Source organism: Drosophila subobscura, chromosome O (assembly GCF_008121235.1).
Source record: "Drosophila subobscura isolate 14011-0131.10 chromosome O, UCBerk_Dsub_1.0, whole genome shotgun sequence".
Taxonomy (NCBI): Eukaryota; Metazoa; Arthropoda; class Insecta; order Diptera; family Drosophilidae; genus Drosophila; species Drosophila subobscura.
Window position 1 is genome coordinate 13,234,198 of NC_048533.1, and position 51,255 is coordinate 13,285,452.

Sequence of the window (51,255 nt, forward strand, 5' to 3'; positions counted from 1 at the left end):
TGATTGTCAGGTGCAATAGATGCATCAAAGCTTCTCTTGAAGCATTTAAAACTTATTGGACACAATTTAGAGTGCCGTTTGAAGGCCCATCTATGGTTGCCATAATTAATTCGATATTTGATGCCAGAATTCCAGAATTTGCACCATCAAGATTCATAGTTTATTCATGTGAATCTTTAAGCCGAACAGTGAAAACAATTTGTGCAGCCATTTGCTGTTGGCCTCTTTGCACTTTATTTTATTTTTTATATTTTACAGAAAAACATATTTCCCCAGAATTTATTTATGCGTGCAAACAAAAGTGTTGAAAATGGCCCAGAGCCAGAGCGTGGCAGAAGCTGTATGTGGATCCATGGATGCAATGGATGGATGGATGGTTGGATGGATCCAATAGGATGAATGAATGGCATGGAGTATCCTGATGGCGGGCATGTAAGGTCTGGAATCGCAGCCTGTTTCACGGCAATCACTCAGTGCATTGTTTGCACTGCTCCGCTTTTATTTTCGCTGCAACAACAGAAACTGTACACCAAAAAAAAAAAAAGAAGGAAAACCAAACAAAATGCGCGGCCCAAAAAGAAAAAGGGTGGAGGTAAATATTAAGTAAACAAAAGGGAGAACTGAGGAGTAGCGAGTGGGAGTGCTAAACATTCCACCATTTCACTTTTCATTGCGTGCCATCGTTAAATGAAAAGTAGTGCGAAATATTTGAGCGGAATCTATGTCAGCAGTTCCTCCATTTTGCTGCTCCTCAATGCTGACGCTGCTCGTAAAAAGTGTGGAAGCCTCGTTATTTTTATGAGAGCAGCAGTTCGAGTGGAAGACGAAGGAAAGTGCACAACTGGCTGTCGAAGTGAAGTGGCCCCCGTTCAGCTTCATTTAAGTTGGAAAAAGAAGCCCTTGGCTGCACTCTGCCCGCATTTTCCATTTCGCTGTTGCACCGAAACTGATCTAATTAGGCAGTGGGTGGCGGCACTCAGAACTGCTTGAAAAAACTTCAAAGAAAACTTTTCAATAATGATTATTGGACGCTGCCGGACACACAACAAAGTGGAGAGCAATCACAACGATTTTCGCAAGTTTTTCACAACGAAATAATTCATTGTGGGAAATGCTTCCATAATTCATTTGACGGCGCACAAAACTTCTTCAGAAAATGGCAAATTATTAACTATTTGACAATTGGATTGGCCCTCAGAGATGGCCACAAATGAAGTCTGACAAATGCATGAAACAAGCATCCTGCCATCCCCAAGGACCACAACTCTGCTTGATTAATGGGGCATTCTTTAGGAAAGGAAAGCCGAGCAACCATCATGATTGATATCAGTGTCTTGGCAGAGTGAGGGTCCACTCCGCTGACCAGCAGCGGGAGGCATTCCTACACCCCCCCAGAGTCACAGACTAAGCAATTTGTGTGGGTCAAAAGTCACCAGGACTAAGCCCTGGCTAATGAAAATGTGAAGCAGCTATAAACGTTTTAAAAATTCCACCAGCTTAATAGCCAATTAGCGCTACAAAAGGCACAGAGCAGGAGAGGCCTAGATTTCAATAAAGTGTCTTTTCCGCCAGACAGAGGAGTCCGAGACGCAGTCTCTGTCCCTCCACTAATGGAAAAGAATGGACCTCCTGCTGTTGTGTCTCCTGCTGCTACTTCTGTAGCGCATAAATTACAATTAAGTGTAATTAATCATTGCTGAGTGGCCCGGCGGCATTTCGACATCGACGTCCACATCGCCATCGCCATAGCCATCGGTTGCCCGGCCAATCCAAGATGCCACACACAGCCGTGGGCGGACCAGCCGCCATTTGTTTGGCTGTTGTCTTATCCCTGGACAGGATGAACAGGCTGATGGTACACTCGAGTGGTTAGCCGCACAGCCACTTAGGCGGAACAAGGAACTGGAGAAGCAACAGCTGCAACATCAACAAAGATTTCCCCAAGCAGGTGCGTTAGTTTTAACACCCGATTGACCAGAACTAAAATCAAGGAGCACTGAGAAATTTCTGAGAAATAGTTCTCAAAGGAATGATGCTCTAAACGATGACAAAATCGTCAAACTTGCTGCCACTTTGTTCATCCATATTAATGACGAACTTTTTGGCTTTGCCATCCGCTCATTAATCAGGAAACTGTAACCTAATATAATACCAGCCATATCGAGCTCAAGGATTATGCGAAACAAAACAAATTAGGCTAAAATATGTGCTCCTGCCACAGCTTAACCTTCCCAAGAAAATATAGTAATTACCATAAGTGACCATGATAGGGGCAGGAAGTTTCACCCTCCCTCTCCATCTACCTCTCTGCACAAGAACCCAACTTTGGTAAGTATTTAATAAGCAATGTAAATACTTAACATAAGATGGGGCTGGGCATGAGGTTAAGCTAAAAAAAAAGTGCAGAGAAAAGGGAAATTTTGCCACAAACTATTTTTGTCCTGGGGTCAGTCAATGGCACTTGGCCGCTGGTGGGTTAATGGCGGGTGGAGTGGAGTGGGCCAAAAAGGGGGAAAATGTGAAAATGGCTCATGTCTGCTGGTCGCTGGTCAGGTCGCGCGTTCTGCACTAGTTGGCCAAGGCAAAAAGCAAATCAATGAATGGAATGAAAGAGGATGAAATACACTGGAGAAGCCTCACACAGAGAGCGAGAGAAAGAAAATGAAAGGGAGAAAGAGAGGAGGCTACAGGAAGCACAAAGAGAGAGAGGAAGACAGAGAGAGGTAGAGAGAGAGAGAGAGAGCAAAGCGAGTGTGCTCCATCAGCGGCTCGTTCAGTTGGAAAAGTTATTGCGCCAGAAGTAATTCTATAAAGAAAGCTGTCAGCCACTGCTCTGCTCTTTCCATCTCTCTCTCCCTCTTTCTACATATACCTCTCTCTTTCTGTTGATTCTCTCTCTCTGTCTTTACCGTTCGCTCTGTGGAATTTGCCTATTCAATGGGGGAGTACGAGTATTCCAGATTTCACTTTGCTAAACAGAACATTCACGCTATTTTAGGTCTTCAAAAAATCTCTTGAATGGGGGTTATGTATGGGTATATGGTCTATATATATCCCTGAACATATCGGGAATCGATTTTCGGGGGTATGTGTGAAGCAGTTAACAGCTATTTGTGGACTCGGCCAGCGAGTTGAAGAGCTGTTAACGGTAGCTAAAATATTCGATTACCAGCATCGAAAAGGGGTTGAGTTGCTCCCCAAGGAGTTTGGTTTTTTGGGCTGAATGAAACGCTCTTTTAAAAATAAACTTAATTTGATTAGTAGGGTTCACTCGGTCACACACACACAAACACACACACACATACAGAAAGATGGAGAACAAGAGACGAGGAGAGAGCGAGAGAGAGAGACAAAGGACAATTCTCAGCCAAAACAGAGCAGAGAGAAATTCCGAAAATTGATTTTACTTCAACAGTTTTATTTGCCAACATAATTTAATAATAAACTTTGGCACTTTTAGCCATGGCCCAGACCCCAGGACAATGTCAGGCGTATTCAGGGGCTGCCAGGGATTGAGGATTGAGTGGGGATTGAGGAGGGATTGGAGTGGAATCGAGTGATGTGGAGTGGAGTGGAGGAGCCCTGCCAGCAGGGCTCATGGCATGATGGGTTGGCAGGGACGTTCACTGAAGCTTGAAATTTATGTTCACGCCTGCATTGTTGCCCCGCAGCTCTGGCAGGACACTTTCCATCAGCATCCCCCAACCGTCGGCAGGAGGCAGAGCCAGCTGTCAGTAGCACACTGAGCAAAGGGCAACCACTGGACAGGGGTTTTAGTTTCGGCTGCGGATACCCGTACGAGCTCGACTTTAATTGGAAAATCATGGAGCAGCACCAGCAACAGGACAAAAACAATATTTTAACAAATAAATTATGTTTGAAGTTTGAGTTTGGTTTGGTTTGGGGTCACTCTTTATTATCGTTCCAATCTGGTTTCCACCCACTAAAATATTTACCAATTAATTAAATGGAAATTGTGTGCCGCATGCCAAAGCGAAAGCAAACCAAAAAATCCGCATAAATCAATTGCCACATTTCGCAGCAACGATTTGTAAATTGCTTTATTCTGATCATTATAATAAAATCAAATATTATTCATGTTTGATTGGGTTTATTCTGTTCAATGTGAATACAATTTAATTCGATTTTTGCACACATAATTCGCTGTTTGCTATTTTTGCTGAATTAATATTTTATTGCGTGGCACAAACGGAAAGCTGAAAGGTGTTTGTGTTTTTGCAGCTGCTGTGCTTCCCAATTATATTCATCAAAGCGAAAATAATAGAATCTGACACATTTCAGCTCTGGCATAACAATTTATAGCAGTATTCACAGCCCTCTGCTAAGCAGCCATTTCCTTGCCTAATCCCTTGCTACACTCCAGTGGAAAATTCTTGGAATACTTGGCATCAATTAACACTCGAGGCTCGTCACTACCGCATTCTGTTGCCACCTTAAGAGGCGACGTTCTTAAAGCCTCATCAGATATGCGGGTTGTCAGGCTTGCCTTTGGGGAACCGCCACCGACGCCACCGACGCCGACGACGATGGAGTAATTCAATTTGGGTTTAAAATTGCAAACTGCAGGATCTGAAGCCCAAGGCGGGGGCGAGGCCTTGACAAAGATGTGCCTGTGCATCGGCAACAGCCTGCCTCAGGGTCACATTGTGGGCAGTGGGTAGGGGGTGGGCGTCTGCATGGCTGCACGGCTCAGGGGTTTCTTTCCTCTTAATTAAAATGCTTTACATGTGAGAGCCGGGCATATAAAATCGATTGAGTGCTGTTTAAGCTGAGAGCAGGCCGCTTGCCGCTTGTCAGCCGGGATCGAAGTCAGAAAGTACAAGAAAAACGCGAAAGAGGCGGGTATTAATTAATGATTGTTATATCGAGTGCAGAACGGAATGCAAATGGATGGACTCCGTCGGTGGATCGCTTCAGGGACCGCCATCAGCCGTCGTTTGTGGAGAAAGTTTCACAGAGAAATTGAATTTGTTTCCCAATTAAATTGCCACAATTGAAAGTGCCGGCATTAAGCCCAAGTCGAGTGCATTATGGATCTGCAGCTGGGGCAACTCTTTTGGCGCAACAAAGAGCTGAGTGCGAGTGTGGCACATAATTTTAATTGCAGACTGCCGCGGCAGGTGAGCTGGCAGGAAGGGTGGCAGGGAAATCTATCTAAACTTTTGCTGGCATTTGTTATTGTTACAGCGGCTGCAGAAAAAGTTTTCGCAGCGCAAAACTTTTCCCAACGTCAAAAAGGGGAAACTTTCTGCGGGGTGGCTGCAACCAACGCAGAGCAGATGAATATCAAATGCAAGTTGCTGGCCAAAGTCTTAGTGGGCAGCTTTAAGCACTTTAAGTTGCCAAAATGTCAAAGATTGCGTTAAATGTCAAGTTCATTGCATCCACATTCACATCGGAAACCATATTCACATCATCCTGCCACATTCGCATCCGTTCTGGGCTTGGAATGCTGCCAAAATAGCCCACAGCCAAGGTGTAGGTCAAGTCCTCTGCTCTTTGACCTCCAAACATAAAGCAAACACTCTGGTCTCTGCGAGATGGAGAGGTGCCAAATACTTTGCATCTAGCAAAATGTTTGCTGGTAATTTGCCTATGGAGTCTGATGGCAGCCACAGCCAAAGCCTAAGCAAAATCCACGCGCGTAAGCGAAAAAACAAATTGTGATTAAAATTGTGTTTTTATGAAACATTGAGGCGTGACTGGGGCTGAGAGCGGCATTAAATTACGGCCCCGACTTTGGCCTCGACACTGAACCCCGAACGTATAAATTAGCACGCCAAGCGTTGGTGGCAATAAAACGATTTTCGGGGGGCATACATTGCGTATACGCAATGCTGGCCAAGCACAAAGACAGCTAAGACCAAAGAAAGTAGGCTACAAAATGACACGCGCCAAAAGAGGGAGAGATACTGACAGCACAGACTGTGGAGGGAATTTGTAGAGAGTCGTAAAGAAAAAGTAAACACAGGAAGGCGCCAAAGTTATAAAAATGCCAAAATATATATCTAACGAAGAGCCAGAAGATTGGAAGAACAGCAGGAAGGTAGGTGGACACACAACTGTTGATAGTTCTTGGTCCGCGGGAGCCAGGGAGCACTGACTAAAACCGAGCCGGCGGAATTCAACTCAAACAAAGGCTGGAACCCTGCCATACATCCAACCATCCATCAATCAATCAATCAATCAATCACTCTAAGCCAGTCAATGTCAGTGCCAAATGTCCAAAATGGAAAGCGACCGATTTGCGCACTGGCTGGCATTCAACATGCAATTTATGCGAATTGTTGACATTCATCGCCTGACTTTTTTCGACTTAAATATTTGCCCAAAAATTCGGCACCAAGTGCAAAGCCAAATAAATTGCGTGCAAACAGATTTTAAAGAGGGCTCAAAGGATTCCCATTTGAATATAAATGTCATACATACAGCTGTGAAAAAAATAATAGCACCACCACCACAAGCAATTTTAAAATAGTTGCCCAACTCACATTTTTAACTTTAAGGAAACTTTAAGCACATCTTTAGAAAGGGAAGACTCTTACAAATCTGGGAACAACAAAAAAAATCACCTTTTTTGTAAGGCTTTTAAGTTATTTAAGGAACTTTAGAGAGACTCGTAAAATTAGGCGAAAAAAATAATAGCACCACTTTTGAAAAATGGATTTAAAATTTAAAAAATGACCAACAAGTAATGAATTTCTTAGTTAACACTTTTGAACTATTAATTCTAAATCAATATTTATCATTCAAGATTTAGTTCAGTGTCCTATTTTGGCAACATCAGCTGCGCAGCGTCTTGGCATGGAATCCACTAAGTCCAGGCATAGCTTTTGGGGAGCTTTGGACTAGGACTCTTAAATTTGTTCTCAAAGTGATCCGACAGTGGTTGGTTTGGAATCAGCAACTGCCTTCTGGACGTCGGACCACAGATTTTCGATCGGTTTTATGTCAGGCGACTGTGCAGGCCACTTTAACACGTTCAGTGTTGGCCCCGAACCATTCCTTTGCTTTCATGCTGGGGTTATTTTCCGTTTGAAGGACCCATACGAGTGGAATTTCGTATTCTGCAAAGGGTAGCATTACTGTCTCCATGAAATTCAAGGACACGTGCTGATCCATGATGGTTTATAGTCAATGTATTGGCCCTACTCCATAGTAAGAGAAGCAGGCCCATACCATTAAATTCAACCTTTTATTTTTAATGGTTTTCTTTGGTGTACTGGTGTTCCTTGAACGTCTTAAGTATGATCGAGATCCCTTTTCAGTAAATAAAACACTTTTTACTCATCTGACATTAAAATTTATGCTCCATTATAGGGATGTCCAATTGGCATGCTCCCTTGCAAACATCATGTGCTTAGTAATTTGTCTGGCGTTTAAAAAAGTTTTTTTTTTTTTTTTGGGCAGCAGGCTTTTAGGCTATGTTGTCTAAGATATTTCCAAACTTTCTAGCCCGTCGCTTTTATTTTAAGCTCTCTTTTTAGGCTCGATAGCAGGCTTGAAGGGAACCTTCTTGCTCTCGCGAATCAGCCTTTTGACCCTAAAAGGGGTCATAGATCGTTTTCATCCACGTGTTTTACACTTTTCTTCATAGTTTAAGGCGTTTTTAATCATTTTATTGAAACTGCCTACCAATTGACCAAATTCTCTGTAAGTTTTTACGTCAAACATAAATTTTTTGCAAGGGTCGCGCTTTTTCGCATTTCAGAGCTTTCCACGTATTATTGTAATGATTATTATTAGCTTTTATGATAGAAACAATGAAATATTAGTTAAAACTAATAAATACGTGGTTTATACAAAGTCAATTCCGCGAAATTACGGATATTCACTTAAAATAGTGCTAACGGTGCTATTATTTTTTTCGCCATATTCGTGGTATTTTTTCTTAAAGTTCAAAAAAAATATATAAAGACAGAATTTTGAAGAAAGGCAACACTTTGTTTGTTAATGGGGAATACTTAACTATATGAAAAAAAAATTAAAAAAAAAAAATCGCAACAGTAATTGCTTTTTTTTTGTCCAAGAACAAAATGTGTTGTAGTGGTGCTATTATTTTTTTCGCAACTGTACATAATGCATACACGGGGGATTAGCCAACTGGCTGAAGAATTTAAGAGTTTTGAAAATGCGATGGATTGGATATGCGGACGGGATTCTTCTTCGTTTAGGCAAGCTTAAAAGTCTTGAACATCCTTACAATTTATTCATTCAATAATGCAATTTTTCTCCGTAAAGCCATTCAAAATGATAATCAAAAGTGAAACCATTTCCATTTAATGTGAGAAATAATAGGCATCTAGGCTGAAATGTTGAAAAACGTCTCGAAGAACGAGTATTCAAGCAAAATTGCCTTGCCATTAAATTACGATAAGCCAAGTCTCGAAGAAGGCCCTCCAATTGGCCCTCGAGGGAAAATAAAAGAAAGGAAACAACGTAAATATACCTTAAAGTATTGAATTTCAATTTGATGCAACGACCTCTTTAACTGACTTCTACGAATGAAATATGCGACATGGAAAGAAATGTATGTATTTTACAATCTACAATCTACAAATACTCCTTTCTAAATATGCTTTAAAATAAAGAAACCTTTAAAACATAAATGTTTATATTTGCTAATATGCCCGCAAATATTTGACTTCGAAGCTCCCTTCCATTTAATATGTAAACCTAAGACAAAAGTCAAACAATTCCCTATCATTAAAACTTTTCGTACAATATTCGATTGCCGTCAAATATTTGTTTAATGCTCATTTGTGTTATTTTTAAATTCGAACAAGTTCTGCTTCAAGTTAACTTTTTTTCTGCATTTCCAATTTGTTTGCACAAAAAATTGTAATTGTTTGTTGTTGATGTTGGCATTGATGGCTGTTGTTTGTTTGTTTAAATGAGTTTTTCTACTCTTTTTTCGGTTTGTTGGTTTTTTGTGTGTGAAGCAAATAATTGAATTTCGAAAGCAATTACGAGAAATCTGTTGATTTAAGCAACAAATAAGCAGACCAGGCAGCAAGTCGAGCAATTGGTTTAGACAGCGGGGGGGATCTCGCTTTCGATATAGACATCCTACTCTCTATATCTGTGGAGTAGTCTGTGTGTATTTTTTTGTGCAGCGATTATGGTAATGAAAGGGCAATTTCAGCTTGGCTTCGTTGGCTTTCTTCCTCTTGAAGAAACAAGACAGTTTGGTATGCCTGTCACGTAGACATCTAACATGAATCTGGCTAATACAATTAGAAATAGAAAACACAGGGAAAGAGAGCGAGGACAGCATAGGGAGAGACACAGATGGAACACGACTGCCCTTCAATTGGGTTTCAGTCCTACAAATGTTTCAATTAAAATTCGCTCGAAAATTAAACGCTCGAAAAAAGCGCGTGTAACCTTTGAAAGTTCGTTCTCGCCGCAGTCAACGCCAGTAAAGGGGTTGTCACGATGATTGCAGGACAAAAGGAACTCGGAAAAGCCGGAAATCACCAATAGTCGCAGTGGCAATCATCGCAATCGCATGGCCTCGAGCAAATCGAAGATGGAACAAAAGAAGCGCAGAACAAAAAAAAAACTTAAGCAAAAGAAAAAAGAAAGCCAGATTACGAACAAGCAAAAGCAGAAATAAAAGCAAAAACGAGAGTCTGAGAGGCATTAAGGGTATCTTAATTATGCCCCCAAAACCGAAACCGAATCACTAACCCATCAGTGGCTGAAAGTTCTCAGAAAGATAATGCTCCAAGAAAAATGAGTGAGTTAAAGTTCTCAGAGGTATAATCACTTAAGGAGCAGTACAAGCAAAAGTAACAGTATCCTTTTTCAATGCTCTGCTATTGGAGGACAGTGTAATTCCTGATTTATTTCAATCAATATTGAATCTGTATCATTTCAGGCCACAATGGGTTAAGGCTTAGCGTTGCGTATTTATCATGTAATTCCCCGAATTTTTTTCCCCATTGAGGGTTTAGCGTGCCACAAATGCCAAAGTCAAAGTCAATGGCTGTGCTGTGCCCCGCCAAAAAAAAATACGCAAATGGAAAGTGGGGCAGCGGCGGCCGACGTGGCATATCGATGGTGCCACTCGTGTGGGGCGCGATACATTTCAAGCCTTTACCCGGGGAGGTGCTGCGGCATGCGGCATGCCCCTGGAAGACTGTGCGACACGTGCGCGTGGCAGGGCGCCAAAGTCGAATTGATTGCGTGCCAGTTGCGGCAGTGGCGCCATTTAGAGGCGGCTCGCGAGGCGGATCAAGGGCGTGCCAGTCGATAACAAATGCCATTTGGCGTATTGTAATTAAAATGACGAAAGCAGGCAAGTTTTAATAAACTGCCAAAATAAATACGAAAATGCGAAAAGAAACGAGCGAATCGAATAAACAAAGGATGAAAAGTTGTAAGAGGATTGCCAGAGAGACTGAGCTAAGAGCTGTGTAAGAGGCAACATAAGTACTTTGTATTAATAACAGCACCACGGCAGGAGCAAGGCAGATATAATGGAAAAAGCTCGGTGGCATCCTCAAATAAGTGGAATTGAGACTCGAGTGGCACGAAAGGGAACACAGAAACAAAACCCCCCAAGCAGATCCCAAAGCCCGAAGCAGAACTCAGACAGCATAATTTTTCATTATGCCGCGAAGAGCAAACTGTTTACATTTGTTTGTACTTCAGCAAAGGCAGAAAACAAGACAGGGGACGGCGACTGCCACAGCCGGGGGGCAAGGCAACAAGGCAAGAAGCTCATTCACAGCTGTATCTGTTGCCTGTTTGCAGGTGCGGCTCATTAAATCATTCGGTAATCAGAGCTGAAGCCCCCAAATGCTTCACGGTTAACCTTTCGACTGAGACTGCCACGAGTAAAGTACACTACCCGGCGAGGGTCTTGTGATTGATCAGAACAAACAGCCGCTTGGCGGTTCACTCTATACCTGTAAGGGTAGCTGGAGAGCAGCTTCGGTATCCTTCCATTCTGGGCACCTTTTGTTCCTCCTCCGCGAGTGTCAATCACAGTTGGCTTAATTAACATTGTTGAGCAGAGCGGAGCCTTACAGATTTTCACCCGCATAAATTCAAATCAGTCTGGAAACTTTTCAGTGGGGGTGTCCCATAAAAAAGTTGAGGCCAACTAAACATTGCATACTCAGTCGTGGATGTATATTTTTACTACAAAGCAACGCAGGAATAACGATGGGGTTGGAGTGGTAATGCCATTTGGTTTAGCCATAACAATAATCATTTTGGATGATTTACGACTGCAGTTGGCAGCTACGCCCGTTCAATGGCCATAAATTCTCATCAATAAATCAAATGTAAAGCTTGAGAGCGCCGCGATGTGTGCAGCGTTTTTTCTCCTGCTCCTACAGGACACTGTTGTGACAGCCAATGTAAATGTGTATTTGTGTGTGAATGTGTGTGTTGGTGCGAGTGTGGTAAGTGACATGTGTCACTCTATAATAATCGCATTTGCATGGATCCCAAACGATTGCAAAAACTGCCATGAATAACCAAACAGGAACTTGGACAGAAAACTCTTTGGAGTGAGGGGTGCGGGGTAAGATCTTAGACCTAATCACGTCTTGGGCGTCGTTTGTGGTTGTGTAGGACTCTACTAGGGATGGGGCCTTAATGCTAGATACGATTAAGTATACGCATAGTTGATTGCTTTGTCTCTGCGACGCGCTGATAATACTTACAGGTTTCCATTTTGCTTTCGATTTTTTTTGAAGGATGTTGTGGGGTCTGTCACTAATGTTGGTAGGAAGGAGGGACTCGGGATTGCTTTGGTTTCGTGTGAGAGATCCAGTTGGTGGCGAGTAGGAACGCAGTGTTTGTGGCTTTAGAGCAACTCCGTTTCCATTTGGGCGGCCTCGACGGTCTCCACAATGGTGGCCGTTGGCGCCGTGACCGAATCTCATGGAACATAGCGCGAGGTGAGTGCTCCGTCATCGTCATCATCCACCCGGAGGCCACCACAGCCGCAGCCGTAGCAGCACGGCAGCCAGTTGGCTCCGGTGTAGCCGCCTTTTGGTCAAATCGCAGAGACCTGTTCGAGCTCGGCACTGGAGCGGCCCGAGTTCATAACGACCACATTCTTGGCCGCATAGTCGGTGATGAAGCGGTCGCTGTTCCGCGGATGAATGTTGCCCACGTCCTGGGCACAGCACCAGGGATTGCGCATGGTCAGGATGCGCTTGAAGGCGTCCCGGAATTCCTTGTTGAAGATCGAGTAGATGATTGGATTGAACGCAGAGTTCGAGTAGCCCAGCCAGGTGAGGATCTTGAAGGTCTGTCCGCCGATGCAGGTCTTGCAGAACGCCGCCGTAATATTCACGCAGAAGAAGGGCACCCAGCAGATGAGGAACACGCCCATAATCACGCCCACAGTCACCGCCGCCTTGTGGTCCGAGACGTGGTACGGCGAGCTGTGGTGCAGATTGCGCACCTTGAACTTCTTGGGCGTCATCTTGGGGCGACGAATGCTCTTGTAGCGCTGCTTCTCGGCCACCTCCCCGGGTCGGGTCACTGCCTTGATGGACTTGACATGCTTCTGAGCATAGCAATACAAACTAAAAGAGACAGAGAGAAAGAAAGAGAGGGAAATGGCAATTATTTGTCACTTAATGAATGTCCTTGTGCTTGTGGGCGTAACCGAACAAAATGATTGCTCAACTTCTGGCTGTTTTGTCACTGGTTAGTAGTTACTGTTTCATGTAATTGATATGATAATTATTCACTTGGGCCACTTGCCATGTCAATTGCGGCACAATGGCCAAGGGAAACATATTGCGTATACGCAGCGTACGACTATCATATCCAATCTTCCACTTCAGCTGCTCTCAATGCGGCCCCATTCCCACCCCTACTCCAGCTATAGTGCTGCTGGATAGCAAATAAACAAGCATATGTGTCCATCAGAATGTCCGTCTTTGTCTGTCCGTGTACGTGTCCGTGGGCGAGTGTTTACTTGGATATTCCCACATAAAAAGGATAACACGACCAGGCACAAATTATGACGATAAAAGTACATATATTTATTTTGTTATTTAACCGAAATTTGATAGAAAATTCCAATGCCAAACAGCGAGGGATCCATTTGATGAAACGGACAACATTCCCGCTCCCACACCCACACTCCGCCCATTGGTTGCAAATCTCGTTAAGCTAAAATGGCAACGTGCCGCTGGCCGTAACGTTGATGAGCAGCCATGCCATATCGCTGTCCTGTTGCTGTGTGTCCTTGTCCTAGTCCTTTGCTACACGCCCAAGTCTTTTGGCTGTACTGTTGGGAGGCGGGCACTGGTCGGGGGGGTCAGCCTGGGGATTACTTAGACGGACACTAATGCGTGCGCTTATTTGCTCAGACCCCACAACCCCTTGCCAACCCCACAGCCAACAGCCAACTGCCAACAGAAGCTCTCGTGCCTGGCGGCCATCAGGGGAGAGCGCTTTCTCCTTGTGGCATTTTTCTGATATATTCAGCATTGCGATAGCAGCAAACTTCCTCCGTTTTTACTACATTTTATTATATACTTTTTACTACTTCTGGCACGGCTCGACTTCGCTTTCTCTTTGTGTGTTTTTGGCATAACTGGAAAATATTTGAGTTGCCGTTTTGTTTCCATTTGAAAGCCAAAAAACTTTCCTCAACTCCGAGATATGGAAGTACGCGTATCTGTATGTGTATCAGTCTGTGTATCTACATAATTGCAGCTGAAGGCGACGGGTAAGGAAATGAGTTTCTTTATGCATTTCATGTTTTATGCAGTGGCCTAAAGTTTGCCCTCAAATCTGAGCCCCATCTCCCTTCTGTAACCCCAAATCGCATTTGACTTACCGACAGTAGATGCCAATCATGACCACACAGGGCAAGTAGAAACTGATACAGCTGGAGACGACGGCATAGGTGGGCGTGAGATCCAGGGCGCATGTCGGATACTTCTTGCCATTATCCTCGAATATCATCGGCTGGTCGGGCCGGTGGATGCCCAGGGAGATTGGCACAAACGAGACGAATGCGGCCAACAGCCAAATGGCGGCAATGGTAACGACAGCCACGCGTCGTGTCACCCAGCGGCCATATCTGTGGAACAGAAACAGAGAACAAAAAAAAAATGAAAGCGACTGCGGTGAGAAAAGGGTTGCATCAATTTGGGAGAACGGAAGTGGAAATACACGCGCCATGCTTGCTGCTGTTCATCCACATGGTGGATGGTGTTGGTGATGGCTCTTGTCCTTTTGTCCTTGTGGTCTCCAGCAAAGGGTAAATAAAACACACAGGGAGAGCAGCAGGACCAGCTCCAGGACCAGAAATATCACATGCAGGAGTAACATCAGAGGCGGTACCGAAAACAAGAACACGTTGCCATGTTGTGATTGTGGCTTTGCATGTGTCGCCGGCATTCCCTCAGCGACCGGCAGTGGCCATTAGCCAGCACACAACATCATTTTCGAAGGGGGCAGGGCGCGACATGTGTGTGGGGCCCCAGATCAGGGATCAGGATCAGGTGTATAGCCGCCCCGCGCTGCATGTCATTAATTACCCAACATGGCCGTGCGACAAATCGGCCTAACCCTAAACCAAACCGCAGCCGCATATCCCACACAGACCCTGCCACCATGCCACATGGCGCACATGCAAATCAGACTCGTTTTGGCTCTACCTTTTTTCAAGCACTTCGATTTCGACTCTGCAGCAGGAAATGAGCAGGCTGAGAATTAGGGTACCAAAAACCCACAACCCACAGTCCATATAGCCCATAGCCCACAGCCCAGACCCAAAACCCACCTCAATCGAAATACCCAAGGCTGAGTGGGGACCGCAAGAGCGGTGCCATATGCCGCATCATTCTGGCTTGTGCAGGAAATCAAACAGAATAATTCAATTTCAATACAAAGACGCACTCAGACGATGACGGTGACGAGGATGTGGGATGGGGGGAATGTGGCTTGGGGGGAATGAGGACACAGATGCAGACGACAAAGCGGAAACGGAAGTTTATGTAATTGTATTCACATACAAATTCAATTTCGTTTTCGGCACGAAAATTGATTTCCATGTGACGAAAGCCCCTAGCTCTTGGGGCTCTCCAATCTCCCTCCACCTGTCAGACTTTCGCCGCTCTCTCTATCAAAGTTTCCCCAAATTCTATTTCTTGCCAGCACTAATTCGCCTGCCAGGAGGTTGAGGTAACGCTTTGATATATGCACATGCTCGCAAAGCTGCAGCCATTAGGCGACACACGATTGCCCTGCCCTGCCATGCCGTGGAGCAGGCAGCCAATCAGCGTCGAAGCATCGATGAGCTAATTGAAATCGTGTGTGAGAGTTCGCAAATTGTGTGGGTGTGTTTGTAAGTGTGTGAGTGGCAGCAGCAAAGGACATTTGCATTTAACGCTCGAGTTCTGGCTTTGGCTTTGACTCTGGCTTCACCGTGGCTCCGTGGCTCATGCGGCGGCATCGGCTTTATGTGTTTGTCCCACATGCACTCAAGAAATTACCGCAAGGCACGCACAATGATAGTCTCCTGCTGCTTTTCTGTAGGTTCTCTGTGTTGGACTGGGGCACATTTGCATAGTTTGGATACTGATACTTTTCCAACATCAGCTTGTCGGGGATGCTTTTAGCTTTCTGCTTTTGTTTTCAACATGGTAAATATGTTGACTATTTACTGTCAGTGCTGGCACTCGCAGCAGGTGCAATGGAGCAAAGGTCTGAAGGAACTTTAAGGAAATTAAATAAAGCAACTTTCAATCAATTTTCGTATTCGTGCCATTCCTATGTGCGGTCCTACCCTGTAATTTCCCAGGCACAACTTTTTACCGACCAAAGCCAAGACAGCCCTACAAAAAAGAAACAATTACAAAATGCTCCCAAGTGCGTCATTGTAGGTGGGACATGTTTTTGCGGTGTCTGTTTAAGTGTTGCGCCTTCGGTGTTTGTCCCCACGCAACCACCCACAGCGCCATTCCAGGTCTTTTTCCACCCACAATACCACTCACCAGCTCCATTGGCACCCACACCTAAGCGTGGCAGCATGCTCCCCACCACACAGAAGCTCCCCTTTCCTGCGGCAAAGTTTCATTGTTCTTTCACTTTTTATTGCAGTTTAAAATGAATTTCACATATGCGTCTGACAGTTACGATGATGACAGGCGCCAAAGTCAACGACAACCAAGTTCGGGGAACGACAACTCCAACGACAACGACGCAACGATGGCATCAACTTGTCACATAAAATACAAAATTTTCACATTTCGTTATTCTACTTTCATGGGCTCGAGAGGCCCTGCCTGCCCAGCAGCTTCATCTTCACTTAAGCAGGGCCTGCGACTAATTAAATTTGCACGCGCTTCTCATCCAAATTGTTTTTTGCGAAATCCTGGCGAGCACAATTAAATTAAACGCCTGCAATTATTCTAAAACGCTAAGAAAATATACAGAATCAGCAGTTCCTACTGGTTGGGGATGAGTCGGGGATGGCGCTGGGATGGATGTGCCCTAATGAGACTGAACTTTGCTGGAAGGCACAGCCGAGCCGAGCAATGTGGGGCACAAAGAAATGCGTTGCTGCCTCCACTTTGACATGCAAATAAATCAGATTTGCATAAAGAGCAGAACGGTGATGAAGGGGAGTGCGGAGGATAGCAATATTAATGCTAGACACATCCCAGAGATCCCAGCCACCATCAACCATTTCTCAGACACAAAAGGTGGCGACTCTGCAGCTGCGCTGCGTTGAGTTTTTCTGCAATTTAGCAGCTGCCAGCTGACGGCACCCAGTCGCCGGTTTGGCTTGGGTTTGGCTGTGCTCTGCTCCTTCAGATTGAGTGGTGCTGGCGACGTCTTGACATTTGAAGTGTAAAGCATCTCAGGGCTCATCCCAGCATAGTGGGAGAGGCACGCTTGGAGGGAGACTGCAAACGAATTCAGGTGGCCAAACTCAATTTCAAATCGCTGTCGGCGCTTGCCCATCGGCCACTGTTCTCTGAATGGCTCTTCAAATGTCATTAACCCAGCGGCTCAAATTAATATTGGACCATAGAAAGCTGGCTCAATCAGTGTCTCAATGGCATTTAGTTGAAAGCCATAAATAAATTAAATTAAAACTGAAAGCTACTTTAAAGTGAATAATTGTCAGAGTCAGCTGGATTAATTGTGATTTTATTATTCCCAAGTATAATCCACAAATAAATTCAAGGAAGATCAACCAACCAGTCCATGCAGTTCATCCATGACTAACCAATCGATTCCTTGCTCTTTATGCTGACTGCAGCTCACTCTTTGGTGGAAAATCTACCCCATCTCTTGCTTAATTTCACTTTCAATTCCATCCATCCATCCATCCACCATCCAACCACCTCTCTTTTCTCCTCTATCTCCGAGTATGTCTGATTCTACTCGAGGACAAACGGAATTCAAAATCAGGAAAACTGTTGCATGAAAATTGTCATTTGCTTTCCCCTAGTCAGTCGCTCCGCTTCGAAGCATCCTCTAACCTCTGCCCACTGGGCTCCGCCAGAGCTCATTTAAATCCTTTGCCGGGGCATTCAAAATTTTCAATCTGAATTTTGTAGCCCCGCTCCGGCAGCAGCTTGCCACATCAATGAAGCGTTATGTGCTCCCCAACTCGTTACGGGTAACCCGGCCATACAAAAGACCAACAGAGCAGAGAGATATACACAGTGCACACTCCTCCAAGGAGTGGTGTCAGTACTAGAAGCAGAGGCAGAGATGGATGCTGCCACACACCAATACAACTGTCGTGCAACATTTTTCATAAACGAATAAGCTACCCCAGGTGGCAACAAGCAGGGGTCGTACGTACGTAGTGTGGCGGCGGCAGACTGCTGCAGGGGTTTTAGAGGGGATGGAAAGAAAATATTTTTCTACTTTTGGCTTTTGGCTGAAAATAGCATCAAAGGATTTATTATGGCTCCTTTATGATGCGGGGGGTTTGTGGGCTAGTGCTGCGGCATGGCGGGGTTGGGAACTGTCTCGATTTGCTATAGTTGCCCCCAAGCGAGCTGTTGCGCCACCAAACAGCTTGCCCCATACTGCGGCAAAGTGTTCGTTGTACAATCATTTTTTTGGTAGGTTTCTACGTACTACTGGCTCTGTCAGACTGTCAGCGACTTGACCAACATCATTTTTAACAAAGCACACAGATAGGAAGCACACACACACACATAGGCAGATGTGCTTACACCCACACATGGAGAGATTCCGCTCTGTTGCTGCCGACACATAATAAATTTTTGCGTTTGACTTTGCCAGAAAACTGTAATATTTCTGTGCCGATTCCTGTGGCTCACACATTTTTGTTGGCTTAAACTTTTGGCCAGGGCAGGCCCAGTCCCTAGTTGGGGGCATTGTTGAAAATTTAATTAACACACAATTGTTGTGGTCCAGCCCCGAATATGGCAGTATGTAGAGTTTTGAGAACAGCAGGGAGACGCCTGATAAACTTGTTTCAAGTTTTTTTTTGGGGTGGCGTGGGCGACTGCTTTTGTTGGAATTGCTCTGGAAATCAATTTCAAATGCTGACTACAAAGCATACTAACATGGCTGACTGGCAGCATTTTAGGCCACGACAGAGGGACAAGCAGGACAAGCAGGACAGGCAGGACTGCCAAGCTCATTGTCATTGTCATAGTCGGAGGCGCACTCACTGAGAGAGAAAGACACACACAGACAGACTGGCAGCCACCTGAGGCAGCAGAATTTGATTGTCTCTTAGACTTCCTTTGCCTCCCACGGCTTCCCAATCTCCGCTTGGCAGGAGAGGACAGCACAGGATTGGACTGAGCCGCACAGCTGGAGAGACAGACGCGCCGGATATATGTACACAAGCTAGATTGAACCGTGATAATGGAACATTTGGGCAACGTTTTATCTACCTGATAGATGAAGTCATTTCGATCGAGTGTGACAAATGTCAAATGTAGCCAAAAGTAAATAAAGTTAAACGAAATTTTAAAGGCAAAACTGAACAAGTTAAAGACGGACAAATGGTTCACTTCCTTCAATAACTTACCTTAAGCTGATGTTGTATTTTTTTCTTCAACATTAATCAGCGATTTTTCCGACGATAAGCTAACAATTTCTCAGTTCTCTTTTCAACAAGTGACCAGCTGCTAATGAAAGCTCTTTTGTTCGCTTTCTTTGCTTTGGTTCTGCCACATGACTTGCAGGAAACGATTCCCAGCCCCAACTATTACTCAAAAAAAGAAGCCACAAACACAAGGAAAAATTCAACAGCCCCCAAAGCAGCAGCTCAGGCAACTTCATCTTCAATAAAGTCTTACCCTAGCAGCGAAAAACATTTCTGGTAATGCCTAATAAATCTGTTACTAATGAAACAATTATGTGGAGCGATTAATGGGCCACACTGCCATAAACAACTCGAGTGGCAGTGGCGCAAAAATAGGGCGAGAGCAGAGAGAACGAGCCACTGGCACGAGTACAAAAACGTGACAGGCATGACAACGCGGCATATGAGTAATGTGCATACAAAGCACCTGCAATGGCGCCCGGCTTTGGGGCTGACGTTAATGAATCGATATAGACGAGCGCGCGGGCTGTCAGTGGGACATCAATAAAGGAGGAAGGGCTCATTTCACCTGTCCTGTCCGTTGCAGGGAGCGGAGAGTACAATTAGTTTCTATGGTGCGGATATATGGATGGAATAATTTATGCATGTGACAGGACGCTGACATCACTCACCTGAGCGGATCCTTGATGTGAATGTAGCGGTCCATTGATATGGCGCACAGATTCAGAATTGACGCCGTCGAGCACATGACATCAAAGGCCACCCAAGTATCACAAAATTGCGCTCCAAAGATCCAATATCCTGCAGGAGATATATCGAAAAATAAAAACAGATAAAGTGGTGGAAGGTTAAATGGCTGTTTGATTGACCTGACGGTCTGATTGCTCGCTTAAAATGCTTAATAAGTACTTGGCAGTGCGCCTGGCCATTGGTTTTTGGTTCGGAGTAGGGCTCTCTGTCTGTGTGTCTCTCTGTGTCTGTGTGTGTGGTACGGAAATTGCCATGTTGCGGCCGTCGAACGACGGTAGGGATAAAAAAGTTGTTTCATTTGCTTGCTGCCGTGCAACAAGCCAAACAACAACAACCATTAACGGAGAACGAAAACGAAAACCGAAGCTTTTGGTACCCTCTAGACGAGCTAAAGTCAACGAATTGTGCAATAAATTTAATAGTTTTTAGAGAAATAAACGAGGTTTATTTATATGTTCGAAAGTGCATTCCTCTCAGAGTCAACAAACATCAGAACAAATCCTAGTACCCTCTTTTCCTAAAGGATAACCCCAACAGTAGCTGCAACCGGGGATAGCCACCGAAAAGGCAACGACTGAAAATGGTGTCACAGCCATCAGAGTCTTGTTTCGTTTTATTCATGACGCAAATTGAGTTTAAATGATTTCATAAATTCATTTCCGTTTCCTCTGCTTCCCTTTTACTTTCCTGCCACAGAAACACACGCACACACACATCCACGCGCTGTCCTTTGCGCCATTTAAATTTCATTTTGTCCGGAGTAAAAACAAATATTTTTTGTGTATTTTTTTGGGTGCCGGGCAATTTTATAAGTGCGCTGCAATTATGGACAGACTCGATTGATGTTCGGTGCGTGACCAGAAGCGGAAGCAGAAGGCATGGCCACACGGAAATAAATCACACACAGATACAGCGCACAGACACGACTGGGGTCCATGTGTGAGTGTGGAATTCAATAACAGATTTTGATACACAAAAAGGTTATTTATTTGTGGTATGGCTTTTGCATGATGATTCGATAAGAAAGCGCACATCATGCTGGCAAACGGCAGGGCTTTCATGCCGTTCAATCAGCCATGCAACAGGATATGGGCTCTTAAGTGCCACAGGATGTGCTGAAGCAACTGGTCTGATTTGACCATCGGATCCCATCCCATCCAACCCTCTTCACGTTTCCTGCTGCTGTGCAACATCAAAAGTTATCCTGTCAAGTCAGCCATAATGACATTCAGTTTTCTATGCCTCAAATATTGATTTAAATATGGGAATAAAATATAAAAATTGTGCTGGTTAATGGCAACTCGTAGCACCGTTTCGACTGGTATTTCGAACCACACATATTTCAGCTGTCAGTGTCCATTGGCCTATTTCATAGCTCTATTTGGTTACCCAAAGGCTTGCTTTGAGCATTGCATTAGATTTGCAAATGGCTTCGCATTTTCGATTTTCACTCCACAAGTTTGAGGCACGGCCCCAGTTCACCCAAACTCCAATCCCCCAAAGCAGCTTTGGCACAAAAATATGCACAGCATTTGCCGCAATGCTCAAGGCCTCGACCAAAAAGCAATTCCAGGAGTGAGAGACAGAAAGAGAGCGAGGCTGGGGATCTGTACAAGTCAGCACATAATTCCCACAGCTTTCAATACCCAAATACGAATACACATGCCAATTGCTTATGGCCAAAAAATGTCTTATATGTTTCTCTCTGTGGCAACATCTGTCTGTTTTCTCTTAACGTGTCTGCATGTCAGGCTGAGAGTGGGTCTGGGTCTGGGTCTTCCGGGTCTGGTGTGGCGTCTCTTGTTGTTTGAATTTGTCCAATTGCGTATGATGTTTATTTGCTGATTTGCCTGTCTTGAAGCGTGCTAAATGTTGCCTTGGCGAAAATAATTTCCATCTGTATGGGTGTGTATGTATCTCTCTGTGTGTGTGTGCGTGTGTGTGTGGGTGTTGAAGGCCCCTTGAGGCATGTGTTTGTCTTGAGAGCAGCTGAGCATTTTTATTTATTTTTTCACACTTTTGCTTACGCGGCAGGCTTCTACCACTCCACCGATTCACTGCCTCAACGCTCGTCTCCCCTCTCATTCGAGTAGCAAAGTCGTTTATTATTTTCACACACTTCCAGGAAAACCCCAGGAAAACTCTTGGGTGCTGGGTGCTGGGTGTGGGCCTGACATACATGTGTCACCTGAACGCATCGCAACGCATTCCACACGCCGGCTTTTGCTCACATTTTCCAACTCATATGACAAGCTCACATTCGCTTTCCTCTCCTTTGTTTGTGGGGAAGGACACTCCTGAACGCGTATTTTTTTTTTGCCACTGTTTGTGCGAGTCCCTACACATTGATGTCAGCTGCATGTTTCCTGAACCGGAACACGTTGTTAGCTCTCGCTGCTCCCCGGCTGCTTCGAACCCCTATTCAGCTCTTGGGAAAAGTTTTGCCGTCTCTCAAAGCCGCCGTTCGCCTAATTTGCCTCTTATTTACTTAGCCAATGTTCGCGCTGCCACTGCCACAGCCACTCGTCAGGTCCTCCCAGGATTCAGGACACTGACAGGGCCATCGCAGTTGTGGAATTAATAAAATGCACTCATAAACGGCACTGGGTGGGAGCTTCTCCTCTCCAATGGCATCCGGACCGGCAAAAACTTGCAGTTGCAAAACTTTATCAACGTCAACGCTGAGAGGATCCCAAGGAGGAAGGGTTTCATAATGGAATGGCTTCCATAGCGGCAGCAACAAGAGGGGGAAGGAGGAGGAATGCTGCTCTTGGAATGGCTAATGGAAAATAATCAGAATGTGTGGTTGCACTTGGGATCTGCATGTTAGTCTTCGCATCAGACATGCAGCTGGAATAAAGTGAAATTCCTGTATGGCTCACAATAACCATTTATTCAACTATGCTTGCCAGAGGGTTCAGCGAAGAGTTTGTAAGAAATTTGAACAGAAATTGGAGCTGTAATATAGGGGGATGTGCAAAGAAATATTTTGGCATGAAATCCAACATAAATTAAGCCAAAATTAAGCTCATTCTTCGATCACAACTATTTCTAAATTTATTCCCTAGCTTCTCCCATCTTTCAATACCAAAGGCAACCCTCGCTTCTGTACATCATGCCGCCACCTACCACGAAAGTCTTTTGCAATCACAATGGACCACTCGGAGTACTGGGTGGCAACGGCATACGCTGCGTACTCGTGCGGCGACTCCACTCCTCGTGCAGCTGGCACTTTAAAAGGCATTGACAAAGCCACATAAAATCCGGCTTTAAGCGCTGCCAGGCATGTCAAATGGGAACCCCACTACTACACACACACACACACACACACCAGTGGAGGAGTGCAGGGCACTCCTACGTCGACTCGTTTCGACACTCTTCGGTTCCTCTCGAGGGGCGGACCACGACGCTTTTTGCGCTGAAACAGCCTGCAGCATTTTACATAAATTTCCGCGATAGCAACAAAAATTTCAATTGCAACTTTCCATTACCCACACACACAGAGAAAGAGAGAGAGAAAGATACGATACGGATAAAGACTCAATAGAGGGCGATGCTATTGGTGTTTGTGGAAGCAAAAAAAGAACGTTGTCATTTGTATACTCACCCAGCAAATCGTTGACGCCGGCGAATGTCATCACCAGGGAGGCCACAAACAGATCCGCAATCGCTAATGAGGCCAGGAACAGGTTGCCGATGCGTCGCAGGCTGCGCTCCGTGTAGATGGCCAGGCAGACGAGAATATTCCCGGCCACGGATAGGAATATCAGCACCGATAGGAAGATGCCTGCGGCGATTCCGAGAAACATATTTGTACACCCATAATCGCACCATGTATCCCGATGATGGCCATTAACGCCGCACAATGATCAGACAAAGCATACTTATGGGATGTGGGGGACGTGGTGGACGTGACACCTTATGTGTGTGCTGATGTGCCTTTGATGGTGTGTTGTTTGCCGCATGCAACATGCAATTTTACGGATAATTGCTGGGATTGTGGAGAGACTGTGACGACTGTTTGTGTGGGTGTGTGTGCTTGGATAAGTGTGGCATGGCTGTATGTATGTGTTTACGTGTTGCATTCAACGACATTTACTTTACCAACAACAACAATTGACACAAGGGACAGCGGCTCCGGTTCCTCACCAACTATTGTATCCATTTCGGAGGCATTTGTCCAGCTGCTCTCATTGTAGAACGATGTCAGCTGCAATGAAGAGAAAACAAGTTATTAAAATTGTTTTCAAATAAGTTATCAAGTTAGTTCGAGGACTCCTACAGCTCCTTTGATGTTCAAATTAATTAAATTTGTGAAATGTTTTTGGCAAATTTAATTAGACTTTTCTCTGCTTTCATTAGGCTTTTGCCTGCGTGTGGCATGCGTGTCTTGTCTGTGGTATTTGGAGTCAACGTTGCCGCCGCCGCACAAAAAAAAACTATCAATCATGTGTGGCAGCTGTGGCAGGACCCGGAGAGGCCAACGTCTCTGGCATTATTCATAATTAAAATTGACAAAATTTCAAGAAAATTGTTGAGCGAGGCTCTAATGAAATTAATTTGTTTGGCTAAGCGTTGCCATTGCCGTTGCCCCCACCCCACGACAGTCTTCTATCTTCCGTTTGTGTGTCTGTCTGTGGCAACTTTGAGTGAGAATTTGTCTTGCGGTTTCTCCAGTCGTTAGTGTCAGTCGTTCAGTCTCAGTCTCTGTGTGTGTGTGTGGCAGGCATGTTGGCATTCTCGTGGTTGGTTTGCCTTTGCTGTAGACCCACCATCACCCACTATCCCCAGGCTGTGTGGCACGCACTCACACAAACACAATTGAGCTGTGTAAATGAATTTATTAATTAATACAGCCAGGCACATGCTCGTCCTCGTACTCGTATGAGTGCTGGGAAATGCAATTACTCCGAGAGTGAAAGTTGTCGTCGGGATCTGGCTGGGCCCCGAACCCGAAAAAGGATTCAAAGTGCCTGGCCTGCAGCTGGAGCGGGCCTTTTTCCGCGCACTCCAGTCCCCCACTCCTGCCACAGCAAAATAATAATAACAATAACAATAATTATAATAATGAAAGCAATAATAAAACGCTCAAACGCAGACCTGAAAACCGCTGACAAATGCAATTAATTAATTCAAACATTAAACTGCCGACGCAGTATAAACATTTTCCCTGCATCCCTTCGGAGTTCGTCCCACTCCTCAGCCGAACTTCAGTTCATATCCGTTCCGGGCTTCCCATCGATGGAACTTTATTTAATTAAATTTTTTGTAGCGGTTTATGCGTGTGGATGTGTTTATCCCATAAGCGGCTTATTAACTTTAAAGTTGCTAATTGTTTGAAATGGAAACTGAAGTTTAATGAGCCCCCAAATGCTGCGGCTGTGGCTGTACGCAGGCCACAAAAGGAGGAGCGCTACACACATGGCGTATGCGCAATTTAGCGAAATAGTTTAATGAACATGCGTCGGATTTTGTCACACGATTGTGTATTTCAGCAGGGTAACATTTATAATATTGTTATCGCATGTTTAGCAAGAGAAATGGGTTTGAATGGAACTATTATTCGGAATATCCTTGCTGTGAATGCAAGTCATTTAAGTGTTGATCTCTGACTTCTGCTTGTGCATCCCCATGGTGTTTAATAAACAATTTAAATAATTTGTAATGGAAGTAAAACATCTTCATTTTGCGTCGATTGCCTGCTGCTCCAGAGACTTCAAGTAAATTGCATAAATATTTAACCTTTTCCCTGAAACCACATTAAAATTGTGCTGTGGCCCTCCCCCAGAAGTGCGTTTATTCATTCACAACTTGGCCAGAGCGAGTGCCAGAACGAGTAATATTGATTGGCCAAGGGATGGGAGCTAACTTTGCATAGATGGCTGGCCCCCCGAGGCACTGGCTATGCTGATTGGGTTAAGGATTACGTGTAATGGACCATGAATTAACAATAAACAAAATTAATTGCCGCTGCACATTACGACCGCCCGTCGGCAATGGACAATAAAAGACACTTAAGATTATAAAAATTACATGGAATGTTTTTTGGCGTGTCAAGTGAATTTTCATTAAACTTTGCAGCAGCAGCTGCTGCTCCGGCACAGATTTTGTAATGCTGCCGAACAGTGCCCCGATGTTAATGGGGATGTTCATGTTGATGTTTCTTTCGGTGGCATCATTAAAAAGCCGTTAACTGCTCAGAAGTGCCAGGAGGCATCGACTCGAGCACCGTGAGTCAGCCATCTCAAGGAAGGGAAGACTACAGCACTCATAATGGGTAGCCATTGGCAGTTACTGGGATACAAACGTGACCATTTGGCTAAAGAAACAAACATAAGTTCGTATAAATTATTTGGTTTTCTCTAAGTCAAGCGAACAGTCAATAAAAATGGGCTGAAGAGTCGAAGTGGAAAGATCTTCAGTTGGTTGTGGCCTTAGACAATATTATTCCATCTCTTTCTTTGGCCTGCAGTCACCTGATCCAGCATTCTCCCACACTCTTTGCCCTTTCCATTCCATCTCAAGAACAATAATCCACAATTTAGTGACTGAAATGTAAGAACGCGCTAAGAGAAAGCATAAACCAATGAAAGCATCTGCCAAGTGTGTGAGAAAAGAATTTAAAGTCTCTCAAAGCACAGCAGAAGTAGGATATGGAGGAGACCAGCAACTGTGACAGCAGCTGCTGCATTTAATTGGCAATAAAAGTGGACAACAAATGTATCTGGGAAAACGCTTTGCTGCCGAAGGCCGCGTCAAGTAAACACAAAGCAAAAAGGCAGGGGAACGCAGTAGAAAAGGCTGACAGAGAGGAGGAAAAGCGGACACGGGCCGCACTTAGGCGCTTTGGCTCTGTTTGCAGAGTTAAATGGCACAATGCGTTGATTAAACGTCAACAGACACACACACAAACAAACAGTTATACACCCACTCACACACGCACTTGTATCTAACAACAAACGCAGATACACAGAGAGCTAGCTGTAGGCTGGCAACAATAATAAGGCTTGAAACGGTAAAAGCGAACACAGACCTGTTGGAAAAACATCTAGAGAGCACGATAGAAAGTCCAGCAGTGAGACATGAGCATGCAGATACCCTTACATATAAGACACAGAGAATATATTTACTGGTACCAGAGCAACTTCCATCAAGACTCCTCGTACCCTCTGTAAGGGTATTAAAAAGGTAAAGTAACTGCCATGCCACACAACCCTTGTACCAGCAGCAGCAACCTGACCAGCGTCCTGTGTCTCCTCCTACTCGGTGTGTGTCTGTGCCTGTCTGGCTGTCCAGGAAGTAGTGTGATTTACAAGGAGCAGGCAGCACAACAGAACAGGCACAATAATAAGCGAGCCGCACAATAGAAGGACACTGGACCGAGTCCACACTTTCCACAGTGTCATTCGAGAACTTCCGCCTGACGGCTGTGGAGTAACCTGAACCATCTGGCCAAAGGCATAGTTTTGTTAGCTAAATGTTATAAACCATAAACTCAAAGAGAAATTCTGTTGGAAAATAAAATTCCCATGAGTAGAAACGTAAAGTTTTAGGAATGCACCATAATAAATTTCCCATTTTCCAGCACTTTGAACTTTTCGCACATGTTTCCTCCCACACACCACCAAAAGACTGGAGTAAAACGAGCTTGCGTTTAAGAGCCAAACCACACCGAATACTGTGGTCGGCGGTGCTCTCTGGTGCTCGACCTGGTGCTCCCTGATTAGCATGCATTTAAATTCCTCATAATAAACAAGCGAAAATTCACGGAATGAGCGTTTGAGGTGGAAAGGATAATAGCCGGGCCTAGACAGCTGATTTATGCGTTGAGCAAATATTTATTGTTTACTTTAAGCTGAACTCTCTTAAAGGACTTCAAGTTTTTTGGGTGCTGTGTGTCTGCCTTGTTATTCTATGCCCAAAAAGGAGGAACTTCCAAGGCGTGGCAGTCGGCAGTCGGCACTCACTTGAGCAGATGCTAACTGCACTAACAATTGCGAAAGTCTTTCTTCCGTATCTCGCCTTGGAGCCATTGCCAGAGCTGTCAATGGATATTGACAATTGCAGGCGGGGCAGGAGTTGCTCTTGGCAGGAGTCTGCTCCTGCAAACAGCTGTCTGTTCATGGCTCTAACCCCTCTACTCGCAGCCTGGCCCCTGTCTACGCCCTGTCAGTCAGCCAACATTGCTGCTTGTTCTGACTGTTTGTGGGGGGCTCATTGTTTGAATTTCGGCTTAATTAAACAAAGCTGAAAAGTCAAGAAGTTGTCAGAGCGAGGAGCACACACATGTGTCTCCGGCTGTCAAATTTGCCAAAACTGTCATAATTGAAGCCCAAGCCCATCTACATATGGGAATTACAGCAGGGGCTTATACATATGCATGCAAATGGCGCGGAAAACCAGGACTTATGCTTGAGCGGAGGGCCTGAAGGATGAGCCGACAGCAGCCCTTGCCTCAATTATGAATGAACTAATTAGATTCATATCGTCCCAAGCTGATGGATAACAAGTTTTTCTCAGCTCCACCCATGGGGGAATGTGTCGATTTTTTTGTTCACACATAAATTATTAAAATATAGCCCACAACTGGACGACTGCTGGCTGGGGCTCTGTGCGTGCAAAAATCTGATTAAAGTTTCATTATACTTTGGTCGTGTGTAACATTAAAGCGAAACAATTTTCATGGACTACTGTTGGAGATTTATGGTGATTGAATCTAACTGCGATCGAAGCCTCTACTCAATGCATATAGATATATACATATGTATATGATGTAAAGTGGCATAAGCTCCCTGCACGGCTATGCTAATTACCCCCTTGTCCATGCGTGTTTAAGGTTCTGTTTGTCTCCGTTGCCGTCTTCCTGTGTGGGCAAAACAAATGTTTGGGATGTGTTTACCCTGTCGCTGCTCTATTGCCTGCCAATTTTCAGAGGGGGTCTCTCGCTTGGTCTTGGGCCTGCCGTTGAGGTCTGTTTGTTTTTGCTGCTAGCCTTTAGATTGCCTTGCTGATTGGCCTCGGGGCAGATTGTCAACGACAGGATAATTAGCTGCAACAGGAGATGACGATGACTGCTGGCTGTGGATGCTGGTTCTGCTGTGACGGCTGTGGCTGGTGTGGCTGCTGTCGATGTGTATCTGCTTCCACTCTTAAGCTGATTGTATAAGCAGCGGCATGCCCCCATCCCACTCAACCACTGACACTCGCAGGTCTGTGCATCGATTTTATGGTTTTTCTTTGGCTTTCCTTCATTTTTTTCCGGATTTGCACTGAATTTGAGTGGAAAACTTGCCAAGTGAACGTCAGTCAGTCAGTCAGTCGTGGGATCTCCTTTCGTCAGTGCTACGAGTGTGTGGTGTACGTGTGTATGTGTGCGTGTGTGTGTGCTTAACACAAACATCCCGTTAACTCGCACAAGTGTCGTCGTCGCAGCTACACAGGCATTGACACCCGCACACACACTCGAAGGAGTGGAAATACACGAATGCAACTGCACTTGTCTTTATTGAAGGTGGAGTGCGAGAATTGAGAATGCGAATGTGAAAGCGAATGGGTAAAAGAATGACAGAGGAAACTCTATCTCATGGATTATGCTCAACAATTGCACCTTTGCAAATCCATAAAAATGCGAAAGGCATCTACAATCTACAATCTGCAATAAGATTTCTCGCCCTTATGTGCCAGCAACGACATCAATATCCGATTGCACCAAAAGAATCATTAAATGTTTAGCTGAAAAGTATGTAAGTCATTCTTTGGAATTTCCTACACAATTGTGACAGAAAACAGCGCCACTTCTCATGTAGTTTAAATAGTTTTATCTTCTATAAACTGCTCCAAGATTAACCTAGAGTACTCCACCTGCACAGCTAATTCCGTCTTGTAGAAATCTCTGTCTTGACCAACCATTTAAATCACTTCTATAAGCAATACTCTTATTCTATTTTGGCAGTGCCCCAACAATTTACGGGCTGCACGGCAGACATACAAATGATTGACATGAACATGGTATGACATGGCCATGGCCCTGTTAAATTGACTTGTAATCGTTTGCACTCCGATGTCATTGTCGGAGTCATCGATGCCAGAGGCTCTAGTTGTGGCCCCAACAATCGCACACACACACGTGGGAAAAACCATAAAAAATGGCAGTAGCAAAAAGGGCAAAACACACACAGACTCGTATAAGCAAGGTTTATGGTCAATAAGGAGTGGGGCCTTTTTGGGTTGGCGGAATCCTTTTGACTGCCCCATTGAAAATCCTTAGCCTCATTCACCTGGCCCTAAAAAAAGGGACGAGGTGAATGAAATGCAGGACAACATAAAAATCAGGAACATTCAACCATTTTCATTTACCTTTTGAGCAGTTAGGAGAGAGGAGAGCGGTACAGGGGATGTGCAATTAAACGGCAACACCTAGCCAAACACATTGTGGCTCTTGTGGCCAAGATTAATGTGGAATGGCACGGCTCCGTGTCTGTCTCCAGCAGCTGCATGCTCCCTCTGTTGATTGTGGGGTAGAGAGTCCTGCCGGATATGTGAGTGTGTGTGTGTCTGTATTTATGCGGTTTCTATTTGTCCGTGACCCGATTCACCGCGGAGCACACAGCATTTTTGCTCATTTATTTTGTGGCCAGCACCGTGATTATGGCAGGCGCTGTCACACACATTTAATTAGGCAAAATTGCTGACATTTATCTCTCTCTACTTTTCTTTTTAGTCTATTGTGTGGTCTGTGATCCCCGCAAGTCCAATTGAAAGTCCCCAGAGTACATAAGAGAAACAATTCCTGCGGTTAGCAAAAAAATTAAGCTAAGAAATGTGGTTGAAAATGAGAGATATTTATGGCTCAGAGATTCACCAAAATGTGTCTGAGAGTTGGTAAATGCTGAGCGATTTATGATTGAAATAGTTTGGGAAATCTTCAACATTTTAATTAAATGTTTGCGGAGGAGCACCTCTACATTCCACTCCCCCGAAAGTTGCAAAGTTACAAGCCTGAAAACACACACACATAGACTGAAACTGCGTTTTGTGGCTCACGGTTATCCTTGATGTTGCTGAGGCATACAGCACATACAGAACATAAATTACTGGTTAGCCCGTTTGGTAAACAATTACAGTAGCGGCGGCCTGATAGCCCCCATTTCAATTGGCCATCGATACCCATTTCGGAACGCCCCCTTCACGCCCCAATGCCCAATGATTTCGACAAATGGCTGGCGGAAATTTGCACAAATTCCAAAGGATTTCGCCACAACAATAGAGGCGCTTGTTGAATGGAAAGAGAGAGAGACGGATGAGAGAGAGAGAGAGAGAGAGTGGGAGAGTGAGTGGGAGGCAATAACAAATAATGCTATTAATATTTTATTATTATTACTATGCAAAGCCAGCGAACAATAGCCAAAGCCAAAGCAAAAGCCAAAGTTTTTCCATGCGACAGCTTACGGGCAATAGAAAATGCGGAATTCAATCCAAGAACATACACAATGGACACAATGGATTGGCTGGGCTTAGGCACAGGGGAGTGGAGTATATTTTTCCATATAAGCATTTGCTCTGTGCATGGATGCAAAAGAATCGCCGAGAGCAGATTAATAATTCAATTAGATTGCACAGCGTGGCTGGCGTATGCATGATGCATTATGCAAATGGCACAAGAATCGCGGCAGACGTTGGCAATTTGGTGGCTGACACATGACGAGGACAAATGTCAGTGTCACCAATTGAGAGCAAGACTCGGGGAATCGCTCGGAGGTGCACATAAGGTGGAACTATCATCCATCCTACTCTTTGGTGAAAGCAACTACTGGCAATTAGATCAACTAGATTGCTGGTCGCAAGTGACCCAATTGAGTGACGAATTATCGTTGGATGAATCAAAGTGCTTCCCAGCAACAGTTTAAAAATTAGTTAAAAATCTACTTGTGTGGAAAATTGTGCATGGATGATAGCATTGCCCCTCCAGCAGGCTGTGCCGTTCCCGTGTGTATCCTGCCTGCCCATCCCCCAGGGAGTCGTCTCGTTTGCCAGCGTTTACGTGATACTCATTATTTACATTCGATTGAAAGTTAAACGTGCGAACAGATGAGCAGAACTTTGTCGTTCGGCACAACATGTATTTAGATTTCTATCTACGAGTAAGCGTGTGTGTGTGTGTGTCTGCCTCGCATCCTTTACTGCTGCCACGTCAAGCACGTAAATTGCTTGCCAGGAAAAAAAAGAAAAAGGATAAACTCTGGTTTTCGTATATACATCCTGGCCTTCCTTCCACTGAGCGAACGGAGGAGTTCCTTTTGGCCACACGCTTTTGAAAACTGGATTATGCATCGATGAAGGTGCACACTTGTCTGTAGGAGCATCTGTGTCTGTGTGTGTTTTGGGTTGGTTTGGGAAAAAGGAAAAGTTTCACATGTGCTGGCGCTGCTAATGAGACTCGCATTCATTTTCATTTAGCAGTTGGCTGACTAGAAGTGAAATAAATTAAAAGCAAGGAGTGGAATCGAGCGAAAGGAGCAACTTTTGTCGTGATTTATACATTTTATTAAATAATATAAATGCGTGTTTGATGTGTGATAATTGTCTAGCACAGCTACGGGGATGTGTGTCTCTCCTTAACTTCGCTCCCCCCATAGCGTGGATTTATGGCGTTTTCCCCTTTTGTCTTGACAAATCCTCAAATGTGAGCTGCGAGCAGAGTGTTAGTGTAAATATTGATGGCATATACGCTCCATAAACCAGCACAGAACAAGGGAAACCACACAAAAACTATACGACAATGTTCGCCGAAATATGCGAGCACGTAATAAAAATGAAATGTTCATAAAAGTTCATGTCTGATGGCTCCCCCCACTCCCCCCTGATCGAACAAAGAGACATTGTAAATTATAGTAGCAATACCTGAATACCAGAAGCAGCCTTTTTTTTATGAGCCAACACACATAAAGCCCCAAACAGGAGAGTCAGATTTAAAGCCCAATGAATGGCAGGCACATGACGTGACCTTTCCCCTTGCCAGCGGAATCACTCACCGTTGTGCCATCATAGCCATTGGTCAGCAGTTGTATGTCGATTTCAAAGTCCATGTCCACCTTGGCGGTTGTCAACTGCAACGGCAGGTGATCGGCCTCTAGCAGCGTGCCATTCCGACTGATGCCGCTTCCGCTGATGCTGCTACTGTTGCTGATGGCCATGCCGATGCTGCTGCTGATGGACCCGGCGGCAGTGGTGGTGTGGCTGCTGTTGCTGTTGGTCAGGAAGGGACTGCTGTGGTTGCTCCTGCCGCTGGCCGCAGATGCAGCCACTGCCGCTGCCCCGGCCGCTGTTAGAGCGAGCGCTGCAAGAGCACTCATTGCATTTGTCATTTGGATGGTAGGTAGGCTGTCTGGCTGCTGATTAGGAAGGAGGGCAGGAGGCGGGGATTCTGGTCTGGTCTGGTAAGGGGAGGGGCACGGCCCAGGCCCTCTGCGGTGCGTTCGCTTTGTGCCTCAGTTGCAGGATTGGCGGCAGAAAGAGCCCGTTGCCCGGATACGGCAATGCAGTTGCAGCATTTCGCTAATAGACTTTGATTGATTTGCAATTTGTCCACACTCCACTCCACACTATTTTGCAGATCTTCACTTGGTATTCGTTTGGAATTTTCCGAGCTGTTTGTTCTGTTTATTCATAGCTGCAGCAGCAGCAGCCAGAGGCCAGGAGCACTGCCCTGAACTCGGACCCTGGGACCGGAAATTGCTCAGGTCCGTGCATCAATCAGGCAAATTACGAAAAATTGAAAGTCAATTCGGGGGCCAGGCTTGAATGATTAATTGGCCCGATGGTCATCCACCCACACACGCACACTTGGAGGAGACGCGCGCGTCCGACAAGAATTCTCGATCGGCACAGACTCTGACACCGACAGCGATACCGTTACCGTTACCGTTACCGACACCCACACAGACACAGACGCCGAAAGAGACACCGACACAGACACAGACGCACACCTTGTGGCACTTTGATATGGTAGGTCGGCTCCTATGCTTCAGCTTCAGCTTCAGTTTTAGCTGCTGTTTCTGCTGCTGCCTTGCCGCGTGCCGAACCGTGCGAACTGAAGTCTGAACGTCGACTGTCCGGACACGCACGACTGGCCGTGCCGGAGCAGAGACGAGCACGAGCGTCGTGCATTCTTCTCCTTGGCCAATGCCGCCAAGTATCCAACAACTTTCGAATCGTTTTCATACGCGACTAACTACGCCAGCACAGGCCACACGGGGGGAGCCTGAATCGGAGCCGGAGCCGCAGCCGACAATTTCCATTCAACAGGATGAGCCATAACACGGGCGAAATATCTGCGCAGCGCAGCCATGAGAGAGCTGTGCTCCAGAGAGCCAAAGAGAGAGTGAATGAGTTTGGGGGGTGAGAGCGCAACAATCACCTGTTGTGCCATAGAAGCGTTTTAGGCGCGACTTGGGCGCGTTTTCTTGTGTACGACTTGCGCGCGTTTTTGACAGCGCGGCTTTCAGGCGCGACTTTCGGCGTCTTGCGATTTGCCAGCGGCTGCCTCCATTAGGTCTCATTAGCAGCGTACAGACAGAAACCGCATCCAAATGGGCGACAATTTTGCAGCTTTTGACAAATTGCCGACACAGCTCGAGGAGGCAATCTTTCAATTTTAATGTATAAAAAAACTAAGCTAGCGTTTATTTTGGCACTGGATTCATATACAAGCTATCGACTAATCTGCTAGGGTTCTTGAACCCATCTCAGTACCACATGACCGTATGCAGCCATTCGATGTGCCTGGCCAGATCCGTGTAGATCACGGGCTGCGACAGATCGCAGCGATTGCTCAGCCGCTGTCCCGCGGAGACGACTCCACGCAGCAGCCAAATGTCCGACTCCTGCAGCATCAGTCCACCGCCAGAGTCCCCATTGCAGGGCCCAGCACCCTCACGATTACTGGCACACACGGTGCGCGAGGTGACAAAGCGCACATTCTCGGATGTGAGATTTCCTCGGCATTCTGGCTGTGTGATGATGTCCGTGTCCGTCATCTTGGCAATGCGGGAGTTTCTGTTGCCGCGCTCGTCCTCGCCCCAGCCAGCCACATAGGACTTGTGGCCAGACGGAAGATCGAGCAGATAGTTTTCGTTCCACAGGCAAATGGGTCGGATGTAGTCGCTGAAACTGAAAGAGATTTCCACTATTAAGATTACTCCTAGGGGTTCTGTCTGGCAAAACTTACTCCACTGGTTCTGCAAGCTTCAGCATGGCCAGATCCGCATCTGTGTAGATACTCGGATTATACTGTTCGTGTATGACCAGCTCGGCCACTGCTCGCAGGGCACCCGGCGTCAGCAGATCCAGCGAGTTGCGTCCCAGCGACACGGCCGTGCGGGTCGAGGGTAGATTGCGGCTGCCGAAGCGGAAGCAATGGGCCGCCGAGAGCACGGTGGAGGCCGAGATGAGGGTGCCGCCGCATAGGAAGTTGTACTCATTGCCCACCCGCTCGTATAGGGCCACCATCCAGGGCAGCTGTCCCCGCTCCACCACCTGCCCGAAGTGGATGAGGGGCGTGCTTACTGGCTTCTCCCTGCCACAGACGCCATTCAGTTGTCCCAGGGTTCGGGGTCTGTTTCCAGAGGGTCGCTGTCGAGCTGGCGATGCTTCTGTGGGTCGCTGTGTGGTGGTTGTCAGCGGTTCTGGGATAAATTGTGGTGCTGGCGTTGGCCCAGGCCGTGGTCGGAATGGTTCTTGCTGCTGCTGGGGTTGTGGTTGAGGCTGGGGTTGAGGCTGAGGCTGGGGTCGTGCTCTCACTGGCTCCTGTGGCTGTTGTGGGTATTGTGGGTATTGCGGCTGTTGTGAAAATTGTGGCTGCTTAGGTATTTGTTGAGGCTGCTGAGGCAGGAGATTCAGCAGCGGTCCCGTGGAGCGCAGCGTGTGCGATAACGAAAGTTTTGTACTTGGCGGACCATCTGCAAAGGCATCAATAAACTATTGAGATAATTATATAAAAGGTAAGCTGATTTGTCACCTACATGCCATAGAACGGCACACAATCTGGCCATTGAGGGAGATCATGGTTAGTTTTGGGACCACACCCGGCGTGGGAAAGTCCACGCGATAGTTGATTGGTTCATTGTTGCGCAGTCGATACCTGACCGATTCCTCGTTCTCCAGTAGATTTAGATCCCCCGGATAGCTCTGAAAGAGATGCAAAGAAAGCGCGTCATAATGTGTCTTCCCTTTTATGGATATGGATTGTAATCGACGTCAGCGACGTCTACGTAAACATAACTCAACTGGTAAAAACCACCAGCTGAGAACCCACAAGATATTAATACAAGTCTGTAGTAAAAACCGGTCGCACAACTTTGTGGAGAGAAGAGAAGAGAAGAGAACAGATCAGAACGGAAGAGAATCAAGTGGCAGTAGGGGAATGGTGGGTAGAGGGTTTTCCCTCTCAGGCCTTATCAGGCATGCAATTCCCATCAAAAAGCATGTAAAACATTGAGTTTGCAATTGTGATGCTGGGAAAAATCACGCTTTTCATCTGAGAGTAAGGTCAATGCATGATAAGGGAGAACAAAACAAACAACAGACAAACAGCTGGGAAACAATGGGAAAACTAAAAGTGTTAAAAGTGTAGACTTACAGAGGTATGCCGACCTGGCTGTGACAGCTCCACACGCAGTGTATTATCCACAATGGACGAGTCCAACTTCAGGTTAATGTGCCCTATGTGCTCCTGGTTGTAGCCCAAGTACTCAAACAACTCGGGACAGGCAATGTATGGCAGGTTTTGCCCCCAGCCAAGAGAGATCTGCAGCAGTGTCAGCAGGAAGCTTAGTCGTAGCTGGCACATAACTTATGCGATTCAATAAATATTTATAGGGGAAACAAATAAATAATGCACACGCGGGCTTACAAGTGGCAAGTTCAAGCGGCGAACTTAGAGCTACAACGATACCGATACCGAAACCGCACTCAATGAGCGTCGAGCGATGAATGATTAGTGTGCTTCGTTGGGGGCACGCTCTAGCTGGAAGATCATCTAGCGGAATAGATCGATAATGAGATGCGATTGGAGCTGAGACACAGCTTGCTGCCGCTCTCTCTCTCCCTCTCTGTGGCGCTCTGTCATGAGCCACTTGGAAAGGGCCACTTAATTATGCGAGTACTCTACCATAGGATTTGTGTAAGTTTCCAGACTGATGAATAAGAAAATCCAGTGAACAATCCTCACAGAGGAGTTTCCCATCACTTCAAGAATATGTTTAGAAAATCAAAGAATCCAGCCTGAAGATTTCCCAGATAATGTTGCTCCAATGTTGACTTCCCTCTGGCATTTACCACAAACAATTTGCACAGCAAACAAACAGAAATTCAATTGCAGTGTATACACTTTGTGTTTTGTTCGTTTATTTACATCACTCTATGATTAATGGATGCGAGACTTGAATTACCCGTAGCTTAGATGCCAGTTTAAAATCCATAAATCAAACTACAAATCAGTTTGGCTTGGATCTTCCAACAATTTGTCTGTTGTCATTGCAATCACAAATGGCAGAACAGAGTAATAATTATCGTTTCGAATTTCAGTTCTTTGAGGTTCAGTTCCACATGTTCCGGCGCACCCATTCAATGTGCTTGGCCACGTCCGTGAAGACGGAGGGCTTAGACAGGTCGCAGGTGTTCTCCTTGGCATTGATCCTGCCGCCGGAGATGACGCCGCGCAGCAGCCAGACATCGCCTTCGCGCAGCATCAGAGGGCCGCCGCCATCACTTCCACAGGGGCCGGCGCCCACCTTCTTGGCGCACAGGGTGCTCGGCTGGACGAGCACATGGGGCAGCTCCAGGGTGCAGTTGGAGTCGGAAATAATGCTGAGATCAGTCACCTTGGCCACGTCCGTGTTGCCGTTGCCCTCCCCATCCGCACCCCAGCCGGCCACATACGAGCGGACTCCCTGCGGCAGATCCATGCGGTTCCTCGTGCTCCACAGACAAATGGGCACGATGTAGTCGCTGAAGGTGACGGGCTCATCCAGCCTGGCCAGCGCCAGATCCGCCTCCGTGTACTGCTTGAACTGGTAGTTCTCGTGGATGAGCAGCTCGGAGACACCTCGGAACTCCCCATCCGTGAGGATGTCCAGGCTACTGCGGCCCAGCGAAATGGCAGTGCGACTGGCTGGCAGATCTCGGCCAGGAAATCGGAAACAGTGCGCCGCCGTCAACACCGTGGAGGCGGATATGAGCGTGCCTCCGCAGAAGAAGATGGGGCCGTTACTCTCTCGCCGCTCGAACAGTCCCACAAGCCAGGGCAGCTGTCCGCGTTCCAGGCGCTGGCCCTGGAAGATCAATGGTGTTGTCACGGTCCTCTCACGGCCGCAAACAATGTTGCTGGAGGAGGAGGATGATTGCGGAGGAGTTCTGGGTGCACTCTGTGTAATGGTCTGCGGGCTGACCCTTCCCTGTCCAGGATTCACTGGTGGCTGCTGTGTGCTGCTTTGTTCGCTGGTCCATATTTGATTATTGTTGAAGCCATTCTGAGGTTCAACTGCGGGACGTACTGCCGTAGGGGGTCGGACTGGCAATGAGGGTCGAACTGATGGACGAACTGAAGGGCGCACTTGTGGTCGGAATGGCTGAGAACCAAACACTTGCACTGCACTTGAAGAATTATTCGTGCGGCGCTCATTAAACGTAGACAGTGGCGAAATGGAAGTGGTGACCGTGTGCGACAGGGCAATGGCTGTTCGCGGTGGTGGATCTGTAAGTAGAGTATATTTTCCGCATCAGAATTGCTTTTATGGCATCACAGATAGGGTTTTACTCACATTGATTGCCACCACAAAGCTCCACATCGTCCACTCTGATGCTGGTGACCTTGGGCGGCTGGCTGGGCAGGGGAAAGTCCACCCGATATTCGATTGGCCAGCCCTGGCGCAGATTATTCTTGACTCTCTCTTCGTCCGTTACCAGGATAACGTTGCCCACATATTCCTAAGTGAGTAAAGAGAGAGAGAGAGAGTATGAAAACAAGTGCTCGCTCTCTTTCAGATCTTGTTTACAACGATCGCTATATGCGATCAGTGTTGACATTGGGGAAAAAACACAACCGCAAACGCATTGCATTGAATGATAAGACAAGCAAATGCAAACGAATAAAGTTGTGGCTGAGCCTGAGATTCGAAATGGAATATTTCATCCTACCCAGTTATAGAATCCTTGCTGGGAGAACTCCAGGAAGAGCGTGTGATTGTTCACCAGCGGATTGTGGCGCACTGTGACCAAGCCAATGTACTGTCCATTGTAGCTCTGGTAACCGAAAAACTGCGAGCAGGCGTTGGCCGGCAGCTGTGCAAGACTCGACCCGAGGCACATGGCAACGATGAGTCCAGAGACCACCGGATGCATCATCATTTCCGTTGCGATTTGTATTTATTTTGCGATCACAATCGAACCTCACTCAATGAACGCTGCCTAGCAAATGATCACACAGAGAGCGACCCACTTGTCTAGGTATACTTTGAGTATTTTTAGTTACTCGTAGCTACTCGAATCTATTACGCTCTACTCTGAGTCTGAGTATGGGTCTGAGTCTCAGCGTTTGGCTGGGAATTATGGAAGCGCGTGGAATTCCTTTTCAGAATTTGCAATGAATAATTTTATTCATTGAGATCTGTGGGATGTTTACGAAATACTCTATAATAGTCATAAGAAATAAATATTCCCATTACAGTCGAAGTAGCAGCTGCCGATTCTCAGTGTCTCTCGTACTGTTTCCTCGTACAGCTCGATGATGTCCTGCAGCTGACTCTCCACAGTGTATTCCTCCTATCTCTGCGACAAGCACTGATTACTCTCATCACGAAGAGCCAGCATGTGTTCGGCCTGGTCCCGAAATCGGTCGAGCTCCTCAGCCACTTCTCTGAGTCCATTTATAGCTATTCTTACGGCATTGTAGCACTCGTTCCTAGAAATCTGACAAGTCACCGTTGCTTGGATCAGGACTTCGGCGGAGTTTTGGTAGATCTCCAGAGACTTCTGCAATTCAAAATTATGTCTATTCCTCCTGGCAGGCGTGCAGCCGGAGACCGCTTCGTGTGTTGAGTCTCTGGGTGAAGCGTGTGGCCTCAGAGGTGCCCTTACCCTCTGTAGATCGTCTCACATTTTCCACTAAGACTTACGCCCAGAGCTTCCACTCCTCCGCTGTCTGCAGCTCCCACTGATCGCTGTTCACCTGCTGGTCGTTGAGACTGCAACTCCCAATGCATTGCCTACCTTCTCAATGAAGCTGCCCATCGACTCGGTAATGGAAACTTGCAGCTTATTAGCCAGATTTACTGCAAGTTTCTTGCGGACCTGTGCGGATGTAGCCCCACTGTCCATCTCATGGCGGAAGATCTCCTCTGCTTGCCTGCCCAATGCAGACAGATCTTCCCATTGATTCCTGGCATAGATGCTGGCACACAGAGCGATTAGCAAAAGCAACGAACTGCTCCAAGTCATTGCGCCAACAGAATCGCCAGAGGTTTAGGCATCGCCATGCACTTATAGAAAGTCAAACATACAGCACGATCGAGCTACAAATATTTAAGCAACTGCAGTTAATCAATGGGCAGTCGGCGCGTGGTAATAAAATTAATATTTAGTTAAGAACACTTCCTCAAATGGGTTTCAAGTCAAGCGAATATTCAATTGGAATTTACAATTTTTCATACTTTAGCATACCTCCAGCATACCTTTAGCATTATCTCTTTCATCGTCGGGACTAGCTACGAAGATCGGACAAGCGATGGACGCAAATGGAAGCAACCAACGATGCGCTGATTGGAGCCCATTGGTGGATGATCATTCTCGTCCCGCATCAAAATGACTTCCAGCTGCAGCTTCCAAGTTTCACTCTCTGCCAGGGGCCTGATGATTCTGTACAGTGTCGTTTCCACCAGAGATATGGTCTCATTGAGACCTGTCAGTGCTTCTTGAGTATTGTTTTGGTAAGGGGATATTAAAAATATTATTCCCTCCACCACCTCAACAATGCTCTCAGCGATCTTCATTGAGAAATACGGTTGTGAAGTATATAGAGAATCATCGTTAAATACAACCTCCGGCAGTCTGTTGTACAGTGCGCAAAGAGCGATCAGAAGCAACACCGAGTCACTCCACGGCATGATGTCAAATGAGACTACGGATGGGTGGATTCCAAGTGCCAAACGGCTGTTGATCAACTGACACACACTGGCACCGCATAAACAGAGTGAGAGTAAGGGTTCGTTTGAAAACTCGTTCTGCCAGCTGATTGGCAGCATTACTTAATACTAAATATAATTCCCAAACCAAACAAAAATAAACTGCCAGCCAGAGAAAAATATGGCAAACGTGTTTGGCCTGACTTGTGTCCGGGCCAGAGAGCAATTTGATTGTGTTGTGTCTTAGGGTTCTTTAATCTATGGTATACAAATCTTTCGCTTCTTCGCAGATCTAGCGTAGGTTCTCGTTGATCCAAGTGAGATGCTTGGACAGATCGCAGTAGAGCACATACTGGCTGAGCTGGCACCGGCCGGAGGTTCCACGTTCGCCCAGCGAGACAATGCCGCGAAGCACCCAGTGTGTGTCCCGCCGGATCATCAGGCCTCCGCCCGAGTCACCGAGGCAGGGCCCGGACCCGTCCCGATTGCCGGCACAGAGAGTGCGCTCGGTGACGGCCGAGGCCTTCCAGGTGCTGATGCAGTCCGTGGCGCTGGCTATCTCGGCCTCGACAACCCGCGGATATTGGGTCTTGGAGTTGCCAAACTCGTCCGTGCCCCAGCCCGCTATGAAGCCAGACTTGGTGACCGTTTCACTCTCCTGCTCCGTCCACAGGCAGATGGGCCCAATGACGTCATTAAATCTGCAAACAGGCAAAAGATATCAGGGAAAAATTATAAAGAAAATCGAATGGAACCCACGTTACGGGGCGCTGCAAGCTGACCAGAGCAATGTCTGCATCGGAGACCACTCGCGTGGAGAACTCTGGATGCCACAGCAATCGCCGCACATTGTGCATCTCGGCGCCATCCTCGTTGTAGTCGTCCAGGTCGTAGCGGCCCAATCCGATGAGCACTCGATCCTCCTGCATCTTGTACACGCAGTGGGCAGCCGTGATCACCATGCTGGTGGATATCAGCGAACCGCCGCACTTGAAGGCCAGCGACAGGGATTCCTTGTGATAGACTGCCGACAGCCATGGATACTGTCCTCGCGGGAACTCCTTGCCGCGATGTATGAAGGGTGAGAGTCGGCCCTCGCGGCCACACTCCACAGGTGTCGATGCGGATTGGGGATTGAATCGATTCGGTGAGCGGGTTGGCGGTGTAGCTATTGTGGTGGTTGTGGTTGCCTGTGGTGTGACTGGTGGCTGCCAGAACACAGTCGAGGAAGTGGGTGCTGCCGTGGCAGGTGGGCGTCGAGCTGGAACTAGTGCAGGGGCAGGCTCTGGGGCTACAGTTTGCCAAGTTTGCCGCCAGACGGGAGACACAGCGCCGCCGGGCGACACCGATGTCCAGGAGGGAAACGAATTTTGCGCGGGATTGCCATAGTAGAGCGTCTTCACCTCCAAATCGGACTGTTCCCCGGGAAACAGATCGAACACGGAGGACGGACGAAGTGGCCGCTGAGGCCGCAGCGATTGTCCACTCACATGAATCTCGTAGAAGCGATTGAAGAAGCTATTGGGGGGCCCATCTAAAAAGCAATGATTGGGTGAGTCACACTGCCAGATCCCAGCCACCGATATGCAGAATACTCACATTCGCTGGCCGAACAAAGCAAAAGATCGTTGTAGGAGAGACGCGACAGCTTGGGCAGTAGACCAGTGGAGGGGTCGGGGCGGAGGCTGATGCGAAATTTCGCTGGTCCGCCAGATGAGCGGGCAGCCTCCTCATCCGGATAGGGCCGCAGGGTGCCAACGGAGGCGGGCTGTGGAAGGGCGAAGGAGGCAAAGCAATCAGTGGGGGTTTCAGCTGGAGACGGCTATAGCAATCCATCATACATCTTGATCCCCCCGCTGGGTGAGGCGCACGTCAATGCGGTTGCGGCCCCGCACCACGCTCGGGATGGTCACCTCCCCCTGCAGACCCTCGTAGCCATCGTTCACGTACAGGAAGTAGTCGGAGCACGCGTTCTCCGGCAGAAGCTGACACCTGGCCAATGCTATTAACGTCACAATTATGGCTAATTTCAGCCCCATACCTTGCCGGAATATGTTCGGATGGATCCGTTTGCTCACTGCGCACGAGACAAGCGTCGATGGGTAAATAAAACAGCCCCCGGACCAGCCCCAGCTTCAGCTGACTCTCAGCAGCATCTACCGCTCTCGGGACGGGTTGTTGACTCACTGAGTAAACTGGAAATTCCGCATCGTGCGGTGCCAATAAGACACACAACAAGCGATCAGTTGGAACGTAACCAGTACCCGGATACCGACTGACTGATACCCGCGATTTCAGACAGCAAAAATATTGCTAAAAGTTGAACGAAAGTGTGGAAGTTTTGTAAGTAAAACTAACAAATTTATGCAGTAACATATCTTTAGACACATTCTGATTGTTATAAGTGTAAACAGAACCATTACTAGTCCACTTGCTACAAGTTCTACACAAAACATAGCGACCCCTGGCTACCCTCACCCTTAAGCCATTCTGATCGACTGCTCTTGAGTGAAAACCCCCCGCACATACATAATAAACGTGGGAATTGCTATGCAAACAAAAGCTAAAGCCAACTGAGTATTGTTTATTGGACGAACCGATCCATATTTTACTACACTTTGGGGCGGGAAATTCATTCTCATTCATCTCTCACCTCACTCATCAGTCACTCCACTGCCGCTCTAGTACACTATGTTGCTCTCGATCCATGTGAGATGCTTGGCAATGTCACAGTAGATTACATATTTGCGCAGATCGCATATCAGTCCCTTTCGCGGCGCCAGAGCGACGATGCCCCTGAGTGTCCAGTGGCCGTTGCGCATGATCATCAGACCACCACCAGAGTCGCCCAGGCAGGGGCCGTGGGCATTGCTGTTGCCGGCGCACAGAGTGTTGGGCGTGATGAAGTCCTCCGCTCGCTTCATGTCCGTCAGGCACTGCTCCCGGGTGACTACGCGCACATTGACGGCCTTGGGGTAGCGCGTCTCCACGGCATTTTCGTCCAAGCCCCAGCCGGCGACGGCGCCCACATCGCCCTCATTGGCCGGCAGTGACGTGCGCGATGTCCACAGGCAGATGGGTCGAATGTAGTTGGTGTAGACCACCTCAGTGTCGAGCACAACGATGCCCACATCCGAGTCGGGCACTGGGTTGCCGTCGTACTGCGACGGTGTGCGAGTGCTCGAAGCGCGTATAAGTGTGGCTCCGCTCTCGGGATGGGTGTTGCGGTCATGCCGTCCCACATAGACCCAAATGTCCAGCGCTTTCTTTCCGTGGATGCAGTGAGCCGCCGTGATCACCGTACGCTTGGAAACCAACGACACGACGCAGCTGTACTTGAGCGTTGGGCCGTTGTCTTCATAGAGAGCGCCCAGCCAGGGGAATCGTCCTCGGGTTATGGTCTCGCCTCCGGCTTGGGCAGCCGCAAACCCTTCCACGCCGCACTCTGACAGATCGGGGTCGATTCGTGGAGCAACCGTCAACTGTGTGCTCGTTCTGGCTCTATTCAGGAAGGGATTGGTGCCCGTGGAGAAGTGTGGTGGCATCGTCGCTGGAGTCCTTGGGCTGCTGCGCGTTGGCATCGTCGCTGGAGCTCTAGGGGCGCTGCTGCCCGAGACAGATGCCGTCCAGCCGCGTCTCATTGTACTGGAGGGTGCATCGTCTGTGTGGCAGAAAGGAAACTAATCAGCATGAACAGAGAGGAGCAACCCACAGATGCTACTTACAATCCGAGACACTGCAGTAAACGTGATCATTGAGCTCCACCCTGATCAGCTTGGGCAGCTCGTTGCCGTAGTCCTGGAATCTCACAAAGGCCTGCCCCCGCCCGCCACTTCGCATCTTTTCGAAGGCGCTCTCTTTGTCGGGATAGCCCCCCATGCTGCTCACAGTGTGCGTCTACGAAATAAATAATCATTCAGCTGATGTTGGAATATCTCTTGATCGATCTCTGCTTACCTGATCGGAGCCATGTGCCGTGAACGTCACAGACCAATCGAGACTGGTGAGTCCATCCTGGAGGGGTGTAAACACTCCGATGAGGGAACCATCCGGTCGACGCATATAGCTGAACAGATCCCCGCAATTATGTGACGGCACAGTCAGTGACAAGGCCGTTTCCAGACACACAAACAGCCAAAGACCTATAATCAGCAGGGATAGCGTTGCGATTGCCATTACGAGAACCGATGTTGATTAGCGTACAGCCAGTACTGACTCTGAAACTGTTGACTGCACTTACAAATCGACTAACGCGACTAACACTTAAACGAGCTAAGCTGCACTCTCCATTGCTCTCTCCAACAGATGATCCATCAGATAGCGAAGCATACGTACGGGTAGTAATTAGTCTCTCTCTCTCTCTCTGGCGATTATTAGCTCTCTAGAGGTTGTAGAACTGCCATCTGCCGTTTTGCCCGGTTCGCTGCGGGCTTTGCCCACTGCTCAGAACTCAAATTCTCCCGTACTCAAACACTCAAATACTCAAACACCAACGAGGGGTCAACTTATTTATATATTCTTATTCAATCAGCTTATCAGGAAAGCTCCGGGTGGGTGAATCGGTTTTGTGCTTGGGCCCTGGATCCACAACTGGTTACCCCTCGAAAACGAATTCGAAATGGGTCACATTACGCTCTGGAAATACCCCTCCGGAACAGGGTGTTTTTCAATAAAGATGGGCGAGGGTCTGCTTAGAGGCAGCATCCAATCCGAACACAAATTCAAAGTATAATTAAATAATTATAAAGCCCTGTCGGCATTGGCAAAAACTAACGTTAATCATAGTTCCATAACAAACGAGGAGGAACGTTGTGAGACGCGTCTTAAGCCGCGTCACAACTCTTATACCCGGTACTCAGTACTACATCTGCAACTTAGCGGTTATTTGTCAAATTTTACATTTTCTCTTCATCTGTCATCTACATCAACAACACTACTCACGCCAACACGCTCCTTTAGCTCGCCACCCTCCCCTAGAGACACACACTGCAGAGTCAGGGCAGAGGCAGCGGCAGAGTCGTGGCAGAAGATGAGTCAGAGACGTGTCAGGGGAAGAGGCCTCTGCCACTGCGCGAAGCAGAGTGTGAATGAGAGAATGTGTAAAAGCAACAAAAGCTGCTGGACAGGGTGGGTTTAGCCACTGCAACTTAATTTCTTCATTGTGGCCATAATAATGATCCAATCGGATCCCAATTTGGTGATCAGATAGATATGGTCATTCCCTACGGAATGTTTTCTTTTATCTTTAAAATTTGGGAGGTTTTCGCCTTTTTGCGGGGGCGGAAGAGGGCGTGGCTCATTTTTTAAATACACTTGTAACAGTGTGAGCATACAGAAGTCTGGATGCAAAATTTGGTGGCTCTAGCTTTTATGGTCTCTGAGATCCAGGCGCTCAACAAGACGGACGGACAGACGGACAGACAGACATGGCTCAATCGACTCGGCTATTGATGCTGATCAAGAATATATATACTTTATGGGGTCGGAGACGTTTCCTTCTGTGCGTTACATACAACCGTTATGTGCACAAATACAATATACCCTATTTACTCTTCGAGTACCGGGTATAAAATGCTTGTTTTTGATTTCTTTAATTGCTTTGCATTCCTAGGCTGAAAGACAGATTTTTGAGAAATTCTTCTCCATTTCGCAATCAGATCTAAGCGGTGTTGAAAAGTCAATTTTTAAAGGATACTTAAAGTAATTTTAAAGTGCATTTTAAAATCGTATAATTATTGAAAATGTCTCTAACAAGCACCGAAATTAAACTGGGCGCCACGTTGCTTAACTTCTGGGAACTCTTCTAAGTAAATGCAAAAAAAATAAAAACCAGTTCTATATTTCAAATAAAAGAGCAGCAAACATTAAATTATAATATTTGTAGTTGTGTTTTGCGTGCCACTGTCATTCTGTATTTCTCTCTTTAAAGCCCGTTCCCTTTCCATGCACATCTCTATTTTTCGGGGACTTTTTAGCATAAAACTTGGAGCTCTTATCAGGCATGGCTGGGGGCAACTTTTAATAACATAATGCAAGGTGGTTTATGCGAATGTCTATTGAAAATGATGCCTGTGTACTTCTGTAAGTAGCGACAACGCATTCGCCGGAAACTTTTGCAAGCGAAACAAAGCAAGAAAAAAAGCAAAAACCAGAAGGAAAAGCGCCTTCGACCCGTGTGCCCACATCAGCCTCATGCACAGCTCCCCCGCACACTCTTAAACTCAATTTTCAGTTGCGGGGTTTTCCCGCTTCACCCTCTTGTTGTTCGCAACTTTTATAATCAGTTCCAAGTTTTGCAAAGCTTTGTAATAATTTGTTGAGATTTGGCGCGAAATGTTCGCTGCTTTTTTGTTGGCAAATAAAATTATAAACGGCGGGTCCCACGCGGGGACTCAACTTTGGCAGTTTGACGGAGGCATTTTGACACCACTCGACATGGCTGGCTGGCACATTCCCGGCAACATTGAGGTGTGCAGTGCTTCCGGGCTCTGACTGGTTCTGGGACTCTGGTTGGTGCTGGTGCTGGAAGTGCGTCCAACTGCACTCGATGTGGGCCGCCTAATTGGAGCGAACGCTCCGACAGGCAGCCATGGCACTTCAAATCAGTGTCGATTCAAATTAGCCATCCAAGAAACCGCCCAGCCGTGTGTGCGTTTGTGTATTGCTCTAGAGACGGCGGAGCACAGCGTAGGTATCGCAGGTGCAAAATCCACGGAACCGCGAAAACACGAACAGAAAAGGCTCGCCACAAGCCTTGAGGAGGTGCAGCCGCTTGGCCTGCTTCAGTCCACTGCGCAGTGAGGCCTCCAGCTCATCGTGCCAGCTATTCCCGGCACTCTCCTCCACCACCAGAGTGTGGAAGACGCCCAGCAGCTGGAGACAACGCTCCATCTGAGCGGTTCGCACCAGCGCCAGCATTTGAATGTACGGCCGAAACTTTATCCAGCGCTGGCAATCTTCCAATTCCACATCCTTGCCCACATCGATGATCATCAGTTTGCACTCATGGTCGAGCAGATCGTCGAGGATTTTCTTCTCCATGGGCTGCACAAAGCAGACTCGCTGCTCGGTGGTCACCTCGAAGCTCAGCTCGTGCTTGGGCGTCTGCATGGTCCAGGGATACTTGCGGTTGGCAAACTCGTACGCCAGCTTCTGGCGGCGCTCCTGCTCTGCCCGCAGTTGGTCCACCATCTTATCCACGCTTTGGATGGCCGGATGGGAGCTGCATATCTCGAAATCGACACTGGCAGCGTCCTGCCTTGCCTTCGTCTCTGCATTGGCCGCCAGTTGTGCCTCCTCCTCGGCGGCTTCCTGCCGCTTGGCAGCCGCACAGCAGCGCATATCGTGGGGCAACACGTAGTCCGGATATCCCGCCTCCGCCAGGTAGGAGTGGAAGTGGAGCGCGCTGAAGGGTTGGCGGGGCACATAAAAGGCGACAGACTTGCTCTCAATGTGGCACTTATTCTCCTCCAGCAGCTGGGGCCACAGGTCCTCCCAGAAGGAGCTGCCCATTGTTTGCCTCGAGGCGTCTTTATGGTTTGTTTCCATTTCGGGCACTTGGAATTTCTATTGTAATTTCGAGGGATCAAATGTTTACGATTTGTGTGTGTGTCTAGCTCGACAGTGGGATTTCGTTTGACTTTAGTTCTACTTCTGGTTGTCAGCTAGCACACAAAAAGTGTCAGTCAGTCAGTCTCCTTTAAGGCAGGTGTACACCGGGAAAACATCAGAATGAATGGGATGAAGAAAAAACTTTTCTTGGCACACTAAACCAAGAGACTTTAATATTATTAAGTTGGTAAATGTATAGTGATTTCTACCTATTTTATAAGATTTATTCCTGTGATTTAAAGCCTATTTTTCTATGCTTATTCTCTCAGTGTTTGCGCAACAATTCCTTTTTATTATCAGCGTACAAATCCGTTGCCTGGGCACACGGTTCTTCTGCTTCTACCGTGTTTCCCATACATTTATTTTGTGCTTGTATTTTTGCTCGATTTATGCACACTCACAGGCAATAACGGTAAGCAAGTAGCATCAGGCATCAGGCATCTACGTTGACATCGGGCATCAGGCATCGGCATCAGGAAAAACAACAATTTGCGTAAATTTTATGACACTCACTGTCGTAGGTAGCCGTCGATCGCCATCATTTTATGGTCTGAAGCAAACTGAAGCAAGTAAGAATGGAATAGTTGATGTTACGACTGTAGGATATCCATTGCTTAGGGACTTATTATTACAAATTTCGATTGGAAAGGGAAACAATTTCCTTTAACACGGGAACTTATTTCATTTCTCATTCCAAAAAATCTCTTGTTGATACTTAAAATACTTTTAAATGTACGCCACCAAAACCATTATTTAATTCTTCTTAATTCGAATTCAGCAGCCGGAAGAGTACATACATATATTTTATTTAGTACGACTTATGTACATCTACAAAAGCAATATACCCCCCTACCTTAGGAGTACTGGGCCACTCAGATTTTTTCGTGTTTGATTTGATGAAAGAGTGCAGGCGCATCAAGATGGCCCCGATTTTCATTATGCTCGTTTACATGTATTACATATACATATACGCATTCTGTGGTGTGGGCGGCGAAGGCCAAAGGGAGTGCCTACAGCCTCCAATAGCTGGCTGGGACAACGGCGACGAGTTTTCGGGCTCATTAGCTTTTATGGCTTTGATTTTATTGCCGCCTGCCGTGGCAGACTTTAATTTCGCCAACGAAATTGTTGCCTATCGCCGTGCGCCTGCACTAATCAAACGGAAAATTCGTATCTGTGTGTGTGTGACAGAGAGTGTGTGGATGTGTGTTTGTGGGTGTGTGTGTTGTACTGGTCCTTCCGCATGTGTGCAATAAATTTTCATAAATCAATTGTGCGTGCCAGTTGGCAGCACAAAAGAAACGCAACCCGAAAAAAGGTTCAAATTTAGATTTATGCACACACAAAAAATGAGTGACGAATGCTTTTTTTACGCTTCGATGTTTAGCAACTTATCGCAAATTTGATTTAGAAAAAAAACCTGTAAACCTCCAACTCTGTTGCGGTGTGAAAATTTTCGCAGCAGAGGTACACGTTTTAATTTAATTTCGTGGCGAGGAGAGCCTCTCATGTGGCAGGTTGCGGAGGCGGCCTCGAAAATTTATGGCATCAGTGCTGGCGGCTGGTCTCCCTGTTCCTCCTCCATCGACATATCAAAGTGAAATTTTAAGCTCCCATCTTGGTAGAATAAAAACTTTAAGTTACCAAAAGCTGAGGTCCTCATAAATGTAGGCTCTTCTCTTTTTTGGTCTACTAAAAAGAGACCACTTTTTGTCTTCCTGACGCTGAAGTACTATAAATTTATATTCATACACTCACTGCACTCACGTGTGTATGTGCATATTTATTGTATTTTATTTTGGCACTTAAATAACGACACACTCGATGGACTACCACAAGAAAACAGGAAAAATGGTATAGAAACAAGTAAGGGCATCGGAGACGCTTATTGACATAAAAGCCAATCATTTTTAAATGTCTTCAAGCATTCGACAAATGGAGAGCAGCCACCCAACATCAAACGGAAAAAATAAACAAAACTGTAGCAAGGAAAATCGGAGAGTCTTTTAGATGGTATTACGACTAGGGAGATACCTGCTATGCAGCAGAGAATTATTTAAGGCACCACAACATTTTTGTCAATTTTAAACGGCTTCCATTTGAGCATCAAAGAAGACTTGTTAAGGGACACAGCTGTAGTTTTTGGTCGTAAAGTCCTCCCCGGAAGTACAGATGAAAGAAAACTCGACCATGGAACATCGAAAATGTTTATCTGTATATTTATGCTGCATTGACAGGAATCCAATACACCCTGGAACTCAACGACGAGCAACGGGTAAGCCAAGTTGAGCCCGAACTTTATTCGGTTATGCGTTTGACTTGGCTAACCGCGGGAGCAGCAGCACCAGCAGTGCCAGCAACCAGTGAATGCACTTTGAACTCGTGTCGAGGTTCATTGCATACATAATCAAAAGCCAGTATTTTTGCATGTAAAATGTTCGCTTCTGAATTTTGGTTGCAACTGAAATGCTTGCCACCGAAACCAATGTCTCATTTCGAATGCACAAACTTCAGGGCATGTCAGAGGGCGACTTGGAGCCAGTACTGTTAGCTGTTAGTGCTGCTTGACTATTGAATATCCATCAAATTATCGCCCAGGCTGGAGACTCATGATTGATGTGCCCAATGCCCTGGCCATCAATCATCAATTCGCGTATA

General features: G+C 46.6%; 6 protein-coding genes across 7 annotated transcripts; all 6 read right to left on the minus strand.

Annotated features, from left to right (window-relative positions):
• Positions 1 to 11,330: 11,330 nt before the first annotated feature.
• On the minus strand, positions 11,331 to 33,941 carry LOC117898243 (dopamine receptor 1). Of its 2 annotated transcripts, XM_034807489.1 has the most exons (7): positions 33,026 to 33,941; positions 32,842 to 32,986; positions 23,960 to 24,020; positions 23,418 to 23,597; positions 19,732 to 19,861; positions 13,844 to 14,089; positions 11,331 to 12,575 (listed from the first exon to the last, which is right to left on the minus strand). In XM_034807489.1, exons 1-7 carry the CDS (start codon positions 33,172 to 33,174, stop codon positions 12,038 to 12,040), a joined length of 1,449 nt encoding a protein of 482 aa, XP_034663380.1. In that variant the 5' UTR covers positions 33,175 to 33,941; the 3' UTR covers positions 11,331 to 12,037. The 2 variants fall into 2 exon arrangements, with proteins under 2 accessions (XP_034663380.1, XP_034663379.1); XM_034807488.1 differs by lacking the exon at positions 33,026 to 33,941 and having other exon boundaries at positions 12,038 to 12,575; positions 23,915 to 24,020; positions 32,842 to 32,996.
• Positions 33,942 to 34,471: 530 nt separating this feature from the next.
• Positions 34,472 to 36,790, minus strand: LOC117897538 (putative serine protease 42). The gene is made up of 4 exons (XM_034806459.1): positions 36,447 to 36,790; positions 35,830 to 35,995; positions 35,037 to 35,766; positions 34,472 to 34,978 (listed from the first exon to the last, which is right to left on the minus strand). The coding sequence occupies exons 1-4, from the start codon at positions 36,654 to 36,656 to the stop codon at positions 34,555 to 34,557; spliced, it is 1,530 nt and encodes a 509-aa protein (XP_034662350.1). The 5' UTR covers positions 36,657 to 36,790; the 3' UTR covers positions 34,472 to 34,554.
• A 391-nt stretch (positions 36,791 to 37,181) lies between these two features.
• On the minus strand, positions 37,182 to 39,259 carry LOC117897537 (prostasin). The gene is made up of 3 exons (XM_034806458.1): positions 39,005 to 39,259; positions 38,629 to 38,794; positions 37,182 to 38,561 (listed from the first exon to the last, which is right to left on the minus strand). The coding sequence occupies exons 1-3, from the start codon at positions 39,212 to 39,214 to the stop codon at positions 37,405 to 37,407; spliced, it is 1,533 nt and encodes a 510-aa protein (XP_034662349.1). The 5' UTR covers positions 39,215 to 39,259; the 3' UTR covers positions 37,182 to 37,404.
• A 1,945-nt stretch (positions 39,260 to 41,204) lies between these two features.
• Positions 41,205 to 43,072, minus strand: LOC117898085 (proclotting enzyme). The gene is made up of 4 exons (XM_034807264.1): positions 42,828 to 43,072; positions 42,586 to 42,754; positions 41,746 to 42,520; positions 41,205 to 41,687 (listed from the first exon to the last, which is right to left on the minus strand). The coding sequence occupies exons 1-4, from the start codon at positions 43,023 to 43,025 to the stop codon at positions 41,279 to 41,281; spliced, it is 1,551 nt and encodes a 516-aa protein (XP_034663155.1). The 5' UTR covers positions 43,026 to 43,072; the 3' UTR covers positions 41,205 to 41,278.
• Positions 43,073 to 43,585: 513 nt separating this feature from the next.
• Positions 43,586 to 45,226, minus strand: LOC117898075 (phenoloxidase-activating factor 1). Its single transcript, XM_034807250.1, has 3 exons — positions 44,944 to 45,226; positions 44,712 to 44,883; positions 43,586 to 44,647 (listed from the first exon to the last, which is right to left on the minus strand). The coding sequence occupies exons 1-3, from the start codon at positions 45,160 to 45,162 to the stop codon at positions 43,668 to 43,670; spliced, it is 1,371 nt and encodes a 456-aa protein (XP_034663141.1). The 5' UTR covers positions 45,163 to 45,226; the 3' UTR covers positions 43,586 to 43,667.
• A 1,686-nt stretch (positions 45,227 to 46,912) lies between these two features.
• Positions 46,913 to 48,637, minus strand: LOC117898315. The gene has a single exon (XM_034807599.1). It carries the CDS (start codon positions 48,532 to 48,534, stop codon positions 47,653 to 47,655), a length of 882 nt encoding a protein of 293 aa, XP_034663490.1. The 5' UTR covers positions 48,535 to 48,637; the 3' UTR covers positions 46,913 to 47,652.
• Between the last annotated feature and the right edge of the window lie 2,618 nt (positions 48,638 to 51,255).

Coding starts and splice junctions, on each gene's coding strand:
- LOC117898243 (XM_034807489.1), bottom strand. CDS start 33,174: ATGACAAATGCAATGAGTGCTCTTGCAGCGCTCGCTCTAACAGCGGCC. Junction 14,090..19,731: donor CACATCAAGGATCCGCTCAG/GTGAGTGATGTC, acceptor TCTGTTCCACAG/ATATGGCCGCTGGGTGACAC. Junction 12,576..13,843: donor ATGATTGGCATCTACTGTCG/GTAAGTCAAATG, acceptor TGTCTCTTTTAG/TTTGTATTGCTATGCTCAGA.
- LOC117897538 (XM_034806459.1), bottom strand. CDS start 36,656: ATGTGCCAGCTACGACTAAGCTTCCTGCTGACACTGCTGCAGATCTCT. Junction 35,996..36,446: donor AGCCAGGTCGGCATACCTCT/GTAAGTCTACAC, acceptor CATCTCTTTCAG/AGCTATCCGGGGGATCTAAA. Junction 35,767..35,829: donor TGTGTGCCGTTCTATGGCAT/GTAGGTGACAAA, acceptor ATGCCTTTGCAG/ATGGTCCGCCAAGTACAAAA.
- LOC117897537 (XM_034806458.1), bottom strand. CDS start 39,214: ATGATGATGCATCCGGTGGTCTCTGGACTCATCGTTGCCATGTGCCTC. Junction 38,795..39,004: donor AGCAAGGATTCTATAACTGG/GTAGGATGAAAT, acceptor TTACTCACTTAG/GAATATGTGGGCAACGTTAT. Junction 38,562..38,628: donor GCTTTGTGGTGGCAATCAAT/GTGAGTAAAACC, acceptor CTCTACTTACAG/ATCCACCACCGCGAACAGCC.
- LOC117898085 (XM_034807264.1), bottom strand. CDS start 43,025: ATGGGGCTGAAATTAGCCATAATTGTGACGTTAATAGCATTGGCCAGG. Junction 42,755..42,827: donor CCCAGCGGGGGGATCAAGAT/GTATGATGGATT, acceptor GCCCTTCCACAG/CCCGCCTCCGTTGGCACCCT. Junction 41,688..41,745: donor AGCTTGCAGCGCCCCGTAAC/GTGGGTTCCATT, acceptor GCCTGTTTGCAG/ATTTAATGACGTCATTGGGC.
- LOC117898075 (XM_034807250.1), bottom strand. CDS start 45,162: ATGGCAATCGCAACGCTATCCCTGCTGATTATAGGTCTTTGGCTGTTT. Junction 44,884..44,943: donor CGGCACATGGCTCCGATCAG/GTAAGCAGAGAT, acceptor TTTATTTCGTAG/ACGCACACTGTGAGCAGCAT. Junction 44,648..44,711: donor TTACTGCAGTGTCTCGGATT/GTAAGTAGCATC, acceptor TCTGCCACACAG/ACGATGCACCCTCCAGTACA.
- LOC117898315 (XM_034807599.1), bottom strand. CDS start 48,534: ATGGAAACAAACCATAAAGACGCCTCGAGGCAAACAATGGGCAGCTCC.